This window comes from Maylandia zebra, linkage group LG16 (genome assembly GCF_041146795.1).
Source record: "Maylandia zebra isolate NMK-2024a linkage group LG16, Mzebra_GT3a, whole genome shotgun sequence".
Taxonomy (NCBI): Eukaryota; Metazoa; Chordata; class Actinopteri; order Cichliformes; family Cichlidae; genus Maylandia; species Maylandia zebra.
This window is the reverse complement of record NC_135182.1, coordinates 26,500,637-26,552,973: the sequence shown is the minus strand read 5'-3', so window position 1 is coordinate 26,552,973 and position 52,337 is coordinate 26,500,637. Positions and strand designations below refer to the sequence as shown.

Sequence of the window (52,337 nt, the reverse complement as noted above, 5' to 3'; positions counted from 1 at the left end):
CACCAGTTTCTCTACCTCTTCAGGTAATAATTCCAGAGGAGTCCTAGCTGTTGCTCCGGCTGCACCAGGCTGTTCTTCCTCTCCTTCTTCGTCCTCCCCATCTTTTTGTTCCAAGTTGGTCTGAGTATGACCAGCAGGTAGCACTGTCTTTGTAGGTCCTATTACTATATTTTGTTGCTGCGGCTTAGGGCGGTGCTGGTCCTCATAATCACACTCCGCCTGCCCTCCAGTTAGGCGCAGCACCGTTCCCTCTTCATTCTCCATCCTGCCATCCTCAATACTCAATGTTGGATAATTACCACAATATGGTGGAGGACGTGCTGAAAAAAGAGGGGATGTGGGGTGAGGGTGTGGAAGACCACCAGGTCTCAACTTACCTTCCTCTTCCACAGGTTCCCTCATCCAGTGCTCCAGTCCTTGGCAGCTGATTCCCCATACAGCCAGCCTGGCTCGTTTCTCCTCCTCCTCTTTTATTTGTTTCTTAACTCCCCTCTTCTCCAAAGTATGTGCTCCATCCAACTCTCTCCTGAGTTTCTCCTCCTTCTCCTCGGATGCCTTGGCCGCTTCCAATAAAGCCTTTGCGAGAGAACATCGCATATCACCTTTTATTCCAGCTTGATCACATACACTCATTATTTCCTTCCCCATTTCCAGTATTTTATCATTCTTACCTGTCAGATGTCCAGTCATGGTGATCTTCAATGCTTCCCCTAATTTCTCTTTTTGCTTATCAACAGTTTTCCATTGCATTTCTCCCTCTGTTGGACTCCTCACTCCTTCTCTAATTGTCGCGCTGACCTAGTAGGTGTGGCTGTTATTCCTCTTTTCCTCCTCCTGCCCTCTACCTGTTCAGTGCTGCTGCTTACCCATGGCCGCTGATTAGACCTTGGGTGCAATCAACAACTAAGCACGGCCTGGTGTGCGCCGCCCTGCCAGGTGAGCCACATTAGAGCAATCAAGGGTGGGCGTGCCGAGTAAACCTTTAAATGCATGCAGCAGTCATTTGACCCGGGTGCAACATACTGAGAGGACGGCAAACAAAGCACTTTTCCACTGTGAGGAAGACTTTGAACAAGACAGGCTATCGGTAAGCTCTTGAGTTCACATTTTGCTTTTGCAGATGTATCTGGGACTATGGAAGCTCAGTTGTGCAAATGTTTTACGCTTAGGGAAATAGTTGCTGCATTTAAGTTTAATTATATTGACAAAAATGAATGTTTAAGTTTGAATAAATTGTTTGTGCAGTTAGTGTTCCCACATATTTATGTTAATTAATATTAAAAATAGTTACCCCAAATCCTTGGGTGGATCGTAAAACTAGTGAATAAATGTTTGGTTTTGATTTAAAGAAAATAATTCTTTGTAAAGAAAATCCTTAGTTAAAGTCTATTAAAATGTTTGTGAACTCTAAAATGTATACTTTAAAATACAATTGTTTATAAAAAAGTGTTAAATGCAAAGAAGACACATTGTGTATATTTATTTAAGAACCACAGTTAAATTAACACAGTTAACCACATGGTAAATGGCTTTACTGAAGTGTATTTTGTTATTTCATCTGTCTTCTGTGTAATTTATCTGAATGGTTAATGAAATGTTCTTTATTTTTGTGTTGAAAGGTTTTTTACCTGCTGCTACCTACCAGCTATCAAACTAGTTGGTCTAAATAAAGTTGAGTGAAATTCAAAGTCTGGTCTTTTTCAAGTGTGGACACCTCACAGTCAGAGGAACACTTGACAGTAAAAAACCGGCCTGGCCAGTAGAGAAACCGGCCTTGACCAGTGAAGACTCCACAAAAGCTCACCACAAAGACGGAGAAGACTCCACCTGGGGGCCTGGAGGAAATTGCACACCGTTTGCCTGTCCAATCAACAACCGAGAAAACAGAATGGCTGAGTCCAAGTCACTCGAAGAGCTGAAAATAGAGCGAACCACTGCAAAGAGACTGTTTTCCAGACTCACCAACTATATAATAAGGACCCACATGGATATGTCTGTAGAGGAGCTGCAGGATTCCTTCAAGAGACTCACAGTAGAGGGCTCCAAAGTGATTGACGCGAACGAGGAGCTTGAGGCCGCCTACATCACGCAGAGGGTACACCGGAGCTGATGGGCCAACAGAGAGCAGATGTCGAAAAAACGGAGAAAGAATGTGAGCAGAAGTTGAAGGAGGTGAAGCACCTGATCAGAGAGACACTGTGGACATCATATGGTGAAAAAGAACTGACCCTTGCTCTAAAATCAGCAGAAATGGCGTGTGAGAACGTCACATCCACTCAGCCTGATACACCCCTGGAGGCATATGATTTTATGCTCCACCATCTAGAAGAACTGGTGAAGAAAGCTAAGCAGGCACACCAGACATGGAACCGCTGGGCTCCACCTGCTGAGGGCAGTATCAATGTCTCTACAATAGTTCTACATTCTATGATAACACATTTCTAAACTCTAAAATAAGCTAAACATTCTACACTATGTACAAGTCTAACACATTGAACATACACAAATAAAACCATTTTCAGCATGTAAACCAGAATAACAACAAACTTCATTTTTACATAAACTAATCACCCTGTCCTTAACACCCGCTTACTCTCTGAGCTTATTTTATATCTATGTGAAAGCGCTATATAAATGCAATCCATTATTATTATTATTGACAAACACCTTAATGAACACTTAAGCTTGGGGTAATAAGGCCTTGATCTATAAAAAATGAGGACACAATTAGACAACTCAGTCACTGAGAGGAAGATTTCCTATATTCATGCAATTTATTATTTTTGAATAATCGTGTGAATTTTTGTATTGATGTACTTGTCTTGATTTCATCTGTACAGGTGTTCCACACACTAACTCTGACTGCAATGCTCTGATATTTTACATTTGTCCTTACTACTGGCTTGCTGAACATAAGGATTTCTCTCAGGTCATGAGTATTTGGTCTTATTTGGAACAGGTTCTGAATGTTGTGGGGCAAAGATTTATTCGCTTCTTTGTACATTGTTTGCGCAGTTCTGAGGTCAACCAAATCTTTAAATTTGAGAATATTTAATTTGATAAAAAGTGGATTTTAATGGTTCTCTTGAAGTAGCTTTATTTATTATCCTTCTTGCTCTTTTTTGCAGAATGTATATTGGATGGGTGTGTTGTTATTTTCTGTTAAGATAAACTGAAGTCAGGATTCTGTTTCGTATTTTGGTGAGTTTGAATCCATATATGAGAGGATTCATAACTGGAAGAATAGTGAGAAGCTCAATAGCAATCAAATTTTGGAAGATTCGAGATGAATCTGTGGAGTCAAATCGCCCATATATCGACTGAAAAACCATTACAAAGAGAAATATGATCAAAGAGGTCAGATGGGGCACACATGTCTGCATAAACTTTACCCTGTCTTCACTGGACCTCATGCATGTTTTAATAAGATGCGTGTAAATCCAAATTATGAAAAAGCCATGAAATATATAAACAATAAGTGTTGCATATGGACCAGTATTTTTTTTTTTTTAAAAAGGTTTTCAGAATCAGAAAGGGTTTTATTGCCAAATGTTGAGCAGGTTTACAACATTAGGAAATTGCTTTTGACTTCAGGACAAGCAAGTTTAACAATTAACCAGTCTGGACATAAGACTCTCTGAATGTTTATACCACATAACTTGACTCTTGATGTTATTGGGATATTGATGGAGAAAATGCAGAAAGGTGTCAGCCAGGAGAAACACACCAGCTGAGAGAGCCTCCTCATAGTCATGAAAGAGTGGTAGTGCAGAGGTCGACATATAGCCAGATACCTGTCAAAGGCCATGACAGCTAAAATGGACAAATCACAGGAGGAAAATGAGTACATGATAAAAGCTTGTAGCATGCATCCTTCATATGAGATGTGATGAAAAGATGACAGTAAATCTGAAAGGAATTTTGGGTAGAAACCTGTGGACCCATAAAGTGCATTAATGCAAAAGCTACTAAGAAAAATGTACATAGGTTCATGGAGACTTTCATCCAAGACAATGAGCAGCACAAGAGAGATATTGAAAAACAGAATCACACAATAATGCAGTAAAGTTATTATGAAGAGGGGTACTCTGAAATTCATCGTGTCATTAAATCCTAATAGAACAAAACTTTTTACATTAGACACATTATCCATGATCAGAGAACTCAAATGCCTTATCATTTTAAAAATATGTGTGTGTGATTATATGTGAGTGTACAGAAAATAGAGCTACTGCATCTACATCTCTATCATTATCTGCTGTGCCTCTACACCACCTCTTAATTATTGCCTTTTGTTCAACAACAAAACACACCTGGGAATTCAACCTCTGTTGATCTATTTAAAAAAAATCCCCTGAAAATCAACAAAGCAATACTCTGGTAAGTGACTATAGTAAAAGTACCTTTTGAATTTACAGAAATAAATAATAATAAATGTGTTTTGGGTGTCTTAAAGGAAAATAAATGTAAACAGAAGGCAAGATCTATTACAGTTTGCAGGGGTAGGGTACAGCTGCTGTTGTAAATAGCATGACATTTTTATTTTTAAATTGCATTGAAGACCCACAACTTATGCTTGGCTGCTTTTGTTGATTTTTGCTCTGCATTTGGGACTATCCAGCCTTTTGTTTTTCATTTATTTGTTTATTTTTATTCAAAAGCAAATGAAATTGAGTGGCGACGTTTCAAATAAATGGTATCATTTGTACAAACAGAACTCATTGCTATCAGCTGGAACAGTATTACTAATTTTAATTGCTTAAGTACCAGCGCTCCTTTAAGATCGTCCCAGGCACAGGTCAGGTTACTCCTTTTCACAATTTGCTTCACAAGGAAGAGAACATAAGCATTTGCTTTTTTGATATACAGTGGTTTGTAGCCTGGTGTGATGACAGCCACTTAATTTGGGATGTAAAGAAAACCCAAAAGACTGATTTCAGAGTAAAGGTGTGCAGAGGCCTAGGTCAGAGAGTTTTTCAACTCCCACCTCTGGCAGAGCTTTAGTAGCATTTTGATAATTACCTGAGAATAAAATTTTAGACCCAAGGGTATTATAGTTAAGTGTAACTAAACTAGGTGAGAAAAAACATGTTAGTCAACCAGAAAAAGAAGATAGTCGTCAGAAAAAGATGTAACGAAATTAAACCCCTTTTAAAATGCAAGACAGAAATGAATAATGTACAGGAAATGTGTTTAATTTCAATGTGTGTGTGTGTGTGTGTGTGTGTGTGTGTGTGTGTGTGTGTGTGTGTGTGTGTGTGTGTGTGTTTAATTTAGACATGTACAAACCAAAAGAAAATTCTACTTATATTTCAATTAATGAAGACAGTCTGGTAATATGTATATTGATTAACACTATACTGTACATATGTAAACAGATTTTTTGCCCCTCTCTGCAGAAACACTCATGACTTTAATCTCAAAGCTAAACTTTTACCACATATAAAATTCAAAACTCTTTTTCTTATTTTTGTTAATTTAAATCCATACATGAGAGGATTAATAATTGGTGGGATGAGGAGAATTTCCATTGCCATGAAATTCTCAAAACTTTGTGCTATTTCCTTTGAGCCAAATCGCATGTATAACATATCAAAAAGAAAAGACAGAACAACAACCGTTAAAGAGAATAAATGTGGTACACATGTCTGCATGAATTTGTTCCAGTTTTCTTTGGATGACTGACATGTTTTGATCAGATGTACATAAGACCAGAAGATAAAAATGGCATGACCAAAATAAAAGGTGTAATTAAAAGCAGGAATAATAACTTTAGCTACAGAGGCAGAGCAAGCCAGATTAGAAATTAACCAGTTTATACAGTAGATCCTTTGTATGTGTGAGCCACATAACCTTGATGTTGCTGTTGTTATCGTGCTCATTAAGAGAAGGTAAAAGGGAATAAGCCAAGCAAAAAATACAAAAATACAAACTCTTTGTTTAGTCATCAGAGAGTGGTACACAAGAGGTCGACATATAGCCACGTATCTGTCATAGGCCATGAGAGCTAGGAGAGAGAAGTCAGCACAAACTGAAGAGTGCAATACAAAACCCTGTAAAAGGCATCCTGCATAAGAGATGACATGAGTGGTGGACAGAAGATCGTAGAGAAACTTGGGATAAAATGCAGCAGTCCCATAGAGTCCATTGAAGCACAGATTGCAGAGGAAGATGTACATGGGTTCATGAAGGCTTTTATCCACAATGACTGTCACAATTATCGTCAAATTTACCAGCCAAATCACACAGTAACACAGTAAAGTGAGAACAAAGAGAGTGACCCTGTAGTTTGCAATATCACTTAAACCTGAGAGAGTAAAAACAGTAATTACTGAAACATTATCCATAATAAAATATTAGTTTACCTTACTAGGTGTCATTTCAAACTGAGAGCAAATGACATTTTTACAAGTTAAAGCCAGGGTGTAATTAAGTCTGTCTGTGTACTGTCTCCCTGACAAAGTATGTCACCAGAGGTTTATATACACTTCTTGTCAGCCACATTTATGTAGTTAGTATGATGTAAGCGATGCTTTCACTCCTTGAGTTGAGTTAAAAATTAATTTCTTTGTATTTTATGTAACTATTGAGATCTGGGAAATGACTACAAACAGGTTTGAGCAAACGATGAGCAGTGAGATAAATTAATGCATTTAGTTTAAGAAGAAGAGCTTGCAAGAAGAGCTTTAGCAGCATCCCGAGGAATTTTAGGGGGTGATTCATGAGTTTCAAGCTTGTTGTTACAATCTATTCAAGCTCTCTATATGCAACAAGACCTTAATTTTCAGTGTAAAAGACAACACAGTGATTAAGGCTATTATACATTTGATAAGCAACGCATTCTTCCCTTCCCTCAAAAAAACATAATACAGCTGGGTTATATTGAGTCTTGCTTTTCTTTTTAGATTGTAAAAGAAATGAATCCAGTGAAACATATTTTGTAAATGAAAATGTATTTTACCCTAACAACCAGGCCTCTTTATAATGTTTAAACCTGAAAAGAAGCAGAAAAAAACATACTTACTGCCTGAAATTTTCAACAATAACCTCAGAATACTTTTGAATACTGTTTACACAGTGTAAAACAGCGACTTTGGACTGAGAGTATTATAGGTAACTACAAGTAAACTAGATGCAACAAAACTTTTCAGTTTTCAAAAGGAGATATTAAACTTAATGTTTGCATTTACAAAACAAACAAACAAAAATAATAATGTGCAGGAAATGTGCTTAGTTTCACTCATTTTTTTTATTTAATTGTGTAAAAACCATTGAGTCTGTGATGTCTATATGATTTTAAGTGTTTATAGTTTAATATACGTAATGAATTTATGCAAACTAATGAAAGGTAACACTTTATAACATGATCTGCCACTATGGCGGAAGTACCCTGTACAAGTGCAATTTGAGGACACCAAAGGCAGTTTTTTGCAAGAAACAGCGAAACAAGAACACCGTAAGTACACTGTACTTTCTGGGGCGTGGGTCTTGTTAAGGTGCAGTACCGTGTACTTGCGGGCATTTTTCAGGCAACAAGTCGGGTTTTTTGCAAGAGACAATGAAACAAGTATACTGTAAGTACTAGTAATGTGTGGATCGATACTGAAATATTGATTCCTCTGATGCCAGTCATTTATGTTCTAGAATCGATTCTCATATTAAAATATCGATATTTTAGTAATTTAGGGTAGATTTGTAGTTTATCATTAACAGGAACACAGTGGAAAGAAACTATATCATTAGGACTGTCTACATTGGAAGGAACTACTTCCTCTTCCGCCTTTTTATAGTCATGTGCAAATGTGGTTGTATAAATGTGTCTGCATGCAGACAGGAAGCTGAGACAGCGTACTTGCGTCGTCTCAGCTTCCTGTCTCTGCTGAGAGTTCAGGCAAGCCATCTCAGCTGTCTACGGCGGCCTCCACTTGAAGCTCTATCAAACCATCTTAGCCTTCTGTCTCCACTGAGATCTCGGGCGAGCCACCCCCATCCTCTGCTGGAAGCTCCGGTGAGTTCATTGAGCCAACTGAGGACTAGTGATGCGCAAATCATGAACAAATCACTTTACTGACTCATGAATCATTCACAAGCCCAACTGACTCACTGACTCATCCCTGTTGCTGTTAGCAGCAATATATCTAGCTTGTAATTAAAATTGTGGAGAAAAACACAACATCCAGTATCTGAACAAAAAAATTTCTGCTCTGAACTGGAAGAAAAAACCCTGAGTAGAAGCTCACATCAAGAAAATAGCTCCTCGGTTCACAGTAGCATCGCTCTGCTAACATGCTAACAGCACATTCGAGCTACTCACCCCCTCCCTTCTTGTGTTGAATCGTAAGCGAAAGCGAATCACTCAGGACTCGCTCACCCCCTCCTTCCTCTGCTGAATCATAGAGCTAACGAATCACTCACTCACTCACTAACCCCCTTGCTTAATTGCTTAATTTTAGAAATGTTTTTGCTCTTTTTTGCTCTATAAAATAGTTGTTTTCTTTTAGAATCATTCATCTTAGCAGTAGGATTTACATGAAAAGAGAAACAAATTAAGTTTGAGTGAAAATGTACATTTTTTGCACTTTGGTGAGTGACTCATTAAAACTCGATTCAGTAAAAAGAATCAAATTTACCATCACTACTGAGGACTGCACCCTGCTGTCGCTGCCTGAGCAGAGCCAATCCCCTTCACAGCTGGTGAAGGGGATTGGCCTGGTGTTAGTGTTCCCCTGTCTCGTCAGGTTAATCAGGTCCAGCTGTGTCTCCCACCTGTGTGTGATTTCCCAGTGTCCCTCTGTGTATTTATAGTGTGTGTCTGCCTGTGTTCCTTGTCGCGTCATCTGTTTCTTGATAATTCCAGCATCTCTCTGCCCTTTATTCCAGCTCTCCATTCTCTGCTCGTCATCCCTGGTGTCACCTCCTTATGTTTTTCCCTGTGCGTTATTCCATGAGTTATGGTTTCGGGTTTTGTTTGCTATTAGTTTCCCCATTTTAGGTTAATGTTTAGTTCTGTCCTGGCTTTTCTTATTTTCAATGTCCACAAGAAAGCTCCCATGTATCACAGCAAGTGCCAGCATTTTGGGTCCTTCTTGACAACACCACACGACTGCTGCCCCAGCCGTGACTGTTGTGCCGTCGACCTTGGGTTGCCACCCTGAAATGCATTGTTTCAGCCGGTGTTCTCGCAACTAACCTCCTGAACTGTAGAGGAGCAGCCACTCTACTATCAGCCCCTCCCGGATGGCTGAACTTCTCACCCTATCTCTAAGGGAGGAAACCCATTTCCACTGCTTGTATCAGTTTCAGTCACTACCCATAGCTCATGACCATAGGATGAGGGTAGGAACGTATATCGATCGATAAACTGACAACTTCGCTTTTACATTCAGCTCTCTCTTCACCACGATGGAGTGGTGCAACATCCGCATCACTGCTGCTGCAGCACCAATGCATCTGTTGATCTACCACTCTCTTCTCCCATCATTCGCGAACAAGACCCCGAGATACTTAAACTCCTCCACTTGGGGCAGGAACTTATCCCTGACCCAGAGTGGGCACTCCACTGTTTTCTGGCTAAGGACCATTGCCTCCGATTTGGAGGTGCTGATTCTCACTCCTACCGCTTCACACTCAGCTGTCAAGGTACAAGGTTCAAGGTTCTTTATTTGTCACATGCATAGTTATACAAGTATAACACACAGTGAAATGTAGCCTGACACGCTCCTCGACATGTGCAAAAAAATTGGGGGGGGGGGGTGTAGAGGAAAAACATTATATATATATATATATATATATATATATATATATATATATATATATATATATATACACACACATATAGTATATACATTGGGTGAATGTGCAGCAGTAGCAGCAAGCAGGTGAATTCTGTACATTAATATGAATAGACATCTGTCTATTTTACAGGATAGACAATATAAACATATTTAAAATTAAAGGAATTGAAATGTACATTGTGCCTTGGTTTAGTGTCTGGAAGAATCCTGTCTCAGTCAGTTATAGATGATGTGAGAGGGCGGGTGTGTGTGTTTAGGGCACGGATGGCTTGGGGATAGAAGCTCCTCTTGAGTCTCTCTGTCCTTGCATCTCCTGGTGTAGGTGTCCTGAAGCGGGGGGAGAGCAATCCTGCAGCAGCGTTCTGCTGTACGGATCACTCTCTGGAGAGCTTTTTGGTCCTTCACACAGCTGTTCCCAAACCACGATGTCATGTTCTGTGTGAGGATGCTCTCCACAGCGCCTGTATAGAAAATCCTGAGGATCTTTGGAGAGACCCTGAACTTCCTCAGTTGTCGTAGGTGATACAGGCGCTGCCTAGCCTTTTTGGTCTGGACCTGAATGTGGGCAGCCCATGTCAACCATTCCATTGTGAGCTGGAGCCAATAACCTGATGAAGCCAACAAAACCACATCATCTGAAAAAGCAGAGATGAGATTCTGAGACCACCCAAGTGTAAGGCTCTGTCACTTGGCTATGCTTCCTCCGCGAAATGTTACCTTGTTTGGTTGAAATAGTTAAATGCTGTCATTGCTTTACTTAAATTTGTAAGTCTTAGTTCAAGCTTTAGGATAAAAGACATTGTTCTGTTTCTGTTCCCCTCCCCAGCCTGTTGAATGGTGAGGGGGGGGGCTATAGTGTAACTGTAGGAACATCCTATGTGCAGTGTTGGGAAGGTTACTTTTAAAATGTATTCCATTACAGAATACAGAATACATGCCCCAAAATGTATTCTGTAACGTATTCCGTTACGTTACTCAATGACAGTAACGTATTCTGAATACTTTGGATTACTTAATATATTATCATGCTTTTTACAACAACGTGAATGTACTATTGCTGTGTGATTTATTACTATTACTGAAGGTCCACGACTCCGAACTGTAGTAAAGGGACCTCTGACTAATACGGCGGGGTCCCTGTCGGCTTGTAGCCGAAAAATAGCTTTACTTTGTTGTGTGGGTCAACTTTTCTTGCGAGAGACAGAGAGAGGCGTTGAAAGGCTGCTCCAACGGAACTTATTGTTTTCGGAGGAAAACACGAACACGGTGTACAGTCGAGTCTTAATAGCTTACTTACAACTGGGCTCGTCAGACACTCTTCTTGGCTGAAGTGGTTATTATTATATTTACATGCTTCCAGCTCCCGTTTTTGCTCGATGACAACTCGTACCTTTCCACTCCCCTTTTTCTCCCTCCTCGCGCTCACAGACCCATAACGTGTATGGCAGTCCATTCTCCCTGCAACACGGACTACACTGCCCATGATGCTACATTCTTTAGAGCTATGCTTGTAGCATTCTGCCTGTTAGCTTAGCACAACAACAACAACAACAACAACAACAACGAAAAGGCGCTCTCTCACCCAGGAAACACACAGTCGCAGAGAGAAAGAGAGCGTCACCCTGTAACCATGGCAACCGTAACGCTGCCGCCTGGAACAACAGAACATAGCTGTCAAACAAAACCCAAACAGTCCTGACCCGCGACGAAATGAAACAGGAAAGTACCGCAGTGTAATCCATTTATTTCAACAAAGTAACTGTATTCGGAATACCACCTTTTTAAACGGTAACTGTAACGGAATACAGTTACTCATATTTTGTATTTTAAATACGTAACAGCGGTACATGTATTCCGTTACTCCCCAACACTGCCTATGTGTGTTCTGCTTTGTTATTTAGTGGGGATGTTTTAGTTCTTACTCTTTATCCCCTCACCTGCGTTTCTGTATGGTAGACCGTTACAGGAATTGAGCCATATACATCGTAAGGGGAGATGACCCTTTTGTGAGCAGGAAGTCCAACAGAAACACCCACATTCACACACACTCACTCACTCACGTGCACACACTCATTCACGTGCACATACACACACACACACACAAACATACACTGAATGCCTTTGTTTTATGACGCACCATAGGGGGGGTTTTACAGTGGGTTATGTGTGACCACTGAGTTAATAAAAGAGCTGCGAGAGGGGGCCGATGTTTTTGGAGCTGTCTGGGATCAGGTGAGGAGCTTGCAGCTCCAAGACCCTGGTCTGATAAGCTCCCCTTGCAAGTTAAAATGGATCGAGCTCTGTCTTGCTTTGTTCACGGGAAAGCAAGACAGAGTCTCTAAACCAGCTGGGCCTGCAAAGCGCAGACCCAACAACCTTATCGTGGTGGAGGGGTTTGTGTGTCCCAAGAATCACAGGGCTATGCTGTCCAGGGGCTTTTGCCCCCTGGTAGGCTCTCCCATGGCATACTGGTCCTGGGTGAGGGACCAGACAAAGAGCAATTTAGAAGAGCCCTATAAGTACAAGACCAAGGGAACAGTTCACCCTGCCCGGAATAGGGTTACCGGAGCCCGCCTTGCATTTTCTGCACAATAAGGCGCACTTAAAATCCTTTAATTTTCTCAAAAATTGACAGTGCGCCTTATAATCCAGTGCACTTTATGGTTTGTATCTGGGGGTGCTTACTGACCTCAAACCGATTTTATGTGGTACACAGTGCTCAAAAATCTATAAAAAATGTTTTTTGTACAACTTTGGTAAGCTACAGTCAGAGCATTACTGCTGCCATTGTCAGGAGCCTCACTGAGTAATGGTAAATGGGCTGCATTTGTACAGCGCTTTTCTAGTCCCTATGGACCCCAAAGCGCTTCACACTACATTCAGTCATTCACCCATTCACACACACATTCCCACACTGGCGATGGCAAGCTACATTGTAGCCACAGCTGCCCTGGGGCGCACTGACAGAGACGAGGCTGCCGGACACTGGCGCCACCAGGCCCTCTGACCACCACCAGAATCAGAATCAGAATCAGAATCAGAAAGGGGTTTATTGCCAAATGTTGAGCAGGTTTACAACATTAGGAAATTGCTGCGGTGCTTCAGTGCAAACATAGTGTCATAAATAGCACTTAAATAGACATGAAAAAAATAAAAGTAGGGATAAGAATTAAAAGTGCTACGTAGAAAGATATGTGCATGAGCTATACATGAGATATATACATGAGAATAAGAATTAAGAGTGCTACGTTGAAAGATATATACATGAGTGCAGGTGGTGATCAGTGCCAATCATGGAATGATGCAGTGAACACAGCGTAGGGTCATGTGTTAGTAGCGGGAACAGTCATATGGTTATTGTTCATGTGTCCAGCAGCAGAGGGGAAGAAACTGTTCTTATGGCGAGAGGTTCTGGTGCGAATGGACCGGAGCCTCCTGCCTGAGGGGAGCAGGTCAAACAGACTGTGTCCAGGGTGAGAAGGGTCAGCTGAGATCCGAGCTGCACGCCGCAATGTCCTGGAGGTGTACAGGTCCTGCAAAGATGGGAGTCTGCAGCCAATCACCTTCTCAGCAGAGCGCACAACACGCTGCAGTCTCTGTTTGTCCCTGATAGTGGCTCCAGCGTACCACACGGTGATGGAGGAGGTGAGGATGGACTCGATGATTGCAGTGTAGAACTGCATCATCGTCCGTGTTGGCAGGTTGAATTTCTTCAGCTGCCTCAGGAAGTACATCCTCTGCTGGGCTTTCTTAATGACAGAGGTGATGGTGGGCTCCCACTTCAGGTCCTGGGTGATGGTGGTACCCAGGAGGCGGAATGAGTCCACAGAGGTGATGGGGGTGTCAGTCAGGATGATGGGGGGGAGTGGGGCTGTGTGCTTCCTGAAGTCCACAATAATCTCCACTGTCTTCTGGGCATTCAGCACCAGGTTGTTGTGGCTGCACCAGGACACCAGACGTTCAACCAGTAGGCAAACGTGGGGTTAGTATCTTGCCCAAGGATATTTGGTATGCAGCCAGGAGGCAGCCTGGGATTGAACCACCGACCTTCTGATTAGTGGCTGACCTGCTCTGCCACCTGAGCTACAGCCACCCCGGGTAATCCGGGTCCACACTCCGCTTCGGGTCCCAAAGTCAAACCAACACTGCAGCATCACTAAGAGTTACTGTCATGGCTGTGTGCAGGCAGGCAGTAGAAGGATCCAATATGCAGGACCTTCAAAAGCAAATAGTGCACTTTAAACAGAAAGTCCACAAGAGACGCTGGAGCTCAAATCCGATCAAGTCAGATCAAGTCCAAATCCAAATGCTCACCAATGATGCCGGGGCTCAAAAACAATTTAGGAGGCCAACACGGAGGTTGACATCACAGGAACCCATGGCAGAAAAGTTCAGGGGGACAACCCCGAGGTCGACAACACAACAGTCCATTACTGAGCCAGTCCGGAGGCTGGCCGCGTGGAAGACAGCGGTAGCGACACAGGCGACGCAAATCTGGAGGACGACCATGCGGAAGGCAGTGGCGGCGACACAGTTCAGGAGGCCGCACATGACAGCGATGATGTCCAGCCAGCGGCCTGGAAAGTGGCCGGTGATGTTGAGGTGGCAAACGTGGACAAGCTGGCCGTGCTAGACGTGGACAAGCCAGCCGTGCTAGACGTGGACATGCTCTCCGAACAGGACGTGCCTGGATAGCAGCGAGGCAGCTGCAGGACTAGACGAGGCAGGACCAGATGGGGCAACCACAGGCGACAGAACTGGCCCAGACAGTGACTTGGCAGCCGCAACCAATGGAGCAGGTGGTGGCGCTGCAGGTGACAGTCTGGAAACCGTAGGTGTTGGTGCTGGAGGCGACGGTGTGGAAGCCACCGGCGATGGAGCAGGTGGTGGCGCTGCAGGCTGGATGGACTCCGTGGAGCCTCCAACAGGAACGGATGACTAAACAGGCCCCTCAGACCCTCCAGCCAAAGGCAGAGGATGGCTGGAACGGCTCCTTCAACCCACCAGTGAAGACGGACAATGGCTGGCGCAGTTCTCCAGAACCCCCAGTGGGAACAGAAGCAGAATCAGCAGCCACAGAGTCCTCTGGCAGACACGAAGTAGAACCAGCAGGCGCAGAGTACTCTGGCAGAGACAAAACAGAACCAGCGGACACGGAGTCCTCTGGCAGAGATGAAGCAGATGGCTGGAATGGTTCTCCTGAACCACCAGTGGAGACGAGGAACGGCTGGAGCGGTTCTTCTGAACTCCCAGCACAGAAGAAAAATGGCTGGAGCAGTTCTCCAGACCCCCAGTTGATGAGACACTCCGTGGTATGGGAGCCGCAGAGTGCTGGAATTGCTCACCTGAGCCACCAGCAGGAGCAGATGCAGGCCAGAAAGTGCGAAGACCCCTGGCTGAGACGAAGCCGGGGTTACTAGCTTCGGTAGGTAGCTGAGCAGGTGGTGGAGCAGATGACAAAGCTAATGGCTGAGCTGCAGGAAGAGTTGGTAACTGAACTAGAGACAGAGCTAGAGACTGAACAGGAGACAAAACAGATAGCTGAACTGTTGACCAAACAGATGGCTGAGTTGAAGACTGAACTGGTAACTGAACAGATGCTTGAGCTACGAACTGAGCTAATGACTGAAGTATTGGTTGCAGTAGTGATTGTGGTGGTTCTCCCGAGCCTCCAGAGTGTTACCTAATGAAAATTATATAAAACTATTAATCCACTATAAACTAGTTTTGACTGTGCTATGATAGATGGTGGGCATCTGGTCTTGTATGCTCATGTTCTCCTGAATTTCCTCACAGAGATTCAGATTTTTTAAGATAGAAATATAGAAATAAACTTGATAAATATGTTTTGAGAAACCAAGTATAATGTGTCTGAAAGGCCACAACTATGAAAATACTAGAAGTCCGATTTTAACTAAGTAACTTACTTAAAATCAGATTTAGAAATTTTAACTACGAAAAACACAAAATATTGTTGTAAATTTTCTTTTTTTGTGTTCCAAGTTACATAATGCATCTTCTATCTATAAACTATAGAGCAGGGGTTTTAAACTCAAATACAAAGTGAGCCAAAATTCAAAACTGGAACAAAGTCGTGGGCTAACATTTATATTCATTGAAAAAAAAATCTTCCTCCAGATATAAGAATGAATCTTTTCTTATGGACTCAAACACGTTTTGCTGAAAAACTGAATATGGAACAACCAAAGCTTAATACTAAACAATATATATATTAGCTGTATAATACCAGTAGGCCAGCTTTGATAATAATTTGGTATGGCTTCGCGGGCCAAATGTAATTAGGCTGTGGGCCAAATTTGGCCCGCGGGCCAGAGTTTGACACCTATGCTATAGAGGTCATGTACATGTTACACTGTCTATTGATTAACAATGTAATTCAAATTTCTCTTAAATTAAATATGTACATATATGAACACTTTTTCCCCTCTGTGCAGACACACCTATGACTTTAATCTAAAAGTTGAACTTTTACCACATATAAAATTCAAAACTCTTTTTCTTATTTTTGTTAGTTTCAGTCCATATATGAGGGGATTCATGATTGGTGGGATAAGGAGAAACTCCATTGCCATGAAATTCTCAACATTTTGTGCTATTTCTTTTGAGCCAAATCGCATGTATAACATATCAAAAAGCAAAGACACAACAACAACTGTTAAAGAGAATAAATGTGGTACACATGTCTGCATGAATTTGTTCCAGTTTTCTTTGGATGATTGACATGTTTTGATCAGATATACATAAGACCAGAAAACAAAAACAACATGGCCAACATAAAAGGTGTAATTAAAAGCAGGAATAACATTTCTAGCTACAGAGGCAGAGCAAGCTAGATTAGCAATTAACCAGTTTACACAGTAGATTCTTGGTATGTGTGAGCCACATAACCTCGATGTTGCTGTTGTTATCGTGCTCATTAAGAGAAGATAAAAGGGAATAAGCCAAGCAAAAAATACAAAAATAGAAATTTTTTGTGTAGTCATCAGAGAGTGGTACACAAGAGGTCGACATATAGCCACGTATCGTCTTTCACCTCCTGTTGCAACCACTAGGGGCATTCCTAATGCAGAACTGGGGTGTCGCAGGACTTCCCCCTGGGGATTTTCTGCCGCTTTCATTTGACTTCTTCTCCACATCGGATGACCTCCAAGCTCTCCTCCACTGCGAAGCCATTGGTCCTCCATCTCCTCTCGTTCTCTTCGAGATCCAAACGCGGGCCATCCTCTTGAGTCATCTTCATCCCCTCCTGCACTCTGAATCACACTACACTCATCTATATCCTCTTCCAGAGTGCCCTGTATCCATCCATCCCAGGTGTCAACAGCTCTTACCTTAGGTGTTTGCGCCTTAAAATACACCTTCTTCCTCACATCTGGACCTAAAACACCACTCCCTTTAGCTTTTACCTTTTGCTTCTTAAATTTTTCCCAAAATTGTTCTTCATCGAACCGTGTACTCACCATGTCCACCAGTTTCTCTACCTCTTCAGGTAATAATTCCAGAGGAGTCCTAGCTGTTGCTCCGGCTGCACCAGGCTGTTCTTCCTCTCCTTCTTCGTCCTCCCCATCTTTTTGTTCCAAGTTGGTCTGAGTATGACCAGCAGGTAGCACTGTCTTTGTAGGTCCTATTACTATATTTTGTTGCTGCGGCTTAGGGCGGTGCTGGTCCTCATAATCACACTCCGCCTGCCCTCCAGTTAGGCGCAGCACCGTTCCCTCTTCATTCTCCATCCTGCCATCCTCAATACTCAATGTTGGATAATTACCACAATATGGTGGAGGACGTGCTGAAAAAAGAGGGGATGTGGGGTGAGGGTGTGGAAGACCACCAGGTCTCAACTTACCTTCCTCTTCCACAGGTTCCCTCATCCAGTGCTCCAGTCCTTGGCAGCTGATTCCCCATACAGCCAGCCTGGCTCGTTTCTCCTCCTCCTCTTTTATTTGTTTCTTAACTCCCCTCTTCTCCAAAGTATGTGCTCCATCCAACTCTCTCCTGAGTTTCTCCTCCTTCTCCTCGGATGCCTTGGCCGCTTCCAATAAAGCCTTTGCGAGAGAACATCGCATATCACCTTTTATTCCAGCTTGATCACATACACTCATTATTTCCTTCCCCATTTCCAGTATTTTATCATTCTTACCTGTCAGATGTCCAGTCATGGTGATCTTCAATGCTTCCCCTAATTTCTCTTTTTGCTTATCAACAGTTTTCCATTGCATTTCTCCCTCTGTTGGACTCCTCACTCCTTCTCTAATTGTCGCGCTGACCTAGTAGGTGTGGCTGTTATTCCTCTTTTCCTCCTCCTGCCCTCTACCTGTTCAGTGCTGCTGCTTACCCATGGCCGCTGATTAGACCTTGGGTGCAATCAACAACTAAGCACGGCCTGGTGTGCGCCGCCCTGCCAGGTGAGCCACATTAGAGCAATCAAGGGTGGGCGTGCCGAGTAAACCTTTAAATGCATGCAGCAGTCATTTGACCCGGGTGCAACATACTGAGAGGACGGCAAACAAAGCACTTTTCCACTGTGAGGAAGACTTTGAACAAGACAGGCTATCGGTAAGCTCTTGAGTTCACATTTTGCTTTTGCAGATGTATCTGGGACTATGGAAGCTCAGTTGTGCAAATGTTTTACGCTTAGGGAAATAGTTGCTGCATTTAAGTTTAATTATATTGACAAAAATGAATGTTTAAGTTTGAATAAATTGTTTGTGCAGTTAGTGTTCCCACATATTTATGTTAATTAATATTAAAAATAGTTACCCCAAATCCTTGGGTGGATCGTAAAACTAGTGAATAAATGTTTGGTTTTGATTTAAAGAAAATAATTCTTTGTAAAGAAAATCCTTAGTTAAAGTCTATTAAAATGTTTGTGAACTCTAAAATGTATACTTTAAAATACAATTGTTTATAAAAAAGTGTTAAATGCAAAGAAGACACATTGTGTATATTTATTTAAGAACCACAGTTAAATTAACACAGTTAACCACATGGTAAATGGCTTTACTGAAGTGTATTTTGTTATTTCATCTGTCTTCTGTGTAATTTATCTGAATGGTTAATGAAATGTTCTTTATTTTTGTGTTGAAAGGTTTTTTACCTGCTGCTACCTACCAGCTATCAAACTAGTTGGTCTAAATAAAGTTGAGTGAAATTCAAAGTCTGGTCTTTTTCAAGTGTGGACACCTCACAGTCAGAGGAACACTTGACAGTAAAAAACCGGCCTGGCCAGTAGAGAAACCGGCCTTGACCAGTGAAGACTCCACAAAAGCTCACCACAAAGACGGAGAAGACTCCACCTGGGGGCCTGGAGGAAATTGCACACCGTTTGCCTGTCCAATCAACAACCGAGAAAACAGAATGGCTGAGTCCAAGTCACTCGAAGAGCTGAAAATAGAGCGAACCACTGCAAAGAGACTGTTTTCCAGACTCACCAACTATATAATAAGGACCCACATGGATATGTCTGTAGAGGAGCTGCAGGATTCCTTCAAGAGACTCACAGTAGAGGGCTCCAAAGTGATTGACGCGAACGAGGAGCTTGAGGCCGCCTACATCACGCAGAGGGTACACCGGAGCTGATGGGCCAACAGAGAGCAGATGTCGAAAAAACGGAGAAAGAATGTGAGCAGAAGTTGAAGGAGGTGAAGCACCTGATCAGAGAGACACTGTGGACATCATATGGTGAAAAAGAACTGACCCTTGCTCTAAAATCAGCAGAAATGGCGTGTGAGAACGTCACATCCACTCAGCCTGATACACCCCTGGAGGCATATGATTTTATGCTCCACCATCTAGAAGAACTGGTGAAGAAAGCTAAGCAGGCACACCAGACATGGAACCGCTGGGCTCCACCTGCTGAGGGCAGTATCAATGTCTCTACAATAGTTCTACATTCTATGATAACACATTTCTAAACTCTAAAATAAGCTAAACATTCTACACTATGTACAAGTCTAACACATTGAACATACACAAATAAAACCATTTTCAGCATGTAAACCAGAATAACAACAAACTTCATTTTTACATAAACTAATCACCCTGTCCTTAACACCCGCTTACTCTCTGAGCTTATTTTATATCTATGTGAAAGCGCTATATAAATGCAATCCATTATTATTATTATTGACAAACACCTTAATGAACACTTAAGCTTGGGGTAATAAGGCCTTGATCTATAAAAAATGAGGACACAATTAGACAACTCAGTCACTGAGAGGAAGATTTCCTATATTCATGCAATTTATTATTTTTGAATAATCGTGTGAATTTTTGTATTGATGTACTTGTCTTGATTTCATCTGTACAGGTGTTCCACACACTAACTCTGACTGCAATGCTCTGATATTTTACATTTGTCCTTACTACTGGCTTGCTGAACATAAGGATTTCTCTCAGGTCATGAGTATTTGGTCTTATTTGGAACAGGTTCTGAATGTTGTGGGGCAAAGATTTATTCGCTTCTTTGTACATTGTTTGCGCAGTTCTGAGGTCAACCAAATCTTTAAATTTGAGAATATTTAATTTGATAAAAAGTGGATTTTAATGGTTCTCTTGAAGTAGCTTTATTTATTATCCTTCTTGCTCTTTTTTGCAGAATGTATATTGGATGGGTGTGTTGTTATTTTCTGTTAAGATAAACTGAAGTCAGGATTCTGTTTCGTATTTTGGTGAGTTTGAATCCATATATGAGAGGATTCATAACTGGAAGAATAGTGAGAAGCTCAATAGCAATCAAATTTTGGAAGATTCGAGATGAATCTGTGGAGTCAAATCGCCCATATATCGACTGAAAAACCATTACAAAGAGAAATATGATCAAAGAGGTCAGATGGGGCACACATGTCTGCATAAACTTTACCCTGTCTTCACTGGACCTCATGCATGTTTTAATAAGATGCGTGTAAATCCAAATTATGAAAAAGCCATGAAATATATAAACAATAAGTGTTGCATATGGACCAGTATTTTTTTTTTTTTAAAAAGGTTTTCAGAATCAGAAAGGGTTTTATTGCCAAATGTTGAGCAGGTTTACAACATTAGGAAATTGCTTTTGACTTCAGGACAAGCAAGTTTAACAATTAACCAGTCTGGACATAAGACTCTCTGAATGTTTATACCACATAACTTGACTCTTGATGTTATTGGGATATTGATGGAGAAAATGCAGAAAGGTGTCAGCCAGGAGAAACACACCAGCTGAGAGAGCCTCCTCATAGTCATGAAAGAGTGGTAGTGCAGAGGTCGACATATAGCCAGATACCTGTCAAAGGCCATGACAGCTAAAATGGACAAATCACAGGAGGAAAATGAGTACATGATAAAAGCTTGTAGCATGCATCCTTCATATGAGATGTGATGAAAAGATGACAGTAAATCTGAAAGGAATTTTGGGTAGAAACCTGTGGACCCATAAAGTGCATTAATGCAAAAGCTACTAAGAAAAATGTACATAGGTTCATGGAGACTTTCATCCAAGACAATGAGCAGCACAAGAGAGATATTGAAAAACAGAATCACACAATAATGCAGTAAAGTTATTATGAAGAGGGGTACTCTGAAATTCATCGTGTCATTAAATCCTAATAGAACAAAACTTTTTACATTAGACACATTATCCATGATCAGAGAACTCAAATGCCTTATCATTTTAAAAATATGTGTGTGTGATTATATGTGAGTGTACAGAAAATAGAGCTACTGCATCTACATCTCTATCATTATCTGCTGTGCCTCTACACCACCTCTTAATTATTGCCTTTTGTTCAACAACAAAACACACCTGGGAATTCAACCTCTGTTGATCTATTTAAAAAAAATCCCCTGAAAATCAACAAAGCAATACTCTGGTAAGTGACTATAGTAAAAGTACCTTTTGAATTTACAGAAATAAATAATAATAAATGTGTTTTGGGTGTCTTAAAGGAAAATAAATGTAAACAGAAGGCAAGATCTATTACAGTTTGCAGGGGTAGGGTACAGCTGCTGTTGTAAATAGCATGACATTTTTATTTTTAAATTGCATTGAAGACCCACAACTTATGCTTGGCTGCTTTTGTTGATTTTTGCTCTGCATTTGGGACTATCCAGCCTTTTGTTTTTCATTTATTTGTTTATTTTTATTCAAAAGCAAATGAAATTGAGTGGCGACGTTTCAAATAAATGGTATCATTTGTACAAACAGAACTCATTGCTATCAGCTGGAACAGTATTACTAATTTTAATTGCTTAAGTACCAGCGCTCCTTTAAGATCGTCCCAGGCACAGGTCAGGTTACTCCTTTTCACAATTTGCTTCACAAGGAAGAGAACATAAGCATTTGCTTTTTTGATATACAGTGGTTTGTAGCCTGGTGTGATGACAGCCACTTAATTTGGGATGTAAAGAAAACCCAAAAGACTGATTTCAGAGTAAAGGTGTGCAGAGGCCTAGGTCAGAGAGTTTTTCAACTCCCACCTCTGGCAGAGCTTTAGTAGCATTTTGATAATTACCTGAGAATAAAATTTTAGACCCAAGGGTATTATAGTTAAGTGTAACTAAACTAGGTGAGAAAAAACATGTTAGTCAACCAGAAAAAGAAGATAGTCGTCAGAAAAAGATGTAACGAAATTAAACCCCTTTTAAAATGCAAGACAGAAATGAATAATGTACAGGAAATGTGTTTAATTTCAATGTGTGTGTGTGTGTGTGTGTGTGTGTGTGTGTGTGTGTGTGTGTGTGTGTGTGTGTGTGTGTGTTTAATTTAGACATGTACAAACCAAAAGAAAATTCTACTTATATTTCAATTAATGAAGACAGTCTGGTAATATGTATATTGATTAACACTATACTGTACATATGTAAACAGATTTTTTGCCCCTCTCTGCAGAAACACTCATGACTTTAATCTCAAAGCTAAACTTTTACCACATATAAAATTCAAAACTCTTTTTCTTATTTTTGTTAATTTAAATCCATACATGAGAGGATTAATAATTGGTGGGATGAGGAGAATTTCCATTGCCATGAAATTCTCAAAACTTTGTGCTATTTCCTTTGAGCCAAATCGCATGTATAACATATCAAAAAGAAAAGACAGAACAACAACCGTTAAAGAGAATAAATGTGGTACACATGTCTGCATGAATTTGTTCCAGTTTTCTTTGGATGACTGACATGTTTTGATCAGATGTACATAAGACCAGAAGATAAAAATGGCATGACCAAAATAAAAGGTGTAATTAAAAGCAGGAATAATAACTTTAGCTACAGAGGCAGAGCAAGCCAGATTAGAAATTAACCAGTTTATACAGTAGATCCTTTGTATGTGTGAGCCACATAACCTTGATGTTGCTGTTGTTATCGTGCTCATTAAGAGAAGGTAAAAGGGAATAAGCCAAGCAAAAAATACAAAAATACAAACTCTTTGTTTAGTCATCAGAGAGTGGTACACAAGAGGTCGACATATAGCCACGTATCTGTCATAGGCCATGAGAGCTAGGAGAGAGAAGTCAGCACAAACTGAAGAGTGCAATACAAAACCCTGTAAAAGGCATCCTGCATAAGAGATGACATGAGTGGTGGACAGAAGATCGTAGAGAAACTTGGGATAAAATGCAGCAGTCCCATAGAGTCCATTGAAGCACAGATTGCAGAGGAAGATGTACATGGGTTCATGAAGGCTTTTATCCACAATGACTGTCACAATTATCGTCAAATTTACCAGCCAAATCACACAGTAACACAGTAAAGTGAGAACAAAGAGAGTGACCCTGTAGTTTGCAATATCACTTAAACCTGAGAGAGTAAAAACAGTAATTACTGAAACATTATCCATAATAAAATATTAGTTTACCTTACTAGGTGTCATTTCAAACTGAGAGCAAATGACATTTTTACAAGTTAAAGCCAGGGTGTAATTAAGTCTGTCTGTGTACTGTCTCCCTGACAAAGTATGTCACCAGAGGTTTATATACACTTCTTGTCAGCCACATTTATGTAGTTAGTATGATGTAAGCGATGCTTTCACTCCTTGAGTTGAGTTAAAAATTAATTTCTTTGTATTTTATGTAACTATTGAGATCTGGGAAATGACTACAAACAGGTTTGAGCAAACGATGAGCAGTGAGATAAATTAATGCATTTAGTTTAAGAAGAAGAGCTTGCAAGAAGAGCTTTAGCAGCATCCCGAGGAATTTTAGGGGGTGATTCATGAGTTTCAAGCTTGTTGTTACAATCTATTCAAGCTCTCTATATGCAACAAGACCTTAATTTTCAGTGTAAAAGACAACACAGTGATTAAGGCTATTATACATTTGATAAGCAACGCATTCTTCCCTTCCCTCAAAAAAACATAATACAGCTGGGTTATATTGAGTCTTGCTTTTCTTTTTAGATTGTAAAAGAAATGAATCCAGTGAAACATATTTTGTAAATGAAAATGTATTTTACCCTAACAACCAGGCCTCTTTATAATGTTTAAACCTGAAAAGAAGCAGAAAAAAACATACTTACTGCCTGAAATTTTCAACAATAACCTCAGAATACTTTTGAATACTGTTTACACAGTGTAAAACAGCGACTTTGGACTGAGAGTATTATAGGTAACTACAAGTAAACTAGATGCAACAAAACTTTTCAGTTTTCAAAAGGAGATATTAAACTTAATGTTTGCATTTACAAAACAAACAAACAAAAATAATAATGTGCAGGAAATGTGCTTAGTTTCACTCATTTTTTTTATTTAATTGTGTAAAAACCATTGAGTCTGTGATGTCTATATGATTTTAAGTGTTTATAGTTTAATATACGTAATGAATTTATGCAAACTAATGAAAGGTAACACTTTATAACATGATCTGCCACTATGGCGGAAGTACCCTGTACAAGTGCAATTTGAGGACACCAAAGGCAGTTTTTTGCAAGAAACAGCGAAACAAGAACACCGTAAGTACACTGTACTTTCTGGGGCGTGGGTCTTGTTAAGGTGCAGTACCGTGTACTTGCGGGCATTTTTCAGGCAACAAGTCGGGTTTTTTGCAAGAGACAATGAAACAAGTATACTGTAAGTACTAGTAATGTGTGGATCGATACTGAAATATTGATTCCTCTGATGCCAGTCATTTATGTTCTAGAATCGATTCTCATATTAAAATATCGATATTTTAGTAATTTAGGGTAGATTTGTAGTTTATCATTAACAGGAACACAGTGGAAAGAAACTATATCATTAGGACTGTCTACATTGGAAGGAACTACTTCCTCTTCCGCCTTTTTATAGTCATGTGCAAATGTGGTTGTATAAATGTGTCTGCATGCAGACAGGAAGCTGAGACAGCGTACTTGCGTCGTCTCAGCTTCCTGTCTCTGCTGAGAGTTCAGGCAAGCCATCTCAGCTGTCTACGGCGGCCTCCACTTGAAGCTCTATCAAACCATCTTAGCCTTCTGTCTCCACTGAGATCTCGGGCGAGCCACCCCCATCCTCTGCTGGAAGCTCCGGTGAGTTCATTGAGCCAACTGAGGACTAGTGATGCGCAAATCATGAACAAATCACTTTACTGACTCATGAATCATTCACAAGCCCAACTGACTCACTGACTCATCCCTGTTGCTGTTAGCAGCAATATATCTAGCTTGTAATTAAAATTGTGGAGAAAAACACAACATCCAGTATCTGAACAAAAAAATTTCTGCTCTGAACTGGAAGAAAAAACCCTGAGTAGAAGCTCACATCAAGAAAATAGCTCCTCGGTTCACAGTAGCATCGCTCTGCTAACATGCTAACAGCACATTCGAGCTACTCACCCCCTCCCTTCTTGTGTTGAATCGTAAGCGAAAGCGAATCACTCAGGACTCGCTCACCCCCTCCTTCCTCTGCTGAATCATAGAGCTAACGAATCACTCACTCACTCACTAACCCCCTTGCTTAATTGCTTAATTTTAGAAATGTTTTTGCTCTTTTTTGCTCTATAAAATAGTTGTTTTCTTTTAGAATCATTCATCTTAGCAGTAGGATTTACATGAAAAGAGAAACAAATTAAGTTTGAGTGAAAATGTACATTTTTTGCACTTTGGTGAGTGACTCATTAAAACTCGATTCAGTAAAAAGAATCAAATTTACCATCACTACTGAGGACTGCACCCTGCTGTCGCTGCCTGAGCAGAGCCAATCCCCTTCACAGCTGGTGAAGGGGATTGGCCTGGTGTTAGTGTTCCCCTGTCTCGTCAGGTTAATCAGGTCCAGCTGTGTCTCCCACCTGTGTGTGATTTCCCAGTGTCCCTCTGTGTATTTATAGTGTGTGTCTGCCTGTGTTCCTTGTCGCGTCATCTGTTTCTTGATAATTCCAGCATCTCTCTGCCCTTTATTCCAGCTCTCCATTCTCTGCTCGTCATCCCTGGTGTCACCTCCTTATGTTTTTCCCTGTGCGTTATTCCATGAGTTATGGTTTCGGGTTTTGTTTGCTATTAGTTTCCCCATTTTAGGTTAATGTTTAGTTCTGTCCTGGCTTTTCTTATTTTCAATGTCCACAAGAAAGCTCCCATGTATCACAGCAAGTGCCAGCATTTTGGGTCCTTCTTGACAACACCACACGACTGCTGCCCCAGCCGTGACTGTTGTGCCGTCGACCTTGGGTTGCCACCCTGAAATGCATTGTTTCAGCCGGTGTTCTCGCAACTAACCTCCTGAACTGTAGAGGAGCAGCCACTCTACTATCAGCCCCTCCCGGATGGCTGAACTTCTCACCCTATCTCTAAGGGAGGAAACCCATTTCCACTGCTTGTATCAGTTTCAGTCACTACCCATAGCTCATGACCATAGGATGAGGGTAGGAACGTATATCGATCGATAAACTGACAACTTCGCTTTTACATTCAGCTCTCTCTTCACCACGATGGAGTGGTGCAACATCCGCATCACTGCTGCTGCAGCACCAATGCATCTGTTGATCTACCACTCTCTTCTCCCATCATTCGCGAACAAGACCCCGAGATACTTAAACTCCTCCACTTGGGGCAGGAACTTATCCCTGACCCAGAGTGGGCACTCCACTGTTTTCTGGCTAAGGACCATTGCCTCCGATTTGGAGGTGCTGATTCTCACTCCTACCGCTTCACACTCAGCTGTCAAGGTACAAGGTTCAAGGTTCTTTATTTGTCACATGCATAGTTATACAAGTATAACACACAGTGAAATGTAGCCTGACACGCTCCTCGACATGTGCAAAAAAATTGGGGGGGGGGGGTGTAGAGGAAAAACATTATATATATATATATATATATATATATATATATATATATATATATATATATACACACACATATAGTATATACATTGGGTGAATGTGCAGCAGTAGCAGCAAGCAGGTGAATTCTGTACATTAATATGAATAGACATCTGTCTATTTTACAGGATAGACAATATAAACATATTTAAAATTAAAGGAATTGAAATGTACATTGTGCCTTGGTTTAGTGTCTGGAAGAATCCTGTCTCAGTCAGTTATAGATGATGTGAGAGGGCGGGTGTGTGTGTTTAGGGCACGGATGGCTTGGGGATAGAAGCTCCTCTTGAGTCTCTCTGTCCTTGCATCTCCTGGTGTAGGTGTCCTGAAGCGGGGGGAGAGCAATCCTGCAGCAGCGTTCTGCTGTACGGATCACTCTCTGGAGAGCTTTTTGGTCCTTCACACAGCTGTTCCCAAACCACGATGTCATGTTCTGTGTGAGGATGCTCTCCACAGCGCCTGTATAGAAAATCCTGAGGATCTTTGGAGAGACCCTGAACTTCCTCAGTTGTCGTAGGTGATACAGGCGCTGCCTAGCCTTTTTGGTCTGGACCTGAATGTGGGCAGCCCATGTCAACCATTCCATTGTGAGCTGGAGCCAATAACCTGATGAAGCCAACAAAACCACATCATCTGAAAAAGCAGAGATGAGATTCTGAGACCACCCAAGTGTAAGGCTCTGTCACTTGGCTATGCTTCCTCCGCGAAATGTTACCTTGTTTGGTTGAAATAGTTAAATGCTGTCATTGCTTTACTTAAATTTGTAAGTCTTAGTTCAAGCTTTAGGATAAAAGACATTGTTCTGTTTCTGTTCCCCTCCCCAGCCTGTTGAATGGTGAGGGGGGGGGCTATAGTGTAACTGTAGGAACATCCTATGTGCAGTGTTGGGAAGGTTACTTTTAAAATGTATTCCATTACAGAATACAGAATACATGCCCCAAAATGTATTCTGTAACGTATTCCGTTACGTTACTCAATGACAGTAACGTATTCTGAATACTTTGGATTACTTAATATATTATCATGCTTTTTACAACAACGTGAATGTACTATTGCTGTGTGATTTATTACTATTACTGAAGGTCCACGACTCCGAACTGTAGTAAAGGGACCTCTGACTAATACGGCGGGGTCCCTGTCGGCTTGTAGCCGAAAAATAGCTTTACTTTGTTGTGTGGGTCAACTTTTCTTGCGAGAGACAGAGAGAGGCGTTGAAAGGCTGCTCCAACGGAACTTATTGTTTTCGGAGGAAAACACGAACACGGTGTACAGTCGAGTCTTAATAGCTTACTTACAACTGGGCTCGTCAGACACTCTTCTTGGCTGAAGTGGTTATTATTATATTTACATGCTTCCAGCTCCCGTTTTTGCTCGATGACAACTCGTACCTTTCCACTCCCCTTTTTCTCCCTCCTCGCGCTCACAGACCCATAACGTGTATGGCAGTCCATTCTCCCTGCAACACGGACTACACTGCCCATGATGCTACATTCTTTAGAGCTATGCTTGTAGCATTCTGCCTGTTAGCTTAGCACAACAACAACAACAACAACAACAACAACGAAAAGGCGCTCTCTCACCCAGGAAACACACAGTCGCAGAGAGAAAGAGAGCGTCACCCTGTAACCATGGCAACCGTAACGCTGCCGCCTGGAACAACAGAACATAGCTGTCAAACAAAACCCAAACAGTCCTGACCCGCGACGAAATGAAACAGGAAAGTACCGCAGTGTAATCCATTTATTTCAACAAAGTAACTGTATTCGGAATACCACCTTTTTAAACGGTAACTGTAACGGAATACAGTTACTCATATTTTGTATTTTAAATACGTAACAGCGGTACATGTATTCCGTTACTCCCCAACACTGCCTATGTGTGTTCTGCTTTGTTATTTAGTGGGGATGTTTTAGTTCTTACTCTTTATCCCCTCACCTGCGTTTCTGTATGGTAGACCGTTACAGGAATTGAGCCATATACATCGTAAGGGGAGATGACCCTTTTGTGAGCAGGAAGTCCAACAGAAACACCCACATTCACACACACTCACTCACTCACGTGCACACACTCATTCACGTGCACATACACACACACACACACAAACATACACTGAATGCCTTTGTTTTATGACGCACCATAGGGGGGGTTTTACAGTGGGTTATGTGTGACCACTGAGTTAATAAAAGAGCTGCGAGAGGGGGCCGATGTTTTTGGAGCTGTCTGGGATCAGGTGAGGAGCTTGCAGCTCCAAGACCCTGGTCTGATAAGCTCCCCTTGCAAGTTAAAATGGATCGAGCTCTGTCTTGCTTTGTTCACGGGAAAGCAAGACAGAGTCTCTAAACCAGCTGGGCCTGCAAAGCGCAGACCCAACAACCTTATCGTGGTGGAGGGGTTTGTGTGTCCCAAGAATCACAGGGCTATGCTGTCCAGGGGCTTTTGCCCCCTGGTAGGCTCTCCCATGGCATACTGGTCCTGGGTGAGGGACCAGACAAAGAGCAATTTAGAAGAGCCCTATAAGTACAAGACCAAGGGAACAGTTCACCCTGCCCGGAATAGGGTTACCGGAGCCCGCCTTGCATTTTCTGCACAATAAGGCGCACTTAAAATCCTTTAATTTTCTCAAAAATTGACAGTGCGCCTTATAATCCAGTGCACTTTATGGTTTGTATCTGGGGGTGCTTACTGACCTCAAACCGATTTTATGTGGTACACAGTGCTCAAAAATCTATAAAAAATGTTTTTTGTACAACTTTGGTAAGCTACAGTCAGAGCATTACTGCTGCCATTGTCAGGAGCCTCACTGAGTAATGGTAAATGGGCTGCATTTGTACAGCGCTTTTCTAGTCCCTATGGACCCCAAAGCGCTTCACACTACATTCAGTCATTCACCCATTCACACACACATTCCCACACTGGCGATGGCAAGCTACATTGTAGCCACAGCTGCCCTGGGGCGCACTGACAGAGACGAGGCTGCCGGACACTGGCGCCACCAGGCCCTCTGACCACCACCAGAATCAGAATCAGAATCAGAATCAGAAAGGGGTTTATTGCCAAATGTTGAGCAGGTTTACAACATTAGGAAATTGCTGCGGTGCTTCAGTGCAAACATAGTGTCATAAATAGCACTTAAATAGACATGAAAAAAATAAAAGTAGGGATAAGAATTAAAAGTGCTACGTAGAAAGATATGTGCATGAGCTATACATGAGATATATACATGAGAATAAGAATTAAGAGTGCTACGTTGAAAGATATATACATGAGTGCAGGTGGTGATCAGTGCCAATCATGGAATGATGCAGTGAACACAGCGTAGGGTCATGTGTTAGTAGCGGGAACAGTCATATGGTTATTGTTCATGTGTCCAGCAGCAGAGGGGAAGAAACTGTTCTTATGGCGAGAGGTTCTGGTGCGAATGGACCGGAGCCTCCTGCCTGAGGGGAGCAGGTCAAACAGACTGTGTCCAGGGTGAGAAGGGTCAGCTGAGATCCGAGCTGCACGCCGCAATGTCCTGGAGGTGTACAGGTCCTGCAAAGATGGGAGTCTGCAGCCAATCACCTTCTCAGCAGAGCGCACAACACGCTGCAGTCTCTGTTTGTCCCTGATAGTGGCTCCAGCGTACCACACGGTGATGGAGGAGGTGAGGATGGACTCGATGATTGCAGTGTAGAACTGCATCATCGTCCGTGTTGGCAGGTTGAATTTCTTCAGCTGCCTCAGGAAGTACATCCTCTGCTGGGCTTTCTTAATGACAGAGGTGATGGTGGGCTCCCACTTCAGGTCCTGGGTGATGGTGGTACCCAGGAGGCGGAATGAGTCCACAGAGGTGATGGGGGTGTCAGTCAGGATGATGGGGGGGAGTGGGGCTGTGTGCTTCCTGAAGTCCACAATAATCTCCACTGTCTTCTGGGCATTCAGCACCAGGTTGTTGTGGCTGCACCAGGACACCAGACGTTCAACCAGTAGGCAAACGTGGGGTTAGTATCTTGCCCAAGGATATTTGGTATGCAGCCAGGAGGCAGCCTGGGATTGAACCACCGACCTTCTGATTAGTGGCTGACCTGCTCTGCCACCTGAGCTACAGCCACCCCGGGTAATCCGGGTCCACACTCCGCTTCGGGTCCCAAAGTCAAACCAACACTGCAGCATCACTAAGAGTTACTGTCATGGCTGTGTGCAGGCAGGCAGTAGAAGGATCCAATATGCAGGACCTTCAAAAGCAAATAGTGCACTTTAAACAGAAAGTCCACAAGAGACGCTGGAGCTCAAATCCGATCAAGTCAGATCAAGTCCAAATCCAAATGCTCACCAATGATGCCGGGGCTCAAAAACAATTTAGGAGGCCAACACGGAGGTTGACATCACAGGAACCCATGGCAGAAAAGTTCAGGGGGACAACCCCGAGGTCGACAACACAACAGTCCATTACTGAGCCAGTCCGGAGGCTGGCCGCGTGGAAGACAGCGGTAGCGACACAGGCGACGCAAATCTGGAGGACGACCATGCGGAAGGCAGTGGCGGCGACACAGTTCAGGAGGCCGCACATGACAGCGATGATGTCCAGCCAGCGGCCTGGAAAGTGGCCGGTGATGTTGAGGTGGCAAACGTGGACAAGCTGGCCGTGCTAGACGTGGACAAGCCAGCCGTGCTAGACGTGGACATGCTCTCCGAACAGGACGTGCCTGGATAGCAGCGAGGCAGCTGCAGGACTAGACGAGGCAGGACCAGATGGGGCAACCACAGGCGACAGAACTGGCCCAGACAGTGACTTGGCAGCCGCAACCAATGGAGCAGGTGGTGGCGCTGCAGGTGACAGTCTGGAAACCGTAGGTGTTGGTGCTGGAGGCGACGGTGTGGAAGCCACCGGCGATGGAGCAGGTGGTGGCGCTGCAGGCTGGATGGACTCCGTGGAGCCTCCAACAGGAACGGATGACTAAACAGGCCCCTCAGACCCTCCAGCCAAAGGCAGAGGATGGCTGGAACGGCTCCTTCAACCCACCAGTGAAGACGGACAATGGCTGGCGCAGTTCTCCAGAACCCCCAGTGGGAACAGAAGCAGAATCAGCAGCCACAGAGTCCTCTGGCAGACACGAAGTAGAACCAGCAGGCGCAGAGTACTCTGGCAGAGACAAAACAGAACCAGCGGACACGGAGTCCTCTGGCAGAGATGAAGCAGATGGCTGGAATGGTTCTCCTGAACCACCAGTGGAGACGAGGAACGGCTGGAGCGGTTCTTCTGAACTCCCAGCACAGAAGAAAAATGGCTGGAGCAGTTCTCCAGACCCCCAGTTGATGAGACACTCCGTGGTATGGGAGCCGCAGAGTGCTGGAATTGCTCACCTGAGCCACCAGCAGGAGCAGATGCAGGCCAGAAAGTGCGAAGACCCCTGGCTGAGACGAAGCCGGGGTTACTAGCTTCGGTAGGTAGCTGAGCAGGTGGTGGAGCAGATGACAAAGCTAATGGCTGAGCTGCAGGAAGAGTTGGTAACTGAACTAGAGACAGAGCTAGAGACTGAACAGGAGACAAAACAGATAGCTGAACTGTTGACCAAACAGATGGCTGAGTTGAAGACTGAACTGGTAACTGAACAGATGCTTGAGCTACGAACTGAGCTAATGACTGAAGTATTGGTTGCAGTAGTGATTGTGGTGGTTCTCCCGAGCCTCCAGAGTGTTACCTAATGAAAATTATATAAAACTATTAATCCACTATAAACTAGTTTTGACTGTGCTATGATAGATGGTGGGCATCTGGTCTTGTATGCTCATGTTCTCCTGAATTTCCTCACAGAGATTCAGATTTTTTAAGATAGAAATATAGAAATAAACTTGATAAATATGTTTTGAGAAACCAAGTATAATGTGTCTGAAAGGCCACAACTATGAAAATACTAGAAGTCCGATTTTAACTAAGTAACTTACTTAAAATCAGATTTAGAAATTTTAACTACGAAAAACACAAAATATTGTTGTAAATTTTCTTTTTTTGTGTTCCAAGTTACATAATGCATCTTCTATCTATAAACTATAGAGCAGGGGTTTTAAACTCAAATACAAAGTGAGCCAAAATTCAAAACTGGAACAAAGTCGTGGGCTAACATTTATATTCATTGAAAAAAAAATCTTCCTCCAGATATAAGAATGAATCTTTTCTTATGGACTCAAACACGTTTTGCTGAAAAACTGAATATGGAACAACCAAAGCTTAATACTAAACAATATATATATTAGCTGTATAATACCAGTAGGCCAGCTTTGATAATAATTTGGTATGGCTTCGCGGGCCAAATGTAATTAGGCTGTGGGCCAAATTTGGCCCGCGGGCCAGAGTTTGACACCTATGCTATAGAGGTCATGTACATGTTACACTGTCTATTGATTAACAATGTAATTCAAATTTCTCTTAAATTAAATATGTACATATATGAACACTTTTTCCCCTCTGTGCAGACACACCTATGACTTTAATCTAAAAGTTGAACTTTTACCACATATAAAATTCAAAACTCTTTTTCTTATTTTTGTTAGTTTCAGTCCATACATGAGGGGATTCATGATTGGTGGGATAAGGAGAAACTCCATTGCCATGAAATTCTCAACATTTTGTGCTATTTCTTTTGAGCCAAATCGCATGTATAACATATCAAAAAGCAAAGACACAACAACAACTGTTAAAGAGAATAAATGTGGTACACATGTCTGCATGAATTTGTTCCAGTTTTCTTTGGATGATTGACATGTTTTGATCAGATATACATAAGACCAGAAAACAAAAACAACATGGCCAACATAAAAGGTGTAATTAAAAGCAGGAATAACATTTCTAGCTACAGAGGCAGAGCAAGCTAGATTAGCAATTAACCAGTTTACACAGTAGATTCTTGGTATGTGTGAGCCACATAACCTCGATGTTGCTGTTGTTATCGTGCTCATTAAGAGAAGATAAAAGGGAATAAGCCAAGCAAAAAATACAAAAATAGAAATTTTTTGTGTAGTCATCAGAGAGTGGTACACAAGAGGTCGACATATAGCCACGTATCTGTCATAGGCCATGAGAGCTAGGAGAGAGAAGTCAGCAGCAACTGCAGAGTGCAATACAAAACCCTGCAAAAGGCATCCTGCATAAGAGATGACATGAGTGGTGGACAGAAGATCATAGAGAAACTTGGGATAAAATGCAGCTGTCCCATAGAGTCCATTGACACACAGATTGCAGAGGAAGATGTACATGGGTTCATGAAGTTTTTTATCCACAATGACTGTCACAATTATCGTCACATTTACCAGCCAAATCACACAGTAACACAGTAAAGTGAGAACAAAGAGAATGACCCTGTAGTTTGCAATATCACGTAAACCTGAGAGAGTAAAAACAGCAATTACTGAAACATTATCCATAATAAAATTCCAGACTGAGAGCAAATGACATTTAAACAAGTTAAAGTCAGGGTGAAATGAAGTCTGTCTGTGTACTGTCTCCCTGACAAAGTATGTCACCAGAGGTTTATATACTCTTCTTGTCAGCAACAATGAACTGGTTAGCATGATGTAATCGGTGCTTTCACTCCTTGAGTCGAATAACTTAGTTTTACTTTTAAAATACAAGCTCTTTGTAGTCATTTCCCAGATCTCAGCAGTTGCATAAAATACAAACAGGTGTGAGGAAATGATGAGGAGTAAGATAAATTAATAAATTTAGTTTAAGGAGAAGGGCTTGCAAGAACAGCTTCAGCAGCATCCCGAGGAATTTTGGGGGGTGATTCATGGGGTATTGAGTTTGTTGGTACAGTCTATTCAAACTCTCTACACATGCATTAAGACCTTCATTTTCGGTGCAAAACAGCAACACAGTGGCTAAGGTTGTTACAGTTAAGTATAAGTAAACATTGTACTTAAACATATGAAGGTAAACTTCAGAAAAAAAACTAACTGAAACCTTTTTTTCACTTACAAAACAAAATCAAGTAAAATTAGTATTTTTGATTCACAAATGTAAAAACCAAAAGGAAGCTCTGATACTTGTATTTCAATCAGTGCAATATCTGCAAACTAATGAAGTGCATCTAGCCATATAACATACAGGTCACAGTGTTTGTTTATCAACAACAATGAGATATGCACATACACAAAAACATTTTTTTTGTGTGCAGAGAAATTCATGACTTTAATCTAAAAGCTGGTTTGTCATGGTATGGGTTCTGGGACCCAGTTGTTTTTGTAATTCTGGGTTTTGTATATTCTTTGATTGAGTGTTTTTCTTTAAGTTCTTTTGCATTTAGTGTTTTCTTATTCCCAGGTTTTATTCATGTGCCTCCTCCTGTGTTCCATGTGTCATGTCTAGTTGAGTTTTCATGTCTGCTCTTCCCCAGTTTCAGCGTCTAGTCCACGTTTCTGTCTTTCTCTCATGTTTCCTGTTTTAATTTGATAGTTCCCCGTCTTGCGTTCAGTTTTGCTTCCTCACAGTTTCATGTGTGTTTGTGTAATTAGCCCCAGCTTTGCTTCCCTCCTGGTTCTCATCCCCTTGTTATCCTTTGAGTATTTAGTCCTTTGTCTTCCTTTACCTGTTTGTGTGCGTTTTCTCCGCTTCGCCTTGGACATTTTTAATCTGTAGCTCTGCTTTAACAGAACGTACGTACGTACCTGGCCCCGCCTACTATCCTCGGAAACGTAAAATGATTGGCTAGAATCTAAAGTGTATCACAGCTCAGGAAAAAAAAGCACCGAAATAAAGCACCGAAATGTGCGCTGCTTTTCGGTCTGGTTACTACCGTTTATGTCAGAACCGGTGCCATCATGGCACCGGACACCGGTACCCATCCCTAGTTGGGACCAGGAAGCAGAGTTGCAGTCTTACACGCCTCTCTGCAGCTTCTCTCCTCCTGCTACCCCCCCAAAAACGCATCTCCATAGAGACTGTGTCAGCTTCCAAAAAGACAAATAATAAACTAAAAACCAGCAACAAACAACTTAAACATAAACAATTACAAAGAAAGAACAATACAGTATCCACATCTGAACCAAAGAGTAAAACAGTGAAATGTGGATTATTAAATATTAGGTCTCTCTCCTCCAAGTCTCTGTAAGTACATGACTTAATAACATGCCTCAACATGGCATTTAATCTGTTATTAGACTCAATTGGTTTCTCTCAAAATGTAAAAGAACCCACCCACCACTTTTATCACACTCTACACCTTGTTTTAACATATGGCATAGAAACTGAACATTTAACAGTGTTTCCTGAAAACCCTCTCCTGCCTGATCATTTCCTGATAACATTTACATTTACAATAATTGATTACACAGCGGTGGAGAGTAGACTTTATCAAAGTAGATGTCTTTCTGAAAACGCTGTAACTAAGTTTAAGAATATAATCCACCCACTGTTATCATCTTCAATGCCTGTACCAACACAGAGCAGAGCAGCTATCTGAACGCTACCCTAACAGAGGTCGATTATCTCGCACACAAGAATTTCACTCACATGTGCTGTACCAATGTACCTGCACATGTGATGTGACAATAAAAGTGATTTGATTTGATTTGTTAATAATTTCACCTCCTCACTACGTACGACTCTGGATACTGTAGCTCCAGTGAAAACTAAGGTCTCTAATCAGAAGTACCTGACTCCGTGGTATAATTCTCAAACACGTAGCCTAAAGCAGATGACTCGTAATCTGGAGAGGAAATGGCGTGTTACAAATTTAGAGGATTATCATTTAGCCTGGAGAAATAGTTTGCTGCTTTATAAGAAAGCCCTCCGCAAAGCCAGAACATCTTACTATTCATCACTGATTGAAGAAAATAAGAACAACCCCAGGTTTCTCTTCAGCACTGTAGCCAGGCTGACAAAAAGTCAGAGCTCTTTTGAGTCAACCATCCCTTTAACGTTAACTAGTAATGACTTCATGAACTTTCATCATTAGAGAAAAAATTACCAGTAATCATCCCACAGATGTAATATTATCTACAGCTACTCTTAGTACCACTGATGTTAAGTTAGACTCTTTTTCTCCAATTGATCTTTCTGAGTTAACTTCAATAATTACTTCCTCCAAACCATCAACGTGTCTTTTAGACCCCATTCCTACAAAACTGCTCAAAGAAGTCCTGCCATTAATTAATTCTTTGATCTTAAATATGATCAACCTATCTCTAATGATCGGCTATGTACCACAGGCCTTCAAGCTGGCTGTAGTTAAACCTTTACTCAAAAAGCCATCTCTAGACCCAGCAGTCTTAGCTAATTATAGGCCAATCTCCAACCTCCCTTTCATATCAAAAATCCTTGAAAGAGTAGTTGTCAAACAGCTAACAGATCATCTGCAGAGGAATGGTTTATTTGAAGAGTTTCAGTCAGGTTTCAGAGCTCATCACAGCACAGAAACAGCTTTAGTGAAGGTTACAAATGATCTTCTTATGGCCTCTGACAGTGGACTCATCTCTGTGCTTGTCCTGCTAGACCTTAGTGCAGCATTCGATACTGTCGACCATAATATCCTATTAGAGCGATTAGAACATGCTGTAGGTATTACAGGTACTGCACTGCAGTGGTTTGTATCATATCTATCTAATAGACTCCAATTTGTGCATGTAAATGGGGAGTCCTCTTCACACACTGAGGTTAATTATGGAGTTCCACAGGGTTCAGTGCTAGGACCAATTCTGTTTACATTATACATGCTTCCCTTAGGCAGCATCATTAGAAGACATAGCATACATTTTCACTGCTATGCTGATGACACCCAGCTTTATCTATCCATGAAGCCAGATAACACACACCAATTAGTTAAACTGCAGGAATGTCTTAAAGACATAAAGACCTGGATGGCCGCTAACTTTCTGCTTCTTAATTCAGATAAAACTGAGGTTATTGTACCCGGCCCTGAAAATCTTAGAAATATGGTATCTAACCAGATTCTTACTCTGGATGGCATTACCTTGGCCTCCAGTAACGCTGTGAGGAACCTTGGAGTCATTTTTGACCAGGACATGTCCTTCAACGCACATATTAAACAAATATGTAAGACTGCGTTCTTCCATTTGCGCAACATCTCTAAAATTAGAAATATCCTGTCTCAGAGTGACGCTGAAAAACTAGTTCACGCATTTATTACTTCCAGGCTGGACTACTGTAATTCATTATTATCAGGATGTCCAAAAAAACTCACTGAAAAGCCTTCAGCTAATCCAAAATGCTGCAGCAAGAGTACTGACAGGGACTAGAAAGAGAGAGCATATTTCTCCTGTTTTGGCTTCCCTTCATTGGCTTCCTGTTAAATCCAGAATTGAATTCAAAATCCTGCTCCTCACATACAAGGTCTTAAATAATCAGGCCCCATCTTATCTTAATGACCTTGTAGTACCATATCACCCTATTAGAGCACTTCGCTCTCGCTCTGCAGGCCTACTTGTTGTTCCTAGAGTATTTAAAAGTAGAATGGGAGGGAGAGCCTTCAGTTTTCAGGCCCCTCTTCTGTGGAACCAGCTTCCAGTTTGGATTCGGGAGACAGACACTATCTACTTTTAAGATTAAGCTTAAAACTTTTCTTTTTGCTAAAGCATATAGTTAGGGCTGGAGCAGGTGACCCTGAATCCTCCCTTAGTTATGCTGCAATAGACGTAGGCTGCCGGGGGATTCCCATGACGCATTGAGTTTTTCCTTTCCAGTCACCTTTCTCGCTCATTATGTATTAACAGACCTCTCTGCATTGAATCATATCTGTTATTAACCTCTGCCTCTCTTCCACAGCATGTCTTTTATCCTGTCTTCCTTCTCTCACCCCAACCGGTTGCAGCAGATGGCCGCCCCTCCCTGAGCCTGGTTCTGCCAGAGGTTTCTTCCTGTTAAAAGGGAGTTTTTCCTTCCCACTGTCGCCAAAGTGCTTGCTCATAGGGGGTCATATGATTGTTGGGTTTTTCTCTGTACCTATGAAGCGCCTTGAGGCGACTTTTGTTGTGATTTGGCGCTATATAAATAAAATTGAATTGAATTGAATTGAATTGAATGAAACATTGAGATATCTCGTGTTGTCCTTACCTACCTCCACATTGGTGACATCTGAGGCGAACATGCAAAAGTTCGCACACGGAGCCAGCTCCAGCCTGGAAGCATCGGCGGCTGCCAGACTTCCACCTCCACCTATAGTTGCATTTATTGTGGTTAAGCTGCCGGATTTTTGGCTTTACAACCTTCCTTCATGGTTCGTGCACATCGAAGCTCAGTTTGATTTTCGTGGCGTTTCAGCCAACGACACGAAATACCATCATGTGGTGGACTCGCTGGATCCACTGTCCACCCGCTGCATTATGACCCTCCTCTGGGATCCCCCCACCCAAGTGAAATACACTCCTCTCGAGGCACTGCTGCTGTGGCACTACTCCCTCTCAGATGCAGAGAAACTCCTCTCTCTCTCTGGCCTGGGTTATGATACTGCTCTCAAGCTCATGGAGAGCATGCTGTCCTTCTGTCCCTGGCTTATCCAAGACTAAAGAAAGCGGAAACGGCTGTCCAAATCCCCACAAGGCTGCCCGCTATGTTGATTGGAACGATGGAGCGAGCCGTGGCTTCTCAGAATGGGGTCATTAGACGCAGCACGGATGACATCTTGGAGGGGCTTGCGGCTGCTGTGAGTACTGAGACTCTGACAACATCTGATAACATCTGACAACATCTTGGACAAGCTCACAGCTGTTGTGGACCCTCATGCTCTATGAGCAAGCTGCATCTCAGTATGGATGGATAACATCGTGGAGAGGCTCACAGCTCTCCAATGGGAATGATGAGAGACCAGTGATGGACATTAGACGACTGTAAAATTGACATGCAGTGGTTCACACTAAAGAAAGAACACCACCATTATTTCACCACCATTTATTTCAAAATTCCTGCAGTGCCTTAACAGATGTCATACACGGAAAATCTGAAACAGCCCGGACTTTGTCTGGCAATGGAACCAGGGTGTTTTGTTTTGTGTGTCAGTTCTACTAGTGAACGTCACAGTTGCTGCAAAAAAGCCACCAAAGGCAGATTGCAGTGTAAATGCTGAGTGACACACCTGCTGTCAGACCTGCAGGATTTATCCCTGTGCTGTTCTCATCAGTGTTATAGTGGACACAAACTATTTTTTGGAGTTACATAAACAATTTGTGTGCCTTCTTATTTGATGCAGAACAGCTGATTGTTCTGTAAATGCTTTTAAATGGTTATATAAAAAACGTCTGAGCTTTGGCTGAATTTTTAGGTAAATAGTACCATATAACTTTGTTGTTTGCAAAACTTGTGCATATTTTTTAAAAATGTACAATTTCTATTTGCATTTATGACAATGATTTGTTAAACATGCTTGTGGTTTTTACAGTCAAAAACATCACTTTCTACTCATATTTTAAATTTTGCCTGAATTTAGATAAATTGTGCTGATACAGTATGTCAAAATGAGAAAATAACAGATTGGCAAGATAAACAGTTTTTAAAAGCTTGAAAAGGGACCTTGAAAGTGCTTAAAATGTACTTCAAATTGACACTGAAAAAAGCGTATGAACTTTTATAACCGCTTTCTCCCCAGAGCAGCGCACCTGCTCCAGCCACTGTACACTGTAAAAAGGCTAATGACTCTGTTGACTGGCTCCCGGAACATGTCCCGGCATTTTCCGATGCTAAGTATGCATTAACTGATGCTGCCCTACTGACCCACCCATCGGCGCAGATTGCGTTGAACGCCGATGCGTCGGACATAGTGGTGGGTGCTGTGCTAGAACAGCGAATGTCAGGTTGCTGGCAACCGCTTGCCTTTTTCAGCCGCACGCTGCGCGACAACAAGCGCAAATACAGCGTTTTCAACAGGGAGCTACTGGCTCTCCACCTGGCGATGCGTCATTTTTGTTTTTTTCTCTAAGGTCATAACTTTACCACACACGTGGAGTGCGCCATTTGGCAGCCATTTATGAGTTTACCACGGACATTCAACATGTGCCTGGTAAGTCCAACCACGTGGTTCACTGTCCCATGCGCTGGTTTCTCCAGTTTATGCATAGACTACTCCGCCATGGCTGCTGATCAGAGTGGTGACCCAGACTTCCTTGCACTTAAATCTGTGCAGACAGGCCTCATGCTGGAGGACAGACCGGATGGCGGTCCTCTCCTGGTCTGTGACGTTTCCACCGGCCACCCACGCCCGGTGTTTCCCTTTTCATGGCGTTGTCGCGTTTTTGACTCGATGTATGCTCTACCTCATCCAGGGATCCGGGCCTCTGTTAAACTGGTCAGGTCTAACTTTGTTTAGCCAGGCCATCATAAATCTGTGTAGGAATGGGCAGCAGCGTGTGCTCCATGCCAGCATGCGAAGGTCCATAAACACACTAAGGCACCCCTTGAGCAGTTCCTCATCCCCGGCAAATGTTTTGATCATGTGCATGTATATCTGGTGGGTCCCCCTGCTGCAGTCACAAGGTTTCACGCAGCTTTTGACCATCGTTGACTGCACCCACCACCCAGTGGCCAGAAGCGATACCTCTGGTGTCCGCGACTGTAGCAGTGGTGGCCAGAGCATTTTTGTCAACTTGGGTTTCGCATTCCGGTCCCCTGAGTTTGTTTTGGAGCTTTGGTCGGCCATAGCCGATAGACTGGGGGTCAGGGTCCATTGCACCACTGCATACAAACCGCAAGCTACCGGGATGTGTGAACGGTTGGTTCCACAGGTCACTTAAAGCTGCGCTTCGTGCTTCCTTAAAGGATGACAACTGGGTTGACTGCCTCCCGTGGGTTTTGCTTGGGCTGCGCTCTGCAGTTAAGAAGGATCGCGTGTCTCCAGCTGAAGTGGTTCTTGGTCAGCTCCTCCACGTTCCCAGTGAATTCTTGCTCGAGAGCCCCTCCCCCGTGCTTCGAACCATCAGTGCTGTCTCTTAACGTTCAATTACGCTCGCTTCGCGTTCCTAGTCATGTGCACCATTGCCTGCCTGACACCTTTGTCCCGAAGACTTTAGAGATTGCTAAGTTTGTTTTTCTCAGGCACGATGCCCACAGGACACCACTTTTTTTTTTTTTTTTTTTTTTTTTTTTTTCTAAATGACATCAGAAACAGCAGTATGCGACATTACGTGATGGCAGAGCTTCAGTTCATCCTTTGTCATTTTTTTTTTTTTTTTTTTTTTAAATAAATAGGACAGGGGGAATGAATGAGAGAGAGAGGGGGAGAGAAAGAAAGAAAACCAAAGGGGAGAAGAGACGGTGAGAAGGGGGGGGGAAGAGAGAGAAAAAAAAAAAAACTCCTGGGTCACCTGTATGGAGAAAAAAAAAAAAAACAAACAAACAAAAACAAACAGAGGAGACAGCAAACAACAAAGAGCAACATAATAATAGAGAAAACAAAGCACCATCACAATAAACTAGCTAGTCATAGATATCAGTATTTACTAAGTAATAAACGATATTATGCAGCACGCAAGATAGACAGCGCACAGTGTGCTTTGAGGCAGCAGCCAAGAAAGCTTTAGTCCGCGTCTGTGAATACCCATGTGTGCATACCTGTGTGGATCAGCATGCTTGCATTCCAAAGGTTTCTCCATGTAATGATCTGCTAGGGAGTGTGGGGGGGCCACAGCCCCATCCTCCAGGGTGTGAAGCGGGTATGGAGGAGATCAAAACTCCAGACATCCAGAGGCCCCCAGAACACAAGAGACCATGGAAGACCAACAGAGGGGCAGCCGCGCCACTGTCCCAGTAAGAGCTGAGGAGAGTCCCAGATGAGGGCTCGCCCAGCAGCCGCGGAGCAGAAGTCAGGGGGAGTTGCAGTGACGCGCCCGTGAGCTCCGCCGGCCCCCAGCTGCGCCTGAGTGACCGAGCCCTAGGCCGAGAGGCCGGGGGCACCCCACCTCCAAAGGGGCCCGAGCGAGCCCCAGGCCCCAGGCCCCGACAAGCGGCCGCCAAGGAGTGAGCCGGTGTGTACCCGGACGCCCACCCCCAGACACAAAGAACCACCAACACACCGACACCTGAGGGAGTCCGCCACCGGCAGGGGAAGTGGTGGTGGGTGGAGATAGGCCTCCAAACCTTGGAGGGCCTGAGGTGTCCCCAGAGAGGTGGCGTCTGATACCCAACCTGACATATAGACACAGACATACAGGCACACACAGACACAAACATCCATTCCCACCCTCATGCTCTCATATGCACTCACTCCACACTCAACCAACGTGGAGACAGACATAAAGAGACGCTGTACACACAATCACACTCCCCAAGCGTACTCTACAAACCGGGTCTAGGTACCCTTGCCCCTGGAGGGGGGAATTGCACCCAGACCCAGGTGGTGTTACCCTTTTCCCTGCGGTGGGGAGAGGCAGACCACCCCGACTCCGCAGCAGCAGGGAGGCCCCACACCCCAGACCGCAGTCGGACGGCCAACTCCTCCTACTAGCCCTCCCGCTCCAGCAGGCCGCAGAGAATGGGGGTGGGAGAAGACTCCAAACCTCCCTCCACCCGCTCATTGTAGTGTTGATGCATATGTGTTCTAAGGTGCAATTAAAACCCAGGAGGGCATGGAGCTACCTGCCACAGGACACCACTGCATCCACTGTATGACGGCCCGTTTAGGGTTATCGAACTGGGCCGGAAGCATTTTGTTTTGGACTTTGGGGGTTTTAGGGAGACTGTGTGCGTTCACAGACTTAAATACATAAAAATTGTGTAGAAAGTGTGCGTAGTTTCACTCCTTTATTGTTATTAAATGTTTAAAATCCAGGAGAACGATCTGATGCATATGCTTCTGTAGACTGCAATGTCTATATGATCTTAAGTGGTTGTAGTTTAATATATGTGATTAATTCATGCAATACATGCAAGCTAATGAAAAAGATATAAAAACTATAAATCCACTGGTAAAACATTTTTGACACTGCTGTGACAGTTGGTGGGCATCTAGCTATCAGGCATCTAGCCTTGTGTGCTCATGTTCTTCTTTATAACTCACAGAGATTCAGATGTTAAAAGATAAAAAGAAAAAAACTTTTTTTTTTTTTTTTTTTTTTGGAAGTGAAAAAAACTTTTGATAAATATAGGACACCAAATATAATGCATAGCATAGATGTGTGAAAGGCTTCAGGTATGAAAATAGTTGTCTGATTTTAACTAAGAAACTTTAATTTAAACTAAGAAACAAACATATTATTTTTGTAAATTTTATTTTATTGTGTTCCAAGTTACATAACACATCTTCTATCTTAAGCATAGAAATATAAACATTTCTCTTAAATTACATATGTACATATATTAAAAAAAAGTTTCCTCTGTGCAGAAACACTTATAATTTTAGTCTCAAAGTTGAACTTATACCACATATAAAATTCAAAACTCTGTTTCTTATTTTTGTTAATTTAAATCCATACATGACGGGATTAATAATTGGTGGGATGAGGAGAATTTCCATTGCCATGAAATTCTCAACATTTTGTGGAAATTCTTTTGAGCCAAATCGCACATATAACATATCAAACAAAAAAGACACAGCAACAACTATTAAAGAAAATAAATGTGGTACACATGTCTGCATGAATTTGTTCCAGTTTTCTTTCGACGACTGACATGTTTTGACCAGATGTACATAAGTCCAGAAAACAAAAAGGATATGGCCGATATAAAAGGTGTAATTAAAAGCAGGAATAACAATTCTAGCTGCAGAGGCAGAGCAAGCCAGATTATTAATTAACCAGTTTATACAGTAGATTCTTGGTATGTGTGTGCCACATAACCTCAACACTGCTGTTGTTATCGTGCTCAAGAGCATAAGATAAATGGGAAAAAACCAAGCAAAAAATACAAAGATACAAACTTTTTGTTTAGTCATCAGAGAGTGGTACACAAGAGGTCGACATATAGCCACGTATCTGTCATAGGCCATGAGAGCTAGGAGAGAGAAGTCAGCACAAATTGAAGAGTGCAATGCAAAACCCTGTAAAAGGCATCCTGCATAAGAGATAACATGAGTGGTGGACAGAAGATCGTAGAGAAACTTGGGATAAAATGCAGCAGTCCCATAGAGTCCATTGACACACAGATTGCAGAGGAAGATGTACATGGGTTCATGAAGTTTTTTATCCACAATGACTGTCACAATTATCGTCAAATTTACCAGCCAAATCACACAGTAACACAGTAAAGTGAGAACAAAGAGAGTGACCCTGTAGTTTGCAATATCACTTAAACCTGCAAGAGTAAAAACAGTAATTACTGAAACATTATCCATTATAATATTTGTAGTTTACCTTAGTAGATGTCATTCCAAACTGAGAGCAAATGACATTTTTACAAATTAAAGTCAGGGTGAAATGAAGTCTGTCTGTGTACTGTCTCCCTGACAAAGTATGTCACCAGAGGTTCATATACACTTCTTGTCAGCAACAATTACGTAGTTAGTATGATGTAAGTGGTGCTTTCACTCCTTGAGTTGAGTTAACTTAAAAATATAAATTAATTAAAATACCAGTTCTACAAACAAGTCTGAGCAAATGATGAGGAGTAAGATAAATTAATGCATTTAGTTTAAGAAGAAGAGATTGCAAGAAGAGCTTCTTGAACACACTCTGTACTGTATCCAAATTCAAATTCAAATTTTATTTGTCACGTACACAGTCATACACAGTACGATATGTAGTGAAATGCTTGGACAACTGCTCGTGACCTAAAGAAAACAAAAAAGGAAAGGCTATGAATAAGATAGGAAATAAATATGAAAAATTTAAAAGGGTAAATTTAACTAGGAAGGAATAAAATATAAATTAAGGTTAAAAATGAAATAACTGTACAACACAAATTAGAATGAAGGGTAAATTTAACTGGGAAGAATAAGATAAAATATATAAATTAAAGTTGAAAATAAAATAACTGTACAACAAAATACACAATACACAATATAGAACTATATAAGAATGTATGAAGAAATCTAAATATAAATAAATATATACACAATAACAGCAGCTGTACAAGTATTAACTGGAAATGAAGAATATAGTGACCAGTGTTGTGCAAAACCAAAGTCCAGAAAGTCCAGTGTGTGTGTAAGAACCATATGTGTGGGTCAGTACTGTCTGGTGGTGTGATTGAGAGACCGTATCGCCTGCGGGAAGAAGCTCCTCCTCAGTCTCTCTGTGTTGGTCTTCAGGGAGCGGAATCGCTTTCCTGACCTCAGCAGAGAGAACAGTCTGTTGTTGGGATGGCTGAGGTCCTTCACGATCTTCCTGGCCTTAGTCCAGCACCGCCTGCTGTAGATTGAGTGCAGGTCAGGGAGCTCGGAGCGGATGGCGCTGACCGCACAACCCTCTGTAGAGCTCGTCTGTCCTGCATGGTGCTGTTCCCGAACCAGGTTAAGATGTTTCCCGCCAGGATGCTCTCTATGGTGCACGAGTAAAAGTTCCTGAGCACCTTGGAGGGCAGTTGGAAGTCTCTCAAGCGTCTGAGGTGGTAGAGACGCTGTCGGGCCTTTTTCACCACGGTGTTGATGTGACAGGACCATGACAGGTCCTGCGTGATGTGAACTCCGAGGTATTTGAAGCTGTCCACTCTCTCCACTGGGCACTCGTTGATGACGGGGGTCTGGTAGTTCCTCTCCTGCTTAGTGCTGAAGTCCACTATCAGCTCCTTTGTCTTACTGACGTTTAGAAGGAGGTTGTTCCTCTGGCACCAGTTCTCCAGATTCCTAATCTCCTTCACGTAGGCCGTCTCGTTGTTATCAGAGATCAGGCCCACCACGACGGTGTCGTCAGCAAACTTGATGATGGTGGTGGAGCTGGTAGTGGCCACACAGTCATATGTGTACAAAGAGTACAGCAGGGGGCTCAGAACACACCCCTGGGGGGCTCCAGTGCTGAGAGTGGTGGAGGCTGAGACATGTCCGCCCATCCTTACTGCCTGTGGTCTGCCAGTTAGGAAGTTGGAGATCCACTGACACATAGATGAGCTGAGTCCCAGATGCTCCAGCTTGGTGGTGAGTGTGGAGGGAATTATGGTATTAAATGCAGAGCTGTAGTCTATGAAGAGCATTTTAACATAATTCCCCCCCAGGTTTCTGTAAGAGCGTACGTAGGCTGCCATGACAGACCACTACTTCCGTTGTCCGGTTTTATACTTCCGGTTACTCAAAGCGAGACCCAGCGTTCAGTCGTTGCTAACAACAAAATCAGTTACTTTGTGCGGTAATAAGTGGCTTTACCTGTTCAAAGATGAGCTCGGGTTCAACGTGTGCTGTCGTCGGCTGCCACAATAATTCAAGAAAACTGAAAAACGCATTAGAAACATTTTGCCTTGAGCATCAACAACTTAGAAAGGCCTGTCCGTGCCCACCGCCCTACGCACTGCACTCTATGCCGCGGAAGGAGGATCGGAAACTGGCGTGGCTGGCAGCTTTAAGACTCAAACACCCTCCAAAGAGAGTTTATGTTTGCTCCTTTCATTTTATCGATAAAAAGCCCACAGAGCTACACCCCGACCCGGAGCTTTATCTGGGCTATGACCGACCCCCACCGAAGAAAAGAAGAAGGCTCACTCGGACCACTTTGAGTGTGACAGCTTCCAGTAATACGAACAAAAACACAGAATCTGTACCCGGTAAGTGAAAGTGTAAATGTGGTTTGCCACCGTTTCGCATTTTAAACACGCAATTCTTTACTTTTACTAAATAATAGCCTATGGTGAATGGCGTTAGTATCAGCACTAGCTGGTTATTAGCAGCAAAGTCTAAATTTTAACGAAAGTTTATAATAATAATAATAATGCCAAAAGATTAGCTCCAAGGGCTGTAAAAGTCTTAGGTTTGTGTTTATAAAGAACATGTTTTTTCAAGTCGAGAAAACTCAAGTAAAAACGTTAAAGGCAACCTTTGCAAAAATACCAACAGTTGTGACTTTTTTAAGAATGTAAAATAAAATCTAATCACATTAATTGAATAAAATTGTGACAAATTTTTAGGGGACTTAGGAACATTTTATGTTGACATTTATGATTTTGCATTTGTGTGAAAAAATGTAGAATGAGAAATTTCACTCAAAAATATAATAAGCTAAGTGACACTTTACAGTTTCTCTTATGCTAACAGTTTGACTGTACATCATATTTTTGTCTTATTCAGACTCCACAGTGTTACGTTCAGTGGAATTAGACCAGGCCAGCATCTCCACACAACCCCCTGAGCCACATCTGCACTCAGTCCACACACAGTGGGAGGATCCTTCGCAACAAGACCATCAATACTGCAACAGGTCTCGCAGAAAAGATGTGCAGGATAAGATGAGTCAGTGTGATGAAGTTGCATATTTCATTCTTCAAAATGATGCAGACGCTTTGCTGTACACTGGGATAGCCTTAGAAACATTTAACACACTTGTGTCGACACTGGAAGGATATGACAACAATGAATTTACCATGCCTGTCCGAGATCAAGTCCTCATGACACTTATGAAATTAAAGAGTAACCGTGTAATAGGTGACCTAAGCCGCCAGTTTCATATATCACAAAGCATGGCCAGCAAGATCATCTCACACTGGTTAGACAAGCTGGAGGAAGTTCTCCGACCATTAATTCCATGGCTGCCAAAAGAAACTATTCAAGCAACTATGCCTGAAGCCTTCAAGAAGAACTTTCCAAATAGTACATGCATTATAGACTGCAGTGAGACCCTTTTACAGAAACCCAGAAATCTGGGCTCAAGAGGGGAATCATACAGCCATTATTATTCACACAACACAGTCAAATATTTGGTTGCTGTTGCACCATGTGGACTAATCATGTTTGTGTCTGCGGCATTCAATTCAATTCAATTCTTTATTTATTTGTCACATGTAGTTATAACTAGTACAACACACAGTGAAATGTTTTTTCCGGCTAAAAAGTACTCCCCCCCCGACTGTGCATCTTACTAAACTTATAATAAAAAAATATCTATATAAAAGTATAAAAATGTATAATATCGTGCAAAATATTACGCTGTAATAGTTAAGAGCTATAGTGTACGTATTTACATAAATACAGATGTAAATGATAAAATACAAATAAAAATAAGGATAAAACTCAAAAGAAAATTATATACTGTGTATGGAATTGTCCATCATGTTGTCCGATTTGTGTTTTGATTGAGGAGTCTCACTGTTTGTGGGTAAAAACTCCTCCTGAACCTTTCAGTTCTTGTTTTCAGGCTACAGAGGCGTTTCCCTGACCTCAGTGGCCTGAACAGTTTGTAAGCGGGATGGCTGGAGTCGTTAGTGATCCTGATGGTCCGGGATCTGCACCTTTCAGCGTAGATGTCCTGCAGTGTTGGTAAAGATGTTCCATAGTGCGTTCAGCTGTGTGCACGACCCTCTGCAGGGCTTTCTGTTGCTGTACTGTGCAGTTCCCGTACCACACCGTGATGTTATTACACAGGATGCTCTCAATGACCCCGGTGTAGAATCTCCTCTGGATGTTCTTGGAGATCTTAAACCTCTTTAAACGCCTCAGATGATAGAGGCGCTGTCTGCCTTTGCTGATGAGGAAGTCCGTATGTGTGTTCCAGTTAAGGTCCTCGTTGATATAAACACCGAGGTATTTAAAATTAGAGACTTTCTCCACAGGGTTTCCATTGATCTGAATTGGGGTGTGAGTTTTCTCGCCTCTCTGTCTCCTAAAATCAATCACCATCTCCTTTGTTTTGCTGATATTCATGGAGAGGTGGTTTGCCACACACCACTTTGCTAATCCGTCCACCTCGCTTCGGTAGGCCCTCTCGTCATTCCCGGAGATGAGTCCTACCACCACTGTGTCGTCAGCGAACTTCACAATGGAGTTAGTGGGGTATCTGGCCGTGCAGTCCGCGGTGTAGAGGGAATAAAGAAGAGGGCTAAGCACACATCCCTGGGGGGCCCCTATGTTCAGTGAAAGGGTATGAGAGTACACATCCCCTATTCTCACCGACTGTGGTCTCGCAGTCAAAAAGCTGTGAATCCACCTGCACAAGGATGTGCTGAATCCCAGATCCCGGAGCTTATCCGTAAGGATGTGGGGCACTATGGTGTTGAACGCTGAGCTGTAGTCTATAAACAGCATTCTCACATAGTTCCCACGTCCCTCATCTAGATGGCTCAGTGTGGTGTGCAGGACCTGTGCTACAGCATCTCCAGTGGATCTATTTGTCCGGTATGCAAACTGCAATGAGTCCAAGTCGGGAGGGAGGAAAGAACTAATAAAGGGTTTCATGAGCCTCTCAAAACATTTCATCACTACAGATGTTAGGGCCACTGGGCGATAATCATTTAGGCTGGCTGGGCGGGTGTCCTTAGGGATCGGAACAATCACTGATGTTTTAAAGCAGGTGGGGACTACCTGCTGGGCCAGGGAGGCATTGAAGATGTTAGTGAAAACTGTAGTTAGCTGATCTGCACATACTCTTAGCACACGTCACGGTATGCTATCTTGGTTGCCCTCAGAGCTCTCTTCACGTCATGCTCAGAGAGTATCAGTGGTGCTGGTTCAGCAGCGGGGGCGGGTGCAGGGCTCTGAGATTGAAACTGAGGCGCCTCAAAACGCGCAAAAAAAGCATTGAGTTCATCAGCTAACTCCGGTTTCGTACATCTCACCGTGCTGGGTTTATAATCTGTGATTGTTCGTAGCCCGTCCCATATACGTCGGGAGTCGCCATATTGGAAATGCGACTCCACCTTGTCCTTGTAACGCCTTTTAGCCGCTTTCACAGTCTTCCTTAAACCATAAGAAGCTGCTTTATAGTTGGTCATATCGCCCGATGTGAGCCCCATATTGTAGGCCGTGGTCCGTGCTTTGAGAGCTCTCCTGACAGTAGAGTCAACCCAAGGTTTTTGATTGGGAAAGGTCCGAATTGTAGTCGAGGGGATGATGGTATCCACTAGCATTCCAATGAAGCTAATCGCTGTGTCCGCAAACTCGTCAATGTTTGCGGAAGTATCCTGGAATACGTCCCAGTCTACATCACCGAGTACGTCCTGCAGCGTCGCCTCTGATTGGACAGTCCAACGTTTGACCTCTCGCGTCACCGGAGCTTCCTGATGAAGCCTTTGTTTATATTCCGGGGCGAGTAAAATGGCGGCGTGGTCCGATTTCCCAAAAGCCGGTAGGGAGATGGCTTTGTAGCCGCCTTTAAATGGACTGTAGCAGTGGTCCAGTGTGTTGTTTCCCCTGGTGGGACAGGTAACATGCTGGTGAAAATTAGGCATATGGCGGCCGATGTAGTGACAAATTTATCACAATGGACTCTGGAATATTAACATACCTAAAACCTGGTGATGAAGTCATGGCAGATAGAGGTTTTACAATTAAAGACTTACTCTTTGAGAGAAAAGTTAGATTAGTAATACCCACTTTCACAAAAAAACGTAGACCGCTAACTGAGGAACAGGTAACATACACACGTCGGATTGCAAATGTAAGAATCCATGTTGAAAGAGCAATCAGACGCTTGAAAGTCTACAAAATACTTTCACAAATTGTTCCTATAAGCATGGCTCCTAAAGTAGACAAGATACTGAGAATATGTGCTGCTCTAGTGAACTTAAGAGAGGATCTCATTCGTGATACACAATAATTGTGTATGTTATGAACAATTGTGGACTCGGGGATATTAAGATGGTCACTCAGGACATAAAGTTGTGTAGTGTAATGTAATTATTTTAAAATTTGATGTACATATATGTAGAGAGTAAATAATTCCAGGTCTCACTTTTTTATCTTGTGTTCTAGATGAAAGGTTATGTGATACAGTGTGTGTGTGCGTATGTATGTATGTATGTATGTGTATATATAAAACAATTGCAATCAATCAATTGAACAATTATTACTTTTTTATTCAACCACAATGTGATAAATTTCTTAAATGAAAAAAATTTTTTTTCTCAAATCTACAATAATTAGTTGTGCATTCTTGACATTTTTTTGTGTTGGAAGATTACAGAAATACAGAACTATTCACAACATTTAATGTTGTCAGTTTGTCATTCATTTCCCACCATATGTTACAACTACGTACATTTTAGTTGTATTGAAATATTTAACAGATTTCATATTGAATGTCTCCTTTCATTCACAAGACAGAGACCAAACTCTGCAGACATGTTGGTGTCTGACTGTCCCATTTATAGTTGTAACATGTATTAAACCTTGCCCATTATCTTCAAGTATCTCTCATTTAACTGAAACCGTCCTGCTGCATACTCCTCTACAAGTCGAGGTAAGAAATATGAGAAGTAAAACCCTCTCAAGCGTTT

At 42.3% G+C, this 52,337-nt stretch overlaps 4 protein-coding genes across 4 annotated transcripts; 1 reads left to right on the top strand and 3 right to left on the bottom strand.

Moving 5' to 3' along the window:
* Positions 1 to 16,929: 16,929 nt before the first annotated feature.
* On the bottom strand, positions 16,930 to 23,628 carry LOC106674871 (olfactory receptor 2K2-like). The gene is made up of 5 exons (XM_076874702.1): positions 22,713 to 23,628; positions 19,266 to 19,387; positions 17,659 to 17,857; positions 17,147 to 17,601; positions 16,930 to 17,061 (listed from the first exon to the last, which is right to left on the bottom strand). The coding sequence occupies exons 1-5, from the start codon at positions 23,626 to 23,628 to the stop codon at positions 16,930 to 16,932; spliced, it is 1,824 nt and encodes a 607-aa protein (XP_076730817.1).
* An 8,859-nt stretch (positions 23,629 to 32,487) lies between these two features.
* Positions 32,488 to 34,474, bottom strand: LOC101480890 (olfactory receptor 6C1-like). Its single transcript, XM_004555622.1, has 2 exons — positions 33,565 to 34,474; positions 32,488 to 32,588 (listed from the first exon to the last, which is right to left on the bottom strand). Exons 1-2 carry the CDS (start codon positions 34,472 to 34,474, stop codon positions 32,488 to 32,490), a joined length of 1,011 nt encoding a protein of 336 aa, XP_004555679.1.
* A 9,905-nt stretch (positions 34,475 to 44,379) lies between these two features.
* Positions 44,380 to 45,321, bottom strand: LOC106674872 (olfactory receptor 11A1-like). The gene has a single exon (XM_024805369.1). It carries the CDS (start codon positions 45,319 to 45,321, stop codon positions 44,380 to 44,382), a length of 942 nt encoding a protein of 313 aa, XP_024661137.1.
* Positions 45,322 to 47,306: 1,985 nt separating this feature from the next.
* Positions 47,307 to 49,282, top strand: LOC143412905 (uncharacterized). Its single transcript, XM_076874700.1, has 3 exons — positions 47,307 to 47,678; positions 48,199 to 48,869; positions 49,262 to 49,282. The coding sequence occupies exons 1-3, from the start codon at positions 47,435 to 47,437 to the stop codon at positions 49,280 to 49,282; spliced, it is 936 nt and encodes a 311-aa protein (XP_076730815.1). The 5' UTR covers positions 47,307 to 47,434.
* Positions 49,283 to 52,337: the final 3,055 nt, after the last annotated feature.

Excerpts from the sequence above, each read along its gene's own strand:
- LOC106674872 (XM_024805369.1), bottom strand. The coding sequence starts at position 45,321 with ATGGATAATGTTTCAGTAATTACTGTTTTTACTCTTGCAGGTTTAAGT.
- LOC106674871 (XM_076874702.1), bottom strand. The coding sequence starts at position 23,628 with ATGGATAATGTTTCAGTAATTACTGTTTTTACTCTCTCAGGTTTAAGT. Across the intron at positions 19,388-22,712 it reads GAATTTTATATGTGGTAAAA|CTCCGGTGTACCCTCTGCGT; the intron begins GTTTAGCTTTGA and ends TTGGCCCATCAG. Across the intron at positions 17,062-17,146 it reads TTAAGGCGCAAACACCTAAG|GAGGGGATGAAGATGACTCA; the intron begins GTAAGAGCTGTT and ends TTCAGAGTGCAG.
- LOC143412905 (XM_076874700.1), top strand. The coding sequence starts at position 47,435 with ATGCCGCGGAAGGAGGATCGGAAACTGGCGTGGCTGGCAGCTTTAAGA. Across the intron at positions 47,679-48,198 it reads AAACACAGAATCTGTACCCG|ACTCCACAGTGTTACGTTCA; the intron begins GTAAGTGAAAGT and ends TGTCTTATTCAG. Across the intron at positions 48,870-49,261 it reads TAATCATGTTTGTGTCTGCG|GCTACAGAGGCGTTTCCCTG; the intron begins GCATTCAATTCA and ends TCTTGTTTTCAG.
- LOC101480890 (XM_004555622.1), bottom strand. The coding sequence starts at position 34,474 with ATGGATAATGTTTCAGTAATTGCTGTTTTTACTCTCTCAGGTTTACGT. Across the intron at positions 32,589-33,564 it reads AGTTTTGAATTTTATATGTG|TCTCTAGCTCTGTCTCTAGT; the intron begins GTAAAAGTTCAA and ends TCTCCTGTTCAG.